Consider the following 71,641-nt stretch of genomic DNA (forward strand, 5'->3'; position numbering starts at 1 on the left):
CTTTCTTTCTATTCGCTTCCTCTTTCCAACAGCTTCTGAAATTTACTACTTAAATGTCCTTTTGGTCTAAAATAGTAACAAAAATTCCTCAGAGCTTACTTCTGAGTCCCTTGTTATATTATTTTATCAAGGAGATTTAGAATTTGAAAAGAGAACTCATGTTCCCTAGCAAGAGTGGAAACATTCATAATTTATTTAGCCAATCTGCTTTCTCCCATCAGTCAATATTAAGAGACTGACACTGAGAAATATTAGATCAAGAACTGGTAAATAGAGTGTGGGGGACGTAAAAGTAAAGACAGGAAATTTCCAATGTGCATTATATCAATAAATTTATTTCTTAAATACTTCACTGCAAGACTGAATGAAGAGAAAATACACTCTTCAGTACATTGCTATTAGCAATTCATTTCACAGTTGCTTTAGAATTTTTTTTCTTTGTTGGGGCAAGAAATAAGGCTTTGCAGTGTTCTCTTCAGAGGCCCTAGGTTCTTTACCCAGACACTCACGTGACGGCTTACAGTCATCTGTAACTTGAGTTCCAGGGTACCCCACACTCTCTTCTGGCCTCCAAGGGCACTGCAAATGCTAGGGGTGCAGACATACATGAAGGAAAATATCAATGCATATTAAAAATAGTAAAGGGAAAATTTAATGTTTTATAATGAGCATCACATGTTTAAGCACATTAATGATATAATTGCATTTTTAGGAACTTATCTTAAGGAAAGAAAATATTAGTTTTGCAGATTAAAAGATTGTGTTCCAGACTTTCTCATATTAATATAGTAAATGCTAGGTTATTCCTCTCATACGATAATTAACAAATTTATGAATAAATATGTGATTAATTTCAGCTTTTCAATTCATTCTTCAAAGCTTTCCATATCTTAATAATATTTATTCATGATGATACACATTTTCTTTTTCCCCTTTAAAGACACTATTAAGATAAAAGTGCTGTATAAAATATGATACATATTCAATGCATACAATTAGATAAGCTTGTATATATGTTTAAACTCATGACATCATTACCAAAAAAATCAATGTGATAAGCATATCCACCTTTCTCAAAAATTTCCTTTTATCTATTTGTAGTTTTGAGTCTATTTGAGTGCTGGGTTTTGTAATAAAAATACTTGAGAAATCTACTCTCAACATATTTTCAGTATATAACATAATAACTACAGACACTGTGTTGTATGATAGATCTTTGTAAGTTGCTAACCTTATATTATTAGAACTTTGTACTACCCATTTTTCTTATTTTCCACAACTCCTGAAGGCATTATTCATTCTTTCTTCTGAGTTTGACTTTTTTTTTTGGTTTTTCGAGACAGGGTTTCTTCTGTGGCTTTGGAGGCTGTCCTGGAACTAGCTCTTGTAGACCAGGCTGGCCTCGAACTCACAGAGATCCGCCTGCCTCTGCCTCCCAAGTGCTGGGATTAAAGGCGTGCACCACCAACACCCGGCTGAGTATGACTTTTCTGATCCACCACAGATCATTTTTTCTGTTTCTGATTCTTATATTTAGCATAATCTGTGTCAGTTTCATACATATTGTATCATGTGGCAAGAGTTCTTTCTTTATTGAGGATGAAATGTATTGCACTGAGATATATTTTCCATACATTTACTCATATGTAGGTGCTTATATAATTTCCTTATTTTCACCAATTGGAATAATGTTGTACTGACCCTAGAAGTAGAGATGCCTCCTTGAAATCTTGGTTTCAATTCTTTTATAAATATTTCCAGAGGCAGACTCAGCAATCTTTGGGGCCTCGAGTACTAGATCTGTATTTATCTCTGGCATCCGAATAGACTTTGGGAACCCATTCCCCATGGAGGGATGCTCTCTCAGCCTGGACACGTGGGTTAGGACCTAGGCCCTCCCCTGAATGATATAACAGACTTTGGAGAACCCCGTGAAGGGCCTCACCCTCCCTGGAGAGTGGAGTGGGGATTGAGTGGGGGGTTGGGGGATTTGGGGGGAGGAGGGAAGGGAGAGGAAGCTGGGATTGACATGTGAAGCAAGCTTGTTTCTAATTTAAATAAATAAATAAATAAACAAATAAATAAATAAAATACATCCAGAAGTAAAATTGATTAAACCCATTGTGATGGTTTGAGTTAAAATAGCCTCCATGTGGTCTCCAGTCATTGAAGTAATCATTAGTGATTAAGGTAGTTTTCTTGGAGAAAGTGTAGCCTGTTGGAGGATATGTCACTGAAGGTAGGCTTTGAAGTTTCAAAATCCCATACCAGACCCAGGCTCTCTATGAATGTTGCATGTGTATCAGGAGTTCAAACTCTCAGCTACTGCTGCAGTGTCATGCATATTATCATGAAGATTATGGAATAACCTTCTAAAATGTATAAGAACACTTTCATTAAATGTTATCATTTATAAGAGTTGCTGTGGCCGCGGTTTCTCTTCACAGCAAATGAACAGTAATTAAGATAGACGTTCATACCAGGGAGTGGAGAATTGGTCTGATAGGACTCGTCATGACACTTGTTGAATTATATGGAAGGCTTTCAGTCTTTGAACTAGAGAGGTGGTTGAACACTTTGATCAGGGCTTATTGGGTTATCCTATTAGAAGTATGTAAGACAGTCGTGTTGAGAGTGATAGGGATTTTGGAAGTCCTGGCTCAAGAGGTTCCAGAGGAGAAGAATATTCCTAAGTGTCCTAGACTTCACTATTGTGATATTTTGTGTTGATTTCATTTTTGTTCTTCAGAGGCTTCTTATTTCTATGTGCTACTATTACCTACTTTCTTTTTGATTGACTGTATTTTTGGTGTCATGTCTAGGAAATTACTGAAAAATGTGTTGTAGGAACTCTTACCCAAGTTGTATTGAAGAAGGTTCAAATTTCAAGTTTTATACTTTATTTTGTATGAATTGTTATTTATTTTGTATATAGTACAAGTGAGAATTTGAGTTTGATTCTATTGCACATGGATATTGATTTTCCTCAGTACATGTTATCTTTATATTGGTACAATTTACAGACTTGGTAATTTTTAGTGAATAGAGGTTCATTTAGGAAATGGTTCTACAAGCTTTGAAGTCTAAGGACATGAAACAAACATGTCTATTAAATATTTTTAAATATATACAGCCCAGAATTCATTGAAAATTTTAGATTTGACATTGCCATGGCTCAATCATTATCTTTGATTTCATTTCTTCTTTTTGTTTGGTATTTGATGCATATATTGAAGATCAAATAAGCAAATCACTAGAGAGTTCTCACCTCTACCAATGCTCAGACAGAAGAGGTTATCCACCAAACTTCCAACTGCTACCAACTGTACTACTGCTCAGACTCTCTGAGACAGTAATGCATTCCTGTCTCCTCCCACCTTATGCTCCTCTCTCCAACCAGACATACAACACCTGTCTCTACATCCCTACTGCTTGAATTATGGTTTGAGCTCTGTTTCTCTTTTAGACTGATTCAACCTTATGTAGCCCTGGGTGACTTTGAACTCAAAGAGATCCCTCTGTCTCTGTCTCCTGAGTGCTGGGATTAAAGATGTGTGCCACTACTGCCTGGCCTCTATGGCTGATGAATATATATATTTTATATCATATAAAACTATTTCATATTTGTTCCATATTCTGTCCATTTCTTTGAATCATTTTGCTCTTCAAATTTCTGTTTGAGAAAATTCTACTGATAAACATTTATGTTTATTTTCAGACATGTTCTGCTTGTAGAGAGATCCATTTATTAATCTATCATTTATTTTGTAGTATTTTGCTTTATGATTCATAGAAGTAACATATCTTTGCTTTCATTATCCAATGATTCTTTAAAAAGACAACCTGAAAAAAACATAGCTATTTAACTTAAAAATAGTGGCTTTTTTACAGTCCCTGTGGGATAATTCTGAATTCTTCAGTATATGCGTCTGGTTCTAATATTTGATTTTATTCTTTTCAGGTTGCGCACACTTCCACAAACAAAAAATATACAATTTTACAGCATACAAATTACAACTTCTGTTTATGCACAATTTTAGCTCATACATCAAAAGTATTATGAGGTAGTTTTTTTCTGGAGCTGCATATGAGTGACTATGGCCTTGGAAAACAGATTCAGCTTATCACAAATACTGTGTTCCATGGTGACAACAGTTTTATGTACTTTTGTAGTAACAGAACAAAAAATGCCATACAGTCAGATAAATCAATAGGGGCATCAACAAGACAGTTACAGTACAACAGTGAAATTACTGTTATAACACTCAGGTGTTACCTGATGACATTCTTAGCCTTGGCATTGTTAAAAGCTTGGTGTCTGCTTGTATAACACCAAATGAGTAACCAATGGTCATTAAGATGTTAGCCATGTATACAGATGAGAAGTAATGGTCTATTTAGGAGTAAAGATAACGCAAGGTATCTAACTACAACATTCTATGTATCAGGTTGGATGAGTGATTTAAACTTGACAGGTTTTTAAACTTTATTTAATTATTTATTTTACATCTCAACTACAGTTTCCCCTCCCTCCTCTTTTCTAATTCCTTCTTCCCAATTTTCCTTTTCCCCACTCTATGCACTCCTTCATTTCTGTTGAGAAAGGTGCAGGTGTCCCATGGATTTCAACAAAATGTGGCATATCAAGATGCAGTAAGACTAAGTACCACCCCTTGTATTAAGGTTGGGCAAGGCAATCCAATATGAGGAATAGTGTCCCAAAAGCTAGTAAAAAATCACAGACAACCATGCTCTCCCTGTTAGGAGTCCCACAAGAAGACCAAACCACACAATTGTCACATATACACAAAGGGCCTAGCTCCGTCCCATGCAGACTCCCTGTTTGTCAGATCAGTTTCTATGAGCTCTTATGAGCCCAGATTAGCTAATTCTGTGTGTTTTTCTTTTGATGTCCTTGGTCCATCTGACTCCTACAATCCTTCCATCTCTTCCTCAGGATTTCTGAATGTCACCCTAATCTTTGACTATAGTTTGCCACATCTGTTTCCATCAGTTACTGGATGAAACCTCTCTGGTGATAACTGGATTAGGTACCAGTCTATGAGTATAGCAGAATATCATTAGGCATTATGTTGACATTTTTCCCTTAAGTTGTGTTTGGTTATATCCTAGGTTTCTGGCTCATCTAGCCTCCAGGTTCCAGAACTTCAGGCAGTGTCAGATGTGGGCTCACTCTCATGGAATGGCTGGCCCAGTTGTTGGTTTGCCACTCCCACAGTCTCTGTGCCACTCTTACCCCAAGGATATTGTATAGACAGGACAGACTGTGGGTAAAGGTTGTAAAGAGAAGCCTTTTCCTTGCCAGCAGCTTTGTTTTATCCCCAGCCAGTCGCTTGGGCTCTGCCGTGCTGTAGTCCCCAAATAACACACAAGACGTGGTATTAATTATGAAGCTATTGGCCTTGCTTGTTTCTTACTGGCTAGCTCTGACTTAAGTAATTACCCCATAATTGCTAATCTAAGTATTTCTCTTACCGGAGAGGTTTCCGGGCTTCCTACCCCATGGCGTTACATCTTGACTCCCTCTGTTTCTCCTTCCCATAGTCCTCCTCGACTCCTAGTCCCACCTATCTTGGTTCTCTATTGGTCAACAGTGCTTTATTGACATATACATAGGACTTCCCCCATCATCTCCTCTTTCTGTCTAAACAAAAAGAAAGGTCTTAACTTTAACATAGTCAAATTATATATAACAGAACACTTATCAAGCAAGAACACAGTTACAATATTTTAGCAAGATTTAAAGAAAATATCATCTATCCCATCCTTGTGAGTCCAAAGTTCTATATGTAGCTTATCTTTTATCATAACTAAGGAAAATTATTATAACTATCTGCCTTCAACTCCATTAAACACCACAGAAGGATAATATATAAACACTAGAATTGACAGAGACATCTTGCTACCTGAACAGTCACCTGAATTTCCTCTGTAATGTTGGAGTATCCATCTTCAGCCCATAGGCCACAGTGTGTCTGTAAGACTTCTCAGCAAAGTAGGAAATTTCAAACTGTCCATCTGCATCATCAGTCTGTCAGTCATTTTTCTGTGTCCTGTAGAAAGTCTCGTACACTCTTCCATGAATCAGGAACCCTGAAGTATTGTTTGAATTTAGCAATCACTTTCCTGTGGGTCCTGCATATCCAGTTTATACAGCAATAGTCAAGCAGTCTAGGCAAGAGCAGTTTCTTGCCCAAATGGCTAATCTTGCCATGTCGAAAGCAAACTCCATAACGAGTCTTTTTGATGCCCATCTTCCACTCAGACATAATTGGTGCTGCCAGGAGCAGACATTTCCCATTGTCAAGAAAAACCCTAAACCATTTTAAATGTCATTTTCTGAAGGTCTTTGAAAGGTTTGATATTTCTGTATATCTAGAAAACCTAAGTTGTCTAACTGTAAGTTCTGACTATTATAAGTAACTATCTATAGTCTGTATTTAATAATGCATTACATTTTAAAAGATCAGCATAAGCACAATACTTAATCAAGAGAAATATATACATCACAAACTTAACCTTGAATTTGTATCAATAAATGAAAAACCATACCAATACAAAGAACTCATTTCCATACCATAATACCCTTTATCCTTTAAAAAGAGATTAGTTATTAACCAATTATAAACAACCCCATTCAAATAAAAACAAAGATTTATAAACAAGACGGGAATTAGGACGTTGCTCATTCCAAACTGCTTCATGCTGGAAGTGGGCACAAGCCAAATAATGAATCTGTTCATATCAATAAATAACTGATATCTAGTGGCCATTCACTAAGTCAATATCATGCATATTAAGTTCCCAGATTTTGTAGAACTACTCTGATTTTGGGATTCATAAACACATGGACATAGGTTTTTTCTCAATATGTTTTTATTTAAATTAGAAACATGAATGCTTCACAAGTCAATCCAAGCTCCCTCTCTCACCCCTCTTCCCTTGTCCCTCCGCCCTCCCACCCAGCCCCCGATACAATCCCTCACATCATTCCCCAGGGAGGGTGAGGCCCTCCTTGGGGGGATATCCAAAGTCTGTCATTTCATCCAAGGCAGGACCTAGGCTCTTCCCCATGTGTCCAGGCTGAGAGAGCATTCCTCTATTTGGAATGGGCTCCCAAAGTTCACTTGCACGCCATAGTAAACACTGATCTACTACCCAAGGCCCCAGTGATTTCTGTGGCCTCCTCACTGACACTACATTCATTGAGTCCGGATAAGTCCCCTGTTGCCCTCTCAGCCATCAGTCTGGGATACAAGAGCTCTCCTTTATCTGGTCAGCTGTCTTTGTGGGTTTCACCATCATGGTCTTGATGGTCAGATTTATTAAGTGTTGATCTTAGCATCTGTGCTGCTAGTTTTCTTTTCAGGTAGTTTTCTCTTATAACAATGCATTCATGGCTATTTATCTTTCTTCTAAAGGATTCAGTGTAACTGTACTTATGCTGAGGTCTTTGATCTACTTGGACATGAGCTTTGTTCAGGGTAATAGATATGGAACTATTTATAGTCTTTGATAATCCAGCATCCATTTAAGCCAACATCATTTTTTGAAGATGCTTTCCTGTTTTCCATTGTTAAATTTTGGCTTTTTTTTTAGAAATCAGGTATCCATAGATGTGTGAATTTGCAACTGGGTCAATTTTGGACAAGAGTATATGAAATGATGAGAAGGTATATTCTTTCATGTTTGCGTGGATAACTGTTTGATGTAGATAACTGGTAAGTCCTTTTGATCCATAATATCTGCTACTTTTATTATTTCTCTGTTAGTTTCTGTCTGGATGATCTGTCTATTGCTGAGAGTATGGTGTTGAAGTCTCCCAGTATTAATGTTTGGTGTTTTTTTTTTTTTTTTTGGTTTTACAAGACAGGGTTTCTCTGTATTGTTTTGGAGGCTGTCGGTCCAGCCTGGCCTCGAACTCACAGAGATCCACCTGCCTCTGCCTCCTGAGTGCTGGGATTACCCGGCTTAATGTTTGGTGTTTGATATGTGATTTAAGCTTTAGTAAAGTTTCTTTCACAAATGTGGGTGTTCTTGCATTTGGAGCATAGATGATCAGAATTGAGACATCGTTTTTCCTTTGATGTGTATGAAATGTCTTTTTCCATCTCCATCTCTATTGAGATTAATTTTGGTTTGAAGTCTATTTTGGTAGATATTAGGACAGCTGCACTAGTTTTCTTCTTAAGATCAAATGATTGGAAAATCTATTTTTCTACCCTTTACTCTGAGGTCATGTCTACCTTTGGTGTTGAGGTGTGTTTCTTTTATGCAGCAGATGGATGGATCCTATTTTCATATCCATTATGTTAGCCTGCATTTTTGTTTGCAAATTGAGTACATTGATATTGAAGGATATTAATAACCAATGATTGCTAATTTCTTTTACTATTCTTTTAGTGGTGGTGGTAGTGTATGTGTGTGTGTGTGTGCGTGTGTGTGCGTCTGTGTCTATGTTTCCCTTCTTAGGGGTAACTAATTGGAGATTAACTATTTTGTGTGTTTTGTGGGTGGAATTAAGTACCATGGGTTGGAGTTTTCTTTCTAGAATCTTCTGTAGGGCTGGGTTTGTGAATAGATATGATTTAAATTTGACATTGTCATGCAATACCTTGTTTTCTGCATCTAGGGTGATTGAAAGTTTTGTTGGGTTCATGCAGTGGTGGGACACACCTTTAATTCCAACACTTGGGAGACAGAGACAGACTGATCTCTGTGAGTTTGAGGCCATCCTTGTCTACAGAGCAAGTTCTAGGACAGGCTCCAAAGCTACAGAGAATACCTGTCTCAACAAAAAGAAAAATGTTTTGATGGGTATAACTGTCTGGGCTTGCATTCATGGTCTCTTAGAATTTGCAAGACATTTTTTCAGGTGCTTTTGCTTTTAGAGGTATTGAGAATTCATGTATAATTCTAGTAGGTCTTCCTTTACATATTACTTGGCCTTTTTCCTTTTGTACCTTTCAGTATTCTTTCTTTCTTCTACCTGTTACTGATTTGATTTTTATGTGGTGCAGGGACTTTTTTCTGATCCATTTTATTTCATAGCCTATGAGTTCCATTTACTTTTATAGGCATGTCTTTCTTTAGGTTGGGAAATTTTCTGCTTTAATTCTGTTGAATATATTTCCTGGGCCTTTGTGCTGAGACTCTTCTCCTTCTTCTATTTCTGTTATCCTTAGTTTATTTCCACAGTATCCCAGATTTCCTGGATGTTTTGTGTTAAGAATTTTTTGGATTTAATATTTTCTTTGATTTCCACTCTTGTATCTTCAACCTCTAAGAGTCTCCCTTCTATCTATTTTATTATGGTGGTGATGTTTGCATACATAGTTCCTGTTCACTTACCCAGATTTTTTGTTTCCAGAATCCCCATGTGTAAAAATAAAAATAAAAATCCTGTAACATGCTTCCAACATATAATGGCACAGGATACACATTACCATTTCAAAATGCAAGGAATGGAGCATAGCAAAGAAATACTGGACAAAAGAACCTGGGCAAACTCCAAACTCTAGAGGTCCATGTCTGATCTCCAACTCTGTTCAACTTTGTTGACTACAACACATTTCTTTCTCTGGGGCAGATTCCACTCCTTGTTAGCATCTCTCCTCATCTGGTATCCCATGACTCTGGCATCTCTAACATCTTGGGTTCTTAAAGGTAATCCAGGCTTCAAATTTCACAGGTTCAAACAATGGCCTCTCTCCTAGACTTCCATTGAGGGACACACTTGACATATATGTGACATCCTTGGCTCTCTTTAGCCATAGAGGAAGATTCCATAAATCATTTCTTCTATCATTAACTCTGAATCCACAGCCATATGGCCAAAGCTGCCAAGTTCATATATCTTTGAACTCTGGTTGAGGAGTTGTGCACATGCACACACACACAACTCTGCTATAATCCACAAAAGAAAAAGAAGGAAGAAGGCAGAAGTTGGATCTTGTTCCCTCAAGATATCATAAAACGACTCTGATAGGACTCTGCCTATCCTATTCTAGTGCTCCAGGGAGAGGGAAATGTGGAGAAGAAGGGTCTAAGACTTGGTGGTTTGATGATTTTTGTTAGAGATGAGAAAGAAGATTAAAGCATTTTATGTGTCTCTGAGTTCATGTCCTTAAAAGATTACAGGCAGGAATGTAATCTGTATTCAATATTAATATCATGGAAATGCTAACAGAAAAAAATGAATCTTTCAGTAAATGAGGAATGATTAGAATTAGTGTAGTTTATTTCAACAGGAAATAGTGGCAAGGAAAATGAGATTGAGATGTTATAGCTTAATATATAAAAATGTTTTATTAACAAGGTAACATGTATAATCAATGAAACACCATGGAACTACATAAATAACATGTTATTTTCTCTTAATTTTGAATGTTATTTCAAAAGACAGAATGAAAATTTAATATCTAACTTTCTTACTAAATTTATGAATATTTAGACAATTATAACTAGAGCTGCATTTAGCATTTGTTTGTTAAGAAAAACATTGCATAACAGTTATGATGAATTTTTGAACATTTTTGTAGATTTCATAGAACATCATTTTAAAATCCAAGTAGAAAACACACAAAAATTATAATTGTTAGTTGATAGATATATCATCTTATTTTTCTTATTCATTTCACAATGCATATTTGTAGAAACATCACTCTACATACATTAAATGTACTCATTTTATTCAATAATTATCCTGAGTAAAACTATGAACAATGAGTGAAAATAATGTATTTACATATATTCATAGCCACTCATACTTATATAATAAACGTAATAATCCATTGTAGGGATGAACTGTGCTTTATTTATTCATTTGAAGGTTGTCTTTTAGAAGCTTTTAAGGTTTTTACCTTGCATCTACTTCAAAGCTCACTACAGATACTGTCATATCATCTACAAACGGCGACACTTTGACATTTTCCTTTCAAATTTGTATTCTGTTGATCTCCTTATTTGTTTTATTATTCTAGTTAGAACTTAAAGTATTATATTGAATACATATGGAGAGAGTGGACAGCCTTGTTTTATTCCTGATTTTAGCCTAATTGCTTTGAGTTTCTCCATTTAATTTGATGTTGGCTGTTGGCTTGCTGTATTATGTTTAAGTATGTTTATTTTATCCCTGATTTCTCCAAGACTTTCATTTTGAAGGGTGCTCGATTTAGTCAAAAGATTTTTCAGCATCTAATAAGATTACCATGTGCTTTTTTTTCAGTTTGATTATATGGTGGATTACATTGACAGATTTTCTTATGTTGAGTCATCCCTGCATCTCTGGGATACAGCCTACTTGATCTTGGTGGATGATCTTTTTTATGTGTTCTTAGGTTCCTTTTGTGAGTATTTTACTGAATATTTTTGCATCGATATTCATGAAGGAAATTTATCTGTAAGTCTCTTCATTTGTGTGCTTTGCATACCAGGGTGACTTTGACCTCGTAAAAAGAATTTGTCAATGTTTTACCAGACAACTCCTACAAAACATAACCACTTTTAGTGAATCATCTGAATAGAAGATTAACTAAAAAATAAGTAGCCCACTTACATAAAATTGATGAGTGGGATGAAAAAGAAATCAGGGAAACAACAAACTTTACAATAGCCATAAATGATATAAAATATCATGGTTTATCTGCAACCAAGCAAGTGAAAGACCTATATGGCAAGAATGTGAAATCTTTGAAGGGAGTCATTGAAGAAAACATCCAAAGATGGAAATATTCTCTATAATCATGAATGGGTAGAATTAGCATAATAAACATAGTGATCCTAGCAAAAGCAATATACAGATTCAATATAATCCCCACTAAAATTCTGACACAATTATTCATAGATATTGAAAGAACAATATTAAATGTTATACGGAAAAATTAAAAAATACCAGGATTGCTCCAACAGTCCAATACAATAAAAGAATTTTAAGAGGTATCATCATCCCTGATTTCAAGTTCTATTACAGAGCTACAGTAGCAAAAACAGCATGGTATTAACATAAAAACAGACAGGTTGATGAATGGAATCTAATCAATGACCCAGTGGAAATCCACACACCTATGGATACCACCTGACATTGAAAATGAAGCCAAAGTTGTAAAATGAAAAAAATAATCTTCAACATGATCAACATCCTTAGCCATCTGAGAAAGGCAAATCAAAACGACTATGAGATTCCATCTTATACTTCTCAGAAGGTTAAGGTAAACACATGTGACAGCTCTTGTTTCTGTGTATGTGGAACAAGGGGAACACACCTCGACTGATGGTGAGACTACAAACATACACAGCCACTATGGAAATCAGTATGGCTGTTTCTCAGAAATTTAGGAATTGATCTACCTCCATATCTAGCTATACCACTAAGGGTACTACACATTACCTCTAGGCACTTGCTCAACTACGTTCATAGGGATTTTATTCACAGGAGTCAGAAACTGAAAACAACCTAGATGTTATGAAAATTGTGGTACATTTACACAATGGATTATTACTCAGCAGCTTTAAAACAAATGACATCATGAAACTTGCAGACAAATGGATGGAACTAGGAAAAAAAGCACCCAAAGTGAGGTATCTGAGACCCACAAATACAAACATATTATGTACTCACTTCATAAGAGGATTTAGCTGTAAAGTAAAGGATAATGATGCTACAATCAAAGGAGAGATCAAGTGGGAAGCATGGATCTCCCTGGGAAGGGGCAATAGAATTGAATTTGCAGGTGAAATGTGGTCAGATGAAAATGAGAGCAGGAGGTATCAGATGAGGAGGGAGGGACAGAAGGAAAAACTGTAGGGAGAGATCACTGGAAATGGGGAGCATTTGATGGGTAATGTGGAAATCTGTGCAGTGGAAACTACTTGCAACCGATGAGGGTGACTCTAAAGAGGAGTCCTAGTAATGTAGGATGCAGAGGCCTGAAGTGGCCACTTACTTAATGAGGCAAGGCTTCTATTGGGGGGACTGGAATACCAATCCAGCCACAAACCTTCAACCAAGTCTGTATTGCCTGTAATATGTGTTGGAGTAAAGGTGGCACAGAACATGTGAGAATGGCCAACCAATGACTGTTCCAAATTGAGACCCACACAATAAGAGAGAGAGAGAGAGGGGGAGGGAGAGAGGGAGGGAGGGAGGGAGGGAGGGAGGGAGGGAGGGAGGGAGAGAGAGCAATTCTACTTTGTAGGAACCTAGGAACCTATGTATGGGAACTACAGCCTGGAAACCCTCAGGATAGAACCAAACATGACTGGCAAAAATAAATTGAAATGGATCAGTTCTTCCAGGCACCAAACCCCGGCAAGTCCAGCTTCAGATGAGATTGGGTCTCTGGCGGGCATCCCCCGCCCAACACCCATCCCCTCGATCTTCAGGGGCTGCTTCTGGCATCCAGAAGACCCACCCACACAGGAAAGACATCAGCCCTTCCAAGCCCCAAAGCCCAGCGAGCCCAGCTTCAGAAGACCCGCCCACACAGGAAAGACATCAGCCCTTCCAGGCCCCAAACTCCAGTGAGCCCAGCTTCAGGAAAGAAATCAGCCCTTCCAGGCCCCAAAGCCCAGCCAGCCCAGCTTCAGCTTAGGCTTCAGTGTCAGCATACCTAGCTTCAGCTTCAGGAAGGAAGGAGACCAGAGGAGACAGAAAGACCCCACCAGCACCCACTGGAAGAAGAGATGGGAAGAAGACAGAATAAGACCTCACTCAGCAATAGAAAGAACAACATGACCCCACCAGAATCTAGGGATCCAATACCAGCAAGAACCGACAAGCACTACATAGACAGAGCAGAGGAGACAGACCTTAAATATTGTTTCATGAAGATGATAGAGACCCTCAAAGAAGAAACGAGGAAATCCCTTAAAGAAATAGAAGAAAAACCAAACAAAAAAATCCATGAAATGGGGGGAAAAATTCAAGAAATAAACAAGTCTTTCAAAGAAACTAAAGAGCACCAAGAAAAAACAACCAAAAAATAGTGAAGGAAACAACTCCAACATTTGAAGGATTGAAAGCTGAAATAGAAACGATAAAGAAAACACAGAACAAGGGGATGCTGGAAATAGAAAAGCTGGGAAAACGATCAGAAACTACAGATGCAAGCATCACCAATAGAATACAGGAGATAGAAGAGAGAATCTCAGGTGTTGAAGACTCATTAGAGGATATAGAGTCATCACCCGAAGAAAATCTCAAAACCAACAAATCCTTAACACAAAATAGCCAGGAAATATGGGACACCGTGAAGAAGCCAAACCTGAGAATAATAGGCATAGAAGAAGGCGAAGAAATACAACTCAAAGGTACAGAAAACATATTCAACAAATTCATAGAAGAAAACTTCCCTAACCTAAAGAAAGATATGACAATGAAAATACAAGAATCTTACAGAACACCAAATAGGCTGGACCAGAAAAAGAAGTCACCACTCCATATAATAATCAAAACATCAAACCTACAATGTAAAGAGAAAATGTTAAGAGCAGCTAAAGAAAAGCCAGGTAACATACAAAGACAGACCTATCTGAATTACACCTGACTTCTCAATGGAAACAATGAAAGCCAGAATATCCTGGATAGATATCCTACAAATGCTAAGGGAACAAGGATGCCAGCCAAGACTACTATACCCAGCAAAGCTCTCAATTACCATAGATGGAGAAAACAAAATAATCCATGACAAAGCCAGATTTAAACAATACGTATCCATGAATCCAGCTCTACAGAAAGTGCTAGAAGGAAAACCTAGATCCAAGGAAGATAAATACACTCACAAAGACGCAGGCAATATGAAATTCCACTTTATAAACCACCAAAAGAAAAAGGGAGGAGAAACTACACAAAATAACTTCACTAACAATAAATCAAGCACAAACAAGAATCATCAATCAATGGTCATTAATATCCCTCAATGTCAATGGCCTCAACCCGCCTATAAAAAGACACAGACTAGCAGAATGGATACGAAGAAAGAAACCTTCCTTCTGCTGCATAGAAGAAACACATCACAACATCAAAGACAGAAGTTATCTCAGAGTAAAGGGTTGGGAAAAGATCTTCCAATCAAACGGTCCCAAGAAACAAGCGGGTGTAGCAATAATAATATCTAACAAATTAGACTTCAAATTAAAATCAATCAAAAAAGATGAAGAAGGACACTTCACATTCATCAAAGGAAAAGTACACCAAGAAGAAGTCTCAATTTTAAACATCTATGCCCCAAATACAGAGGCACCTACATTCGTGAAAGATACATTGCTAAAGCTCAAAATGCACATAAAATCTCACACACTAATAGTAGGAGACTTCAACACTCTGCTCTCACCACTAGACAGGACCTCCAGACAGAAAATTAACAAAGAAACAAAAGAACTAATAGAAATTATGACTGAGAAAGAGAACTGTAGTTCAATTTCCTCATGAATATCGATGCAAAAATACTCAATAAAATACTCGCACCAGATTCAAGAACACATCAGAAAAATCATTCACCATGAGCAAGTAGGTTTCATCCCAGGATTGCAGGGATGGATCAATATTAGAATATCTGTCAATGTAATCCACCATATAAACAAACTGCGAAAGAAAAACCACATGATCATGTTGCTAGATGCTGAAAAAGCCTTTGACAAAATCCAGCACCCCTTCATGATAAAGGTCCTAGAGAGATCAGGGATAACAGGAACATACCTGAATATAATAAAAGCAATATACAGTAAACCAACAACTAACATCAACCTAAATGGAGAGAAACTCAAAGCAATTCCTCTATAATCAGGAACAAGACAAGGCTGTCCACATTCTCCATATCTCTTTAATATTGTACTACAAGTTCTAGCTACAGCAATAAGACAACAAAAGGAGATAAAGGGATACAAATAGAAAAAGAAGAAGTCAGACTTTCACTATTTGCAGATGATATGATAGTTTACATAAGTGACCCAAAAAACTCCGCAAGGGAACTCCTAGAGCTGATAAATACCTTGAGCAATGTGGCAGGATACAAGGTAACCTCAAAAAAATCAGTGGCCCTATTATATACAGATGATGAAGTGACTGAGAAAGAAATCAAAGAAACATCACCCTTTATAATAGCCTAAATCTGCATCAAATATCTGGGGATAATGTTAACCAAGGAAGTGAAAGACCTGTATATCAAGAACTGAGTTTTTAAAGAAAGAAATCAAAGAGGATACCAGAAAATGGAAAGATCTCCCATGCTCTTGGATTGGTGGGATCAACATAATAAAAATGGCAATCTTGCCAAAAGCAGTCTACAGATTTAATGTAATCCCTATCAAAATTCCATCACAATTCTTCAAGGACCTGGAAAGAACATTAATCAACTTTATATGGAAAAACAAAAGGCCCAGGATAGCCAAAACAACCCTATACAATAGAGGAACTTTAGGAGGCATCACCATACTTGACTTCAAGGCTATTATAGAGCTATACTCCTGAAAACATCTTGATATTGGCACAAAAATAGACAGGTAGACCAATGAAACCGAATTGAAAACCCTGATGTGAACCCACACACCTGTGAACACTTGATTTTTGACAAAGAAGCTAAAACTATACAATGGAAAAAAGAAAGCATCTCCAACAAATGGTGCTGGCAGAACTGGGTACAGGAATGCAGAAGACTGCAGATAGATCCATGTTTATTGCCTTATACAAAACTTAAGTCCAAATGGATCAAAGATCTCAACATAAATCCAGGCACACTGTAACTTTTAGAAGAGCAAGTGGGAGATACTCTTCAATAAGTTGGTACAGGAGACCACTTCCTAAACATAACACCAGTGGCAGAAACCCTGACATCGACAATTAACAAATGGTCCCTCCTGAAACTAAAAAGCTTCTGTAAGGCAAAGGACACAGTCAACAAGACAAAAAGGCAGGCCACAGAATGGTAAAAGATATTCACTATCCCCACATCTGACAGAGGGCTAATCTCCAAAATTTACAAAGAACTCAAGAAGCAAGTCTCCAAAACACCAAATGATCCAATTAAAAGGTGGGGTACAGAACTAAATAGAGAATTCTCAATAGAGGAGGCTAAAATGGCCAAGAGACACTTAAGAAAGTGCTCAACATCCTTAGCCATCAGGGAAATGCAAATCAAAACAACTTTCAGATACCATCTTACTGCTGGTGGGAGTGCCAAATGGTACAGCCTCTTTGGAAATTAGTATGGAGATTACTCAGGAAAATGGGAATTAATCTACCACAAGACCCAGCAATTCCACTCTTAGGCATATATCCAAATGAGGCAAATTCATACAACAAGGACATCTGCTCCACTATGTTCATTGCAGCATTATTTGTAATAGCCAGCAACTGGAAGCATACTAGATGTCCCTCAACTGAAGAGTGGATAGAGAAAATGTGGTACATTTACACAATGGTGTATTACTCAGCAGAAAAAAACAATGGAATCCTGATATTTGCAGACAAATGGATGGCACTGGAAGAAACCATACTGAGTGAGGTACCCAGTCGCAAAAAAACAAACATGTTATGTCCTCACTCATATATGGATTTTAGACATATATCAGGATAGTGCTAGACTTCACTTCAACTGATAGAGAGTCTGGGAAACAGGAAAGAACCTAAAAGATATGCATATATGTACAGTACCCAAGAGAAGAGGATTGAGACAAGATCCTCTGAATGGATGGGGAACACAGCAAGGGGTGGGGGGCAAGTGGGAGCTGGGAAGAAGTGAGGGGGAGAAGAGGAAGACAGAGTAGGTCATGGGGGAACAGGAAGTTTGAGTGGGTGGGAGTAGAATAAGGGGAAGAGGGAATAAAAGGTTAGAAGTCAGATCAGGCACAAGAGTGACCTCTAGTTATCTAAAGAGATAACACAAAATGGCAAGCTAAACAATAGTGGAGAGACGACCTCGAATGCCCATTCCTGATAATGAACTTAATGTCTATAACCATCCGGGAGCCTCCATCCAGTGACTGATGGAAGCAGAGGCAAACACACACAATTAAGCACTGAACTGAACCCAAGGAACGCAGTGACAGAGAGAGAGGAGTGATGAGCAAATTGGCAAAGGATGGGATGGAAATAACAGCAGAGACAGCTGATCTAAACAGTGGAGAGCTCTTGGATCCCAGACCGACAGTGGGGACGCCAGGATGGGACTGATCTGAGCCCCCCGAATGTGAGTGTCAGTGAGAAGGCCTGGGCAACCTATGGGGCCCTGATCAGTGGATCAGTGTCTATCCCTGGAAAACAAACAGTCATTGTGTGCCCATAGCATAAAGAGGGATGCTCTCTCAGCCTGGACTCTTAGGAAAGTGCCTGGACCCTACCCTGAGTGAAATGACAGACTCTAGATATCCACTATGTGGAAGGAATTGGCAATAGGGTGGGAGGCTGGGGGAAATGGGGAGTGCAGGAGGATGGGAGGGAGAGGGAACTAGGAATGACATGTAAAACAAGCTATTTAAAATCAAAATTAAAAGTGATAAAAAATAAATAAATTAAAATGGAATGAAACACAATTGATTTTTATGAAGTTCTGCTATACTCATATATCATTAACTAGCCCAACTATCATCAGAGAAGCTTCACTCAGCAATATATGGGAGCAGACACAGATACCTACAGTCAGATATTAAGCAGAGCCAAAGGCATACACCATTTCTTCAACAAGCTCATATAAGAAAAATTTCTGAAATTAAGAAAAGACACACCCTACAAACACAATGAGAACACAGATCACCAAATAGCCATGACCAGAAAAGAAAATCCCCACAGTACATCATAGTTAAAGCACTATGTATACACAGCAAACATATATTGATACATGTAAGAGAAAAACTGCATATCGAGGAAAGGCATCAGCCCTTCCAGTCCCCAACCTCTGGCGACACCAGCTTCAGGTGAGCTTCGGTCTCTGTGGGACCACTCTCCATCCCCTGTCCAACACCTATTCCCTCAATCTTCCGGGGAGGCCACTCCTGGCATCCAGAAGACTCGCCCACCCAAGAAAGTAATCAGCTCTTCCAGGCCCAAACCTCCAGCGAACCCAGCTTCAGCTTCAGCTTCAGTGTCAGCATCCCCAGCTTCAGCTTCAGGAAAGAAGGAGACCAGTGGAGATTGAAAGACACCACCTGCACCCACTGGAAGAAGAGATGGGAAGAAGACAGAATAAGAGCTCACTCAGCAATAGAAAGACCAGGAAGGCTCCACTAGAATCTAGAGAAACAATGCCAGCAAGATCTGAAAAGCACTCCATAGACGAAGCAGAGGAGACAGACCTTAAAAATTACTTTTTGAAGATGACAGATTATCAAGAGGAAACGAGGAAATCCCTTAAAGAAATAGAAGAAAAACAAACAAAAAATCCATTAAATGGGGAAAAATTCAAGAAATAAAAAATCTCTCAAAGACTCGAATGAGTACCAAGAAAAATCAACCAAACAAATGAAGGGAACAACTCAAAGAGTTGAAGGACTGAAAGCTGAAATAGAAACAATAAAGAAAACACAGAACAAGGGGAAGCTGGAAATAGGAAAGCTGGGTAAATGGTCAGGAAATAAAGATGAAAGTATCATCAATAGAATACAAGAGATAGAAAAGAGATTCTCAGGTGTTGAAGACTCATTAGAGGATATAGAGTCGCCAAAGAAAGAAAATCTAAAAACCAACAAATCACTAACACAAAATATCCAGGATATATGAGACACCATGAAAAAGCCAAACCTGAGAATAACAGGTATAGAAGAAGGCTAAGAAATACAGCTCAAAGGTACAGAAAACTTATTCAACAAAATCATAAAAGATAACTTCCATAACCTAAAGAAGGATATGCCTATGAAAATCTTACAGAACACCAAATAGGCTGGACGAGAAAAAGAAGTCACCCCACCATATTATAATCAAAACATTACACATACAAAATAAAGAGAAAATATTAAGAGCAGCTAAAGAAAAAAGCAAAGTAACATATAAAGGCAGACATCTCGTAATTACACCTGACTTCTCAATGGAAACTATGAAATCCAGAAGATCCTGGACAAATGTCATATAAATGCTAAGGGAACAAGGAAGCCAGCCTAGACTACTATATACAGCAAAGCTTTCAATTACTCTAGATGGAGAAAACAAAATATTCCATGACAAAACCAGATTTAAACAATATGTATGCATGAATCCAGCTCTACAGAAAGGGCTGGAAGGAAAACCTAGACCCAATGAAGATAACTACACTCACAAAGTTACAGGCAATAGATAATACCATTTTACCAAACACCAAATGTAAAAGGGAGGAGAGCCTACACACAATAACTCCACTACCAATAAATCAAGCACAAACAAGAATCATCAGTCAATGGTCATTAATATCCCTCAATATGAATGGTCTCCACTTGCCTATAAAAAGACACAGACTAGCAGAATGGATACAAAGACAGAACCCATCCCTCTGCTGCATACAAGAAACACATCTCAACATCAAAGACAGATGTTACCTCAGAGTATAGGGTTGGGAAATGATTTTCCAATGAAACGGACCCAAGAAACAAGTGGTTGTAGGGCAATCCTAATATCTAACAAAGTAGACTTCAAATTAAAATCAATCAAAAGAGATGAAGAAGGATATTTCATATTCATTAAAGGAAAAGTCCATCAAGATGAAGTCTCAATTTTGAACATCTATGAAACATATACAAAGTCACACACATTCATGAAAGAAACCTTACTAAAGCTCAAATCGCACATAAAATATAACACACTACTAGTAGGAGATTTCAACACTCTGCTCTCACAGCTAGACAGGACCTCCTGACAGAAACTTAACAAACAAACAAAAGAACTAATAGAAGTTATGACCCAACTGGGTTTAACAAACATCTATAGAACATTCCACCCAAACAAAAAGGGATACATATTCTTCTCGGTGCCACATGGAACCTTCTCTAAAATTGCCCACATAAGAGGAAACATAGGAAATCCCCACAGATACAAAAAAAATGGAATAAACCCCTGTATCTTATCAGACCACCATGCATTAAAATTAGAATTCAACAATAACACAAATTGCAGAAACCCTACAAACTCATGGAAGTTGAACAATGAACAATTGCACCATCCCTGGGTAAAGGAAGAAATAAAAAAATTGAAGACTTGCTGTAATTCAATGAGAATGAAGATACAACATACCCAAACTTATGGGGCACTCTGTCAGCAGTGCTGAGAGGAAAGTTCATAGCACTAACTGCCCACATGAAGAAAGTGGAGAACAGTCACATGAGAGAATTAATAGCATAGCTGAACGCTCTAGAACAAAAAGAAGCAAACTACTCAGGGGAAGCAGACGCTAGGAAATAATCAAATTGGGGGCTGAAATCAATCAAGTAAAAACCAGGAAAACATTGAGAAGTATCAAAGAAACAAAGAGTTGGTTCTTTGAGAAAATCAACAAAATAGACAAACCTCTGTCCAAACTAACCAAAAAACAGAGAGAGAGAGAGAGCATGCTATTTAACAAAACCAGAAATTGAAAGGGGGACATAAAAATGGACACCGAGGAATCATGAGGGCACACTTTGAAAATCTGTACTCCACAAAATTCGAAAATGTAAAGGAAATGGACAATTTCCTGGATAGATATCAGCTGCCAAAACCAAATCAAGAACAGATAAACAATCTAAACAGACCAATAACCCTGTATGAAATAGAAGCAATCACCAAAATTCTTCCAAGCAAAAAAAAGCCCCGGCACAGATGTCTTCAGTGCAGAATTCTACCAGAAATTCAAAGAAGAGCTAATTCCAATACTCCTCAAAGTACTCCACACAATAGAAGCAGGAAGCTCACTATGAAACTCTTTTTACGAGGCTACAATTACCTTGATACCCAAGCCACACAAAGACACAACTTCTCTCATGAACATCGATGCAAAAATACTCGATAAAATACTAGCAAACCAGATTCAAGAACACATCAGAAAAATCATCCACCATGATCAACCAGGCTTCATCCCAGGAATGCAGGGATGTTTCAACATTAGAAAACCTATCAATATAATCCACCATATAAACAAACTGCAAAAGAATAACCACATGATCATGTTGCTAGATGCTGAAAAAGCCTTTGACAAAATCCAGCACCCCATCAGGATAAAGGTGCTAGAGAGATCAGGGATAACAGGAACATACCTGGATATAATAAAAGCAATATACAGTAAACCAACAGCTAACATCAAACTAAATGGAGAGAAACAGAACACAATTCCTCTAACACCAGGAACAAGACAAGGCTGTCCACTCTCTCCGTATCTCTTCAATATTGTTCTTAAAGTTCTAGCTAGAGCAATAAAACAACAAAAGGAGATCAAGGAGATACAAATAGGAAAAGAAGTCAAGCTTTCATGATTTCCAGAAGATATGATAGTTTACATAAGTGACCCGGAAAACTCTGCAAGGGAACCCCTAGAGCTGATTAACACCTTCAGCAAAGTGGCAGGATACAAGGTAAACTCAAAAACATCAGTGGCCCTATTATATACAGATGATGAAGTGATTGAGAAAGAAATCAGAGAAACATCACTGTTGGGGACTGCTAGAACCTTGAACAAAATGGAGTCTGTCAACCATTCCTTGGCCTTCTGCCTACATGACTGCGAGCACACATGCCCTTGAGACAAAGGAAAAGGCTAACCATAAAAGTTAAATTTACACAGGGCAGCCCACACGCCTAGCCAGGGGGAAGTACCCTTACAGAGTAATTGTCTTTGTTAACAAAAGATTAAAGTGTTCTGTTGAATACTTCCTACCCCTCCCTAATTCCTGCACCTGACTTAAGCTGACAAGCATTTGTGGAATGCGACTGACTGATGACTGATGGAAAATTACAGCTTTGTCTTTACCATATTTGGTGTATATTTGAGTTGAGACTTGATTGACATGCTTGTACCACCCCCCTGAGGTCCTTCCTCTATGAGTTCCAGTGCGCCCCAAAAAATAAAGGCTCTTGATCATTAACCTCTTGAAGTTCACTTTCCAGATCGGATCTGCTCGTGAAGGCCCACCAAATTAGTAGCGACCCTCATCACCTCACCCCCGCAGGTCGGGGGGTCCCTTCCCAGGGGTCGCAACTGGTGCCCCATGTGGGACATGAGTTACAGACCACTGATCGGACGGCAGAGGCACGACGAGTCTGGAGCCCACTCGTAAGGCATCAGGTAAGCCCCATCTGGGTGGCGCAGAGTAGGGTTAGTCTAATAACCTAGGTTAACACCGCTCTCCCATTTGTCCCGCGAAAATGGGGACTAATATCAGCAAAGAAGCTAGATTTATTAAAGGAATTCAGAAAGAATTAAGAGATAGAAACATTGAGGTTAAAAAAATAAGGAAGCCAGATTTGTTAAAGTAATTCAGAAAGAATTAAGAGATAGAAACATTGAGGTTAAGAAAAAAGATTTGCTTAAGTTTCTGCTTTTTGTACTTGAAGTCTGTCCCTGGTTTGTCATTACTTGTCCAAAAATAGTTTGCAGTACTTGGGAACAAGTCGGGGCCGAATTAACTAATTATTTCGAAACCAAAGGCTCTGAAAGCGATAAAAAGATTATACAGCAGTATTGGGATCTCTTAAAAAGTATCATTGTTAACGCAGAGGAAAGCCCCTGAAATGAACAAATTCTTAAAGATGCCCAACAACATCTAGAGGTCGCTTCCCAGGGGTGTTCTAGTGCAGCTCCAGGGAAAGTTCTGTCGCTGATCTTTCTAAAGATTGTTCCTCTTCCTCTGCTAATTCTGACTTTGATACCTGTATCTACCCCTCCCTACGGGCTGTCGCCTCTGCTCCTCACGAGGAACCTCTCGATCCTGGGGACGCTCAGGAACTAGAGGAAGAGGCTGCTGCCTACCTTCGGGCGCGAGGTCTCTCTGGCCACGAGACCTCCTACCTATGATCCTTCCTCGCTCCCTGATCTTCCTCAACCTGTTGCTCCCAAATACTCTTCCACTGTTGATTCTCTTGCTTCCTCTCTCGTTCAAGCTCGCAGCGACAAGTTTTCACAGCTCCTCTCCTTGCTATCACCTAAACTCCAGTTCCCTCTTTTTGACCCTGAAGGGTAGGGAGCCGAGCTGCCTCCCCCTGCTAGACCTCTAGACCTCTTCCTGTGGCACAGGGGTGACCACGCACTAGACAGGCGGCTTGAGCCAAAGAAGCAGCTCGCCAAAATCCCAACCCTGATGATAGAGCCGGCCTTGGCTATAGCCCCCCTGCTAAAAATTTTCAGCAGCGGTCACTACCTCCCCTGCACCCCCCCCCCCGCCCCGGCAGATAAAATCACCTGGATAAATGATGATCCTGTCTGGGTAGGGCAATGGCCTCTAGTCAAAGAAAAATTAGAAGCAGCCCAGCAGCTTGTGCAGGAGCAATTCAATGCTGGCCATATAGAACTCTCCACATCTCCTTGGAATACCCCTATTTTTGTTATCAAAAAGAAATCAGGCTTGTGGATGCTTTATTTTTGGAAGCCACAGATGTAGTTTTTCTGGATGAATTGTTTTTCTTATAGATACATTGGTGTGGTATGCTTTTGCATTGATCTGCAGGGTGATTTAAATTTTATTTTTACAAGCAGTTTTTTTATCAAATTCTATATTTGATATAATGTGTTAAAGGTAGATCAGCCTAGAGTCATGCAGCTAACAGCTGGGACCCCTGAGTGTCTAGGAGTCCTTAGAGGCTAGGTGGCCTCTCTTGGTAGTCCCTGTGGTGGTAGCGCTGGCTGGTCACAGGAACGAATCTTCAGGGCCCTCAGCATGGCTCTGACCTCTTGGATTGTTACAAGGATTTTTCATGGGCATTTTGCTACACAGGCAGTGGACAATCCCAGTGGTCCCAGACATGCCATAAGCAACCTTTCTGTGACCTCTCCCTAACTCATTTTTCACACCTATGAAAAAAGGAATGTGCCCTGAGTAGATGTTACACTCCCTTGGTGTTAATATGCCTCATTTGCAAATGCAAACATTTTGTTTATGTTTTAAACCCTTCCCCAAAGTAACCATGCTGGCTGGCTCACCATAGACAGTACACGTGTAGCTCTGTCATGGGCATCCTGTGGCAGGCGTGTGCTGATCCTGTAAATTACACTGATATTGTGACAGTTTTCTTTATCACATCCAGCAATGAATCTGCTGTACTCATTTAAAGTGATTGTAAACAGACTCGCAGTGACAGGAGTGATATGGATCTGGGACATTGCCTTGCTTCTACGATCCCAACACATTTCAGAATTATATGCTAGAGTGTGCGGACTAGACTCTGATCTCTCGAGCACTGTGGACTGGCCTCCTCTGGCTTTCCAAGGAAAAGCTTTCCACCTCTAAACTGCATACTCTTTAAGACCTAAAGAGAAGGCTTGAATGTAAACGTGTTAGTTAGGAGTCTTTGTGGCACTTTTGGTCTGTTTAGTTTTCTTGTGATCGGCCAGGCCCCCAGAGGTACGTCATTCTAATTCCATGTTGCCTTTGTCAGCTTGGACAGCATCTGAATGGCCCAGCTAGTGTTTCCAGGCCATCGCTGCATTTCTTTAGCCAGTCCTAAACTTAAAGATGTGAGGTCACTGCCGTGTCACACTGTTGTTTATAATACATCCATGGGTGGCAGGGGCACCTGAAGCCTTGTGACCCTGCTGGGTTCTAAGTCCATGCTCTATTCAGCCCCACACAAACTGTCTGTGGTCAGGGTACCCAGTGTCTGAAACTAAAGGAGCTTTGACACTCAAACCGCTGTGTATGTGTATGTGTGTGTGTGTGTGTGTGTGTGTGTGTGTGTGTGTGTGTGTGTGGTCAGTGCCATTACAGAGCCTTCACTTTGTGTCTTTGGATTTGTTCTGCCATTTTATTGTCTCAAGTTGAGTGTATCGGCTTAGCCAAATCACTACAGAAGGTGGTTTCTAAAAACCTTTCAGATAGATGCATAAAAACTACCTCTGACTTCTCTTTGGTTTGTGTTTGATCAGTCTAACTCTTTACAGTTAGCACAACAAGCTCATAGATTACATAACCTTAATGCACAAACACTTAGGCTACAATATTCCATCACTCGTGAACAGGCTCGAGAGATAGTTAAATCGTGCAAAGCTTGCCTCTCCCTTTTGCCTGAGCCTCATACAGGAGTCAACCCCCGTGGTCTTGTGCCTGGTGAGCTTTGGCAATTGGATGTTACACATTATTCTGCCTTTGGCAATCTTAAATATATTCATGTTACAGTGGATACCTTTAGTGGCTTTGTTTGTGACTCTCTCCAAACAGGAGAGGCCACCAAAGACGTTATTGCCCATATTTTACATTGTTTTACTATTATTACTGTCTCTATCGCCATTAAAACTAACAATGGCCCAGGGTACATTAGTTCTAAATTTAAGGATTTTTGTAAAAATTTTGGCATTACCCACAAAACAGGAATTCCCCTTAACCCTCAAGGACAGGGAGTCGTAGAGCGAGCTAATCAGACCTTAAAAAATATGCTCTTTAAGCTTTCTTCCGAAAGCGAAACCCTGTAAGCTCGCAAAGGCAAGCATCGCCTACTTTTAAATCATGCACTTTTTATGTTCAATTTTCTCTCTCTGGACAACAGTGGCTGATCAGCAGCTGATCGGCTCTGACACCCTTCCACCCATGATAACTTTCAACAGGTACTCTAGAAGGATGTGCACACGGGCCAATAGCTAGGTCCTCACCCAGTCCTTATCTGGGGAAAAGGACATACTTGTGTTCATAATACCAACAATGGAGAAACGAGCTGGTCAAGCTTTTTAACCCTCCCAGGGAAAGTGCCCCTGAGGAATCTCTTGTTTTCCCTTTCAGATGCTGTTGATAACAAAACTCCCAGTGAAGATAACACCGCATCGCCTGCTACTTTTTCCATTTCTCCTTTTGATTTTTAGGTTCCCTCCTCTTCCTGGGACCTCATAACTGTAATGCGATTTAATCCCCCTGCCAGATGGCTTAATTCTGGCCTACCACCACTTAATCCCCTTTGTTCACACAGTTGGTGCAACCTCTTCCATATCCAGTTTACAGCTGCAGGAAAAAGGTTCCTCTGGGAGAGTTCCCGCGGAGCTTACTGGGGTCTACACATATATGTTTCTGGCACGGACCCAGGGCTCACCGTTTCCATTAGACTTTTGAAGGAAATCCCGTCCTTTTGCCCTATTGCTGTTGGCCCCAATCCTTTTTTATACCCCTCTGGTGGTGGCTCATTCCTACCCAAGGCCGCCACCCCTCGCCCTTGTCCTAATCTCCATTCTCCAGCTCCTGCTGCCACCACCACTGCTTATCAACCCACCATGACCGCTGGTCCAGTCTCCACCGCGGACCTCATCCTTCAGATGGTCAGCTCCTCGGCCCAGGCACTCTCCAACACCGCTTATGAGCGCTGATGAAGGAATTGCAGCCTTCGGCTCACCCATCTACACCAACGACACCAATCTGCTTTGCTGGGGCACGCAGCCACAACCACGCGGCATGACCTTAGGACAGGTCGTGGGATCTGGACTCTGCCTTTTGGGACCATGTATGCTTCCCGCCACCCCTCTGTTAGAAGCATGTACTCAAACCATTCAAGTTGCTGCTCATGCTTCCTTCCTTATTGCCACCAACCTCACCTTTTTTGCTTGCTCCAAAGGGTTATCCCCGCATATTATTGTAGATGTTTTTCTTGCGCACAAGGACTACTGCGTCCTTTTTGTACTCGTGCCCAAATTGATTGTTCGCCCTGAATTTGATTTATTGCCCCAAAGCGATCCAACTGTAACTCTCTCTCGCCAAAAAAGAGAGCCAGTCACCGCCCTCACATTAGCCATATTGGTTGGTCTGGGTGCAGCAGGAGCTGCCACAGGAATTTACTCCCTATTCCACACAAAGGACTCTGTTAATGCACTAACCCGCACTATTGTTAGAGACGTAGATGAGCTAAAAAGATGTTTAGATTACTTAGAACAAACTGTTGGTTCCTTAGCTGAAGTGGTACAACAAAATCACCACGGTCTCGACCTCACCTTTTTGCGGGAGGGGGGAGTTTGTGTTGCCCTTACAGAGGAATGTTGCTTTTTCAAAGACAAATCATGATTAGTTAGACATAGTGCCAGAAGAGTTGAACAGAGTCTGGAAGAAACAAAAAGAAATTTGGATCAAAGTGAATCTTGGTACAAAAATTGGTTCTCTACCTCCCCCTGGCTATCGACTTTGCTACCTAGTTTGTTAGGACCCTTTATTGGCTTCATGTTACTTATTTCCTTTGGTCCTTGGGCATTTTGTCACCTTACTGTTTTGTTAAAAATCAGGTTGATGAGGCTACCAAAAATTCAGTTCAGGTTAACTATCAGCAGCTCTCTCAACAAGACCCCGAAGAACCTGAGGCTGTAGACAAACCTACATTCCAACCTTTGAGCTTTCAGGAGTTTGAGTACCTGACCAACCGCCCGCATTCACTCTGCTCCAGGCTGTGGAGATGCTTAAGACGGGGATAGCTTGGTGCCAGAATCTGGTAGCAAACATGGCCCTCTAAACATTGCCGGCAAAACTTAATTCGTATCCTCTCTCGCCATGTCCAGAACTGGAATCCCACCAGGTAACCTAAGACAGGCACTTCTCCCAATTGCTCTCTTCTTTTACTATATAGAAAAGGGGGAGATGTTGGGGACAGCTAGAACCTTGAACAAAATGGAGTCTGTCAACCATTCCTTGGCCTTCTGCCTACATGACTGCGAGCACACATGCCCTTGAGACAAAGGAAAAGGCTAACCATAAAAGTTAAATTTACACAGGGCAGCCCACACGCCTAGCCAGGGGGAAGTACCCTTATAGAGTAATTGTCTTTGTTAACAAAAGATTAAAGTGTTCTGTTTAATACTTCCTACCCCTCCCTAATTCCTGCACCTGACTTAAGCTGACAAGCATTTGTGGAATGCGACTGATGACTGATGGAAAATTACAGCTTTATCTTTACCGTATTTGGTGTATATTTGAGTTGAGACTTGATTGACATGCTTGTACCACCCCCTGACTTCCTTCCTCTATGAGTTCCAGCGCGCCCCAAAAAATAAAGGCTCTTGATCAGCGAACGTTGTCTTGAGCCTGCTTCCATTAACCTCTTGAAGTTCACTTTCCAGATCGGATCTGCTCGTGAAGGCCCACCAAATTAGTAGCGACCCTCATCACCTCACCCCCGCGGGTCAGGGGTCCCTTCCCAGGGGTCACACATCACCCTTTACAATAGCCATAAACAGCATCAAATATCTGGGGATAATGTGAACCAAGGTAGTGAAAGACCTGTATATCAATAACTTTGAGTCTTTAAAAAACGAAATCAAAGAGGATACCAGAAAATGGAAAGATCTCCCATGATCTTCGATTGGTAGGATCAACACAATAAAAATGGCAATCTTGCCAAAAGCAGTCTACAGATTCAATGCAATCCCTACCAAATTCCATCACAATTCTTCAAGGACCTGGAAAGAACATTAATCAACTATATATGGAAAAACAAAAGGCCCAGGATAGCCAAAACAACCCTTTACAATAAAGGAACTTCAGGAGGCATCAACATACCCGACTTCAAGCTCTATTATAGAGCTATAGTCCTGAAAACAGCTTGGTATTGGCACAAAAATAAACACGTAGTCCAATGGAACCAAATTGAAAACACTGATTTTAACCCACACATCTATGAACACTTGATTTTGGACAAAGAAGCTAAAACTATACAATAGAAAAAATAAAGCATCTTCAAAGAATGGTGCTGGCATAACTTGGTATTGGCATGCAGAAGACTGCAGATAGATCCATGTCTATCGCCTTGTACAAAATTGAAGTCCAAATGGATCAAAGATCTCCACATAAATCCAACCACACTGAAACTCTTAGAAGAGAAAGTGGGAGATACTCTTCATAGAGGTGGTGCAGGAGACCACTTCCTGAATATACCACGAGTGGCATAGACACTGAGATCGACAAATAATAAATGGGACCTCCTGAAACTAAGTAGTTTCTGTAAGGCAAAGTCAACAAGACAAAAACGCAGTCCACAGAATGGGAAAAGATATTCACTAAGCCTGCATCTGACAGAGGGCTCATCTCCAAAATTTACAAAGAACTCAAGAAGCAAGTCTCCAAAGCACCAAAGGATCCAATTAAAAGATGGGGTACAGAAGTAAATAGAGAATTCTCAATAGTGGAGTCTAAAATGGCCAAGAGACACTTAAGAAAATGCTCAATATCCTTAGCCATCAAGAAAATGCAAATCAAAGCAACTTTGAGATACCATCTTACTCTTGTCAGAATGACTAAAATAAAAAACACTGAAGACAATTTATGCTGGAGAGGAGGTAGAGAGAGGGGAACACTCCTCCACTGCTGGTGGGAATGCCAACTCATACAGCCTCTTTGGAAATCAGTATGGAGATTCCTCAGAAAAATCAGAATCATTCTACCACAAGACCCAGCAATTCCAATCTTAGGCATATATCCAAAACATGCAAATTCGTACAAAAAGGACATCTGCTCCACTATGTTCATAGCAACATTATTTGTAGTAGCCAGAACCTGGAAGCAACCTAGATGCCCCTCAACTGAAGAGTGGATAGAGAAAATGTGGTACATTTAAACAATGGAGTATTACTCAGCAGAATAAAACAACGGAATCTTGAAATTCACAGGTAAATGGATGGCACTAGAAGAAACCATCCTGAGTGAGGTAACCCAGGCACAAAAAGACAAGCATGGTATATAGTCACTCATATATGGATTTTAAACATGGATCAGGATAGTGCCTGTCTGCACTTAAACTGACAGAGATTTTGGGAAACAGGAAAAAAACCTAAGGGAGATATGCCTGGTACCTTAGAGAAGAGGAATGAGGCAAGATCTTCTGGACAGATTGGGAATACGGCAAGGGATGGGGGGAGTAGCATTGGGTAGAATAGAGGAGGAGAAGAGGAAGATAGAGTAGGTCATGGGGGAACAGAAAGGGTGAGTGTGGGGGTAAAATAGGAGGAAGAGGGAATCATAGGTTTGAAGACAGATCTGGCACCAGTGAGACCTCTAGTAATCTAAAGGGATGACACCAACTGGCAAGCTAAGCAATAGTGAGAGACCACCTTGAATGCCCATTCCTGATAATGAACTTGATGTCTATAATCATCCTGGAGCCTTCATCCAGTGACTGATGGAAGCAGAGGCAAACACCCACAGTTAAACACTGAATTGAACCCATGGAACCCAGTGACAGAGACACAGAAGCGATGAGCAAATCGGCAAAGAATGGGCTGGGAAAACCAGCAGAGACAGCTGATCTGAACAGGGGAGAGCTCTTGGACCCCAGACAGACAGCTGGGAGGCCAGCATGTGACTGTTCCAGACCCCCTGCGTGTGAGAGTCAGTGAGGAGACCTGGGCAACCTATGGGGCCTGGAGCAGTGGATCAGTGTTTATCTCTGGCATACAGACAGAATTTGTGTGTCCATAACACAATGAGGGATGCTCTCTCAGCCTGGACTCTTAGGGGAATGCCTGAAACCTGTCCTGAGTGAAATGACAGACTCTATGTGGAAGGAACTGGTGATAGGGTGGCAGGCTGTGAGGGATGGTGAGGGGGTGTGGGAGGAGGGGAGGGAGAGGGAACTGGGATTGACATGTGAAACAAGCTATTTAAAATTAAAATAATAAAATAATTTAAAAAAAACAAAAAAGAGAAGACAAAGTTGGGAGGGATTGGGGATAGGGATGGATCTGGATGGAGATGGGGTGGAGTGGAGGGTGAATGTGATCAAAATCTACTGTGTGCCTGGATAAATTTCTCAGAGAATTATTAAGTAATTCTAAGAATATTATATTTGTAGGCATTTTGGACGGTTCGGATGGGACATTAATTCAGGAGTCACAGAATAGTAAGTTTTGGAGCCAAGGACGACCCCAGGCCCCAGTAAGCACAGCAGCTTACAGGCCTGGCTCAGGGAAAGGCTTCCCCCCGTATACTGGCTCTTCACCAGCAGGAGAGGGTCTTCCCGCTGGGGATGTTTTTGCCCGGTATAGCAGTTTTGCTTGGGTTTCCCCGGGGGGCCAAGCTTCTACAGTTCAGCTCTGCTTCAGGGAGAGTGGAGAACTGAGAGTAACAACTCCACTCTGCCAAGGGAAGTTTTCCCCACCAAATGTGTAACAGCCCTGCTTGCTCTGCTCTGCTCTGCCCAGGGTCGTCTCTGCTCTGCCGCAAAAGACAGTCTTCACGCAAAGCTCATCCAAGGGGTTTATTGGAAAGGAAGAATCCAGGAGAGTGGCTGCCTTCTGCCAGAGTGGCAGAGGACACCTGGCTAACAGGAACAGCCACAAGCTAAACAGACACAGGGGTTATATAGGACTTCCAGGGTGGGGATTGGTTAGATTTCAATGCTGAGCTCAGATTAGCTAGAGCTCCTGCTCAAGGACTGGTTTGTTTTCTGCACAGGGTTAGGGTCAGATTTAGCTCGTTTTAGGGCCAGGGTGTATTTTTTTCACTGGCTCTGATTCCATGACCAAAGTGTGTTTCCTTGCCACTGGTTTCAGGGTCAGGGTACATTTCTTTGGTTCTGGTTACAGGGTCAAAGTGTGTTTCTTTGGCTTTGCTCCGGGTGTGTTTCTTTGGCCAGCACCTATTCCCTAGAATATTTAAAAAGAATAATGCAAGGTTCAAGTTCAATGTAAATCCCCATCTCAATGGCCCCTCCCAATAAAAAAGAACTACCAATGTAAAGAGTACAGGAAGAACTTTCATTTCTGACTTACACACACACACACACACACACACACACATACACACAGATATGTACACACAATCTCTCCCACTTTATTTCCTATTTCAATGACAAAGTAACTCTGACTTACAAAGGTGCCTTCAGGGATTTCACTGATGGACAAATCCTTCTAGTGCCTCAGGAAAGGAGCTGTTGAATTTGATGTGAAATTGACACTGTGAGGTCTAGGAGAAGGCTACACAATAGTGGTAATAACTGAAGGTTGTGTGCTTCCTGTGCACACAGTCTGCACAAAGCACCTGGTGCTTTCATTGTATTTATTCTTCATTAAACCATGTCACATAGGGGCATTCTTTTTTTTTTTGGTTTTTTGAGACAGGGTTTCTCTGTATTGTTTTGGAGGCTGTCAGTCCAGCCTGGCCTAGAACTCACAGAGATCTGCCTGCCTCTGCCTCCCAAGTGCTGGGATTAAAGGCATATGCCACCACCGCCCGGCGATATTTTCCCCATTTCTGGAAGCTGGAAAGGGTAAGGAGCTTGCTCCACCCAGCCACAAGAAGCAGGGTATCCATTGCTTTTCTTATGCGTGTAGCAAACAACCTCACAGAAGCCACCTATGGAAGGAAAGTTTACGTTGGATCACAGTCCCATAGCACAAGTCATTCATGGTGGGTGGCATAAAAAAAACTGCATATCACATATAAAGGAAACTACTTTAACAGAATGACAGATGAATTCTCAATGGAAACAAGAGAAGGGCCAGGAGCAATGCATTTTAGAACTAGAAAATTATGCTCGCGGTCTTAAATTAAGTTACCCAGCAAAACTATATGCCATGATCGAAGCAGAAAGAACAAATTTTCATGATATTGACAGCCTAGAAATTTTAGGACTCGTCTACAGACCTAAAAAGTATTGCATGGTGTACATATACCACCATGTTCATACCCGTTAGTCAGTTGAAGAATATTTAGGTGGTTTTCATTTCCTAGTTACTGTGAATAGAGTTGCAATGAATTTTAATGAGCAAATATCTGTGGAGCAGGACATTAAGTCCTCTGCACCAATGACAAAGAGTGTTTCAGCTGGATTCTGTGCCGGATTAATTTTTTTTTTGGTATTCTCCACCTGATTTTCAAAGTGAATGCAGCAGATTGCTATCCTACTGACACCGAGTGAGGGTTTCCCCCTCATTCCTCTCCAGCATTCATTGCCAGTTGTTAGTTGTTTTGTTGGCCTCAGAAATAATTTACATATTTCAGATAAACTTATATATATGTATACTTGTATATATTTATATCTGCTGTGACAGTTGAGCTGACAATGATGCCTCCAATAGTCACAGACTAACAAATACTCCTGTACTAGGCATTAGAAATTTGTTTTTGAAATGTTGGTCCAAAGTGTACAAGAAACGCTGTGTGGATCATTGCTGTTGCCCTTAGTTGCCTCCTAAGGGTTAAATGTAAGTTCTTATTTCTGAAGCCACCATGCACTTCACAATATAACTCAGAGGACTTGAGCTGGATCTATCCTGAGGGCATGCACTACAATGACGTGGCCAAATTCAACATTAAAAAAAATTTGAAAGACTCAAAACAAGCCAGGCTGATAGGGTATCATAGTGGGTCAGGCCACCTGCTGCCAAACCTGGTGAATTCCATCCTGGGATGTCATGACCCATATATTTTGGAAATATTTCAACCCAGCCACTTGTTCTGGAGATCCAAGGGTTTCTATTGTCATTTAGATATTGGCTTGTAGGCATTGGATGGCCTAACCTCATTAAGGAATGGCTCCTATTCTAAATAACAATAGCTTTTAGCCAGGGGAAGACTATACCCACCCTGAAAGCTGATGAGGCATGTTGGTGTGGAGTGCCTGAGGGCTTGATTACTTGCTGCAAAGAAGTGTCTCTAGGATTAACAGAAATATTTGCTACCAGCCCTTTATACATGATAATAGATGTCTTCTGCCATTGCACCCCTCGACAATTCAGTGGTTGCTTAAGATGATGCTACAATAAACTGGGGCCTTCACTATTAACTGATTGCCTTCCTGATATGACCAGGTGTCTCTCTCTCTCTCTCATCTTTAATCCAGTTGGATAGTTAGCCTATCCAGCATCCACAGTCCTCCACTCAGGGTCGGACTCCTTGCTGTTTGGCTGGTTTTGATTGCTATCCAAAAAATTATCAGTCAATGATGAATGACCCCTGCAATGTGATGCTAATACAGATAGAACCTGACACTGGGATGCACAGGTGACTGTTAACTTTTAAGTTCACGGATGTTTTTCGATCCAAATAACTGTAGAGGTCAAGCACTTAATAAGGGACCAGAGTGGAGGAGGGGATCTTCAAAAGAAGGGAAAATGTAAAGTTCTGAAGTGTTAATAGAACACTAGAAGGCCTGAATAAGAACTGGTATGGGAAGGCAAGGTAAAGAGGGAATGGGGTGGGGGGGAGGCCTGGAACTACTACAGCAGGTATTTTGTAAGTCATAAGGAACTTGACTATGGTGCAAGCTTTAAAAAGTGTATAATTTGTCTTTAACTTTAGGCTTGTTTTATTTTCTGTTTGTTGTTGTAGTTGTTGTTCTGTCTTTCTCTCTGTCTGTCTGTCTGTCTCTCTCTTTGTGTGTGTGTGTGTGTGTGTGTGTGTGCGTGTGTGTGTGTGTGTGTGTGTGTGTGTGTGTGTGCTAACAGATAAAAGAGAGTGGGAACATAAATTTATGTGGAAAGAGAAGTGAAGAGGAACTGGGAGGAGTCAGGGGAGTGGAAAGAATATGACTGAAATATATTTTGGAAATTTTAATAAAAATGAGTTTTTAAAAATAAATGAAATTATATTGTTTCTTGGAAAATGGGTGCACACTAAGATCACTATATTAAGGAAGTTAAGACACAGAAAATAAGTATTGTATTTTCTTTCATTTATGAAAACTCTATTGTGTATAGAATCATAGAGCATTTATAGAACATATATATAACACGGAAACAGGAAAAAAAAACAAAGATAATTGTAGCAGGAAGTAGAACACAGAACCTGAACAAATTAAATTTCAAATTGAAAATGGTAATAACATACTTAAAAGTAACTGTCTTTGTGAACCCAAATGAGCTGTACAATAAATACTCACTAAGAGAAAATAATGTTTTAGAGGGAAAAGAGATTCATGGGGAACCCTGGTTCCTCAAGGTCAAGCCTGCCTGAAACACCCACTTTTCCGTCCACGTGTGGTGCCACAGTTGGACTGTCCATATAACAAGCAAGTAAACAATTATGAAATCAGAGAGAAAGAGAGGCAGAATGCTTCACATGCTTCGGTAAGACACAGTTCTGAAAAGGCACGGAGTCTGAGGAATGGACTGATTTTTTTATCCTGCTTTCCACCTACTACCAGTGTGATGTTGGGGCCGGGGCTGCTGCCTAAAGCTATATCTGAGTCTGTGACAGACGAGTTTATGTTGCACAGCATAGTCCATATTGTCACCAAGGCCACCACCTCTAACCATGGGGTGTCCATGTGCCACGCTGTCACCAGGGCCATGTGTATCTGAGAGGCGTGTGCTGCCACCTGGGGGATACAATGACATTGGGCCTGGGTTGCTGCCTGCAGCCAACAGCCAGGGCCCGTGTTGTTGTCCAAGTCTTCAGTAACCACTGAAATTCTTGTGGACTACTGGTTCTAGTCAAACAACTGAGTCCATGTTGCTCTCCAAGGGCCATGCTTCCCCTGGGACTATGCTAATCTGGATGGCCTGTGCCACCACCCAGAACCATGGTGACATCGTCACCTGGGTTACAGCAAGGGGCTAGGTCTGTGTCTGTGGCCCTACCACATCCATGGTGGGTCTGAGTCGAAGCCAGGCAGATGGGCTGCACTGTTTGTGCCATGCCTGTTGGGGAAGTCCTGTGTATATGTCAATAAAGCACTGTCTGTCTGGCCAATAGGAATCTAGATAGGTGGGGCTAGGTGTCCAGGAGGATTCTGGGAAGGAGAAACACAGGAGAGTTCGACATGTAACGCCATGGGGTAGGAAGCCCGGAACTATTCTCTGTTAAGAGACATACTTAGATTAACAATTATGGGGTAATTACTTAAGTCAGAGCTAGCCAGTAAGAAACAAGCAAGGCCAACAGCTTCATAATTAATATAGCCTCCTGTGTGTTTATTTGGGACTCAGATGAGAGCTTCAATCAACACTAGAACCCCAGTCAGGAACTTCAATCAAGCATCTCCTGCCATACAGAGACTGTTGGATCTACTGAGATTTTGTTATACTAACATTTTTCTTCTCACAGGTCCCCATAAGATTATCATCGTCCCATCTCAGCAGGAAGTAGTTTTGAGAATTCCACGCCCCCTCTCCCTACTATTGATATTATAAGATAGTTTACACCTGTTAGTGCTAGTTTTCAATTATTTTAGAGTTGGGATTGGAAGGAGGTGTTTATATTTGGGTGTTTCTTTCAGATAAGTTTAGGTTTAGATAGATGTTTGATACATTTTGTTCATGGACACAAGTTAGTTGTCCTTTTTAGACTAAAAGGGGAATTGTAGGAGGAAGTCTGTATGCCGCCATTAAACATGAGACTAACTAGATGCGCAAACAGATGAGGTAATAAAAGGGCAGTTTACCACACCGCTAACCACACTCACTTTAGGCAGGACTAAAGACGTATACGGCTGGACATAAAGATGTATACGTATGTAGGCAGTGAACTACGTCACTAGCCAGGCCCACTTTCGGGAATGGCTAGGGGGCGTTAAGGGGGAAGGCATAAAAGACAGCACACAGGAAGTCTCGGTCTCTTTTCCCGGAGTTCGGCTTCCGGTTCTGCAGCGGAAAACTACTTGGCTCACTTGTGCCACCAAAAGTCACAGGACACCTGGGTTCTAGGCTGCTGCCTAATGCAATGTCTGGGAACCAGGCGCTGCCGAAGCCAGGGTCTGGGGTGCCGTCTGGGGCTTCTGAAAACATCAAAGTCAATGCCAATGCCAAGGATCTAGGCTGCCACCTGTGGCCAAGTTGGTATCTGAGGATCTCCCTTACCACGGAGGTCAGACATCCCTACATGGGATGGGCCCAGGCTTCTGCTGTGAGCCAACTCTGTGTCTGTGGCCCAACAGCAGCCATGGTGTGGGTTGATGTCCCGTGTGTGGGTTGATATCCCGTGTGTGTGTTACCACAGGGTGTCATAAGAAACCTGGGTTGAAATCTAACGTCTGTGCTGAACCAGTCGAATACCTCAGTGGCACCTAGATAGCTGGCCCTGCTGGAATGCACAAAGTCACTGGTAGTGCAGAACCACAACCTCAGAATCTCCTTGACTCAGGGCAACAACAAAGTATTTGAGAGGAGTTTTATTGAGAGCCCAGTGGTGTTGGTGTGCCAGAAACCAGAACAGTGACTTGTTGTGATGAACATTTTGCAAGTGGGGCTCATTGGACAAAAGGAGTGTTCTTCAAGACTCCTGGCAGCTCCAGTTGTCACTAGGATGTTGGAAAAGGAGTGGGAAAGATGGAGGGGCCAGGAAGGAGTGTTGTTCTGTTTTTAATATATTTGTTGGGGGCATCTTGCAGGGGTGGGGGACAGATAGGCAGGGACTGGGAGGAGAGCAGTATTGGGCGCATAATGTGAAATTTCCAAAGAATCAATAAAGAATGATGTCTAAAATGACAATAATAATGTGTTTAAAATTGAAGATTTAAATCAATAAAATGAAAAGGTAAATTGCATAAATGGACTGTGATTCTTAATATTGTCAACTTGATTATAATGTCATGGGAAGGGTTCCTTCTCTGGGCATGCCTGTGAGAATGGGTTAATTAAGCTAATTGGGGTGAAAAATATGCCCACTATAAGAGGCCTGGTTTCCTGTTTGCAGAATCCTGGACTGTAGAAAAGAGAGGAAGCCAGCTGAGAGCATACACAGCATGTATCATGTGCTGATTGTGGCTGCAATGTGACTAGATACTTCAAGTTCCTATTACCTTAGAAGTCTGTTAATCCCAGCAGTAAGTTGCCTGGCATGATGAAGTGTATCCTTGAATTGTGAACCAAACAATTTTTTAAGTTGCCTTTGGGAAGGCTTTCTTTGTTTTGTTTTTTTGGTTTTATTTATTTATTTTGTATTTAATTTACAAACAAACTTGATTCACATGTCAATCTCAGCTGCATCTCCCTCCTCTCCTCCCCTGCCATCACCATCAAGCCCTCCAGTTCCCCACCCAATCTCCACTCTGATATACAGCGAGGATGAGGCCCTCAATGGTAGGTATGCAGAGTCTGTTATTTCATCCAGGGAAGGGCCTAGGCCCTCCTCCAAGAGTCAAGGCTGAGAAAGCATCCCTCATTGTGGGATGGGCACTCCAAGTCTATTTGTATACCAGGGATAAATACTACCCAAGGCCACATAGATTACCTAGGCTCCTAACTGACACCCACATTAATGGGGTCTGGGTCAGTCCCATGACTTCCACACAGCAATCAATCTGGGGTCCAATTCAACTGTTCAGTTCAGCAGATTCTATTGGTTAAACCAGCCAGCTCTAAACTCCTTTGCTCATAATTTCTCCCTTTCTGTAGCTGGATTCCAGCAGTTCAGTTCAGGGTTTAGCTGTGGGTGTCTGCCTCTGCTTCCATCAGTCTCTGGATGAAGGCAATGTTTCCCTGACGCTCTGGCAGTGGGATTGTCTGCTGGCTGATTCTTGTCTAAAATCCGTATATAAGTGAGTACATACCATGTTTCTCTTTTTGTGACTGGATTACCTCACTCAGTATGGTTTCTTCTAGTGCCATCCATTTGCCTGCACATTTCAAGATTCCATTGTATTTTTCCTCTGAATAGTACTCCATTGTGTAAATGTACCACATTTTCTCTATCCACTCTTCAGCTGTGGGGCATCTAGGTTGCTTCCAGGTTTTGGCTATTACAAATGATGCTGCTATGAACCTGATCTTTGACAAAGAATCTAAAATTACACAGTGGAATAAAGAAAGCTTCTTCAAAAAATGGTGCTGACATAACTCAAGGCTGACATGAAGAAGACTGCAGATAGATCCATGTCTATCACAATGCAGGAAACTTAAATCCAAATGGAGAGGCTTTCTAGCACAGCAATAGAAACAGAAACTAAGACACAAGGTGGCAGAGAAGTGGACTGTTGCTGTGATGAACCTAAGTGATTCTTTGGCCTCCCTCTCTAACGGTTCTGGGCAGAAACATGCAAGACTTTGGTACTTTGGACTAGGAAAGCTGTCCCATGCTGGAAGGAGAGGTTAATGGGCAATTTAAGAAATCTGAGAGACATGGAGACAATAGAAGCCAACTCATGAGGTTTCACAAGGAAAGCTATCATAGCATTTTGACCAAGAATCTGCCTTCAATCTCTCCATACTCTTATAGCCTGAAGGAAGCTAAATTTAAAGATAATAGCCAGTTAATTTTTGCAGAGCACAATTCAAGACAGGCAAGCATAGGCTGGATAGAGGGCTCAGCCGTTCGCAAAACTGATGGCCCTTCCAGAGCATCCGCACTCAATTTCCAGCACCCACATACTTGCTCACAACATCTACAGCTTCAGTCCCAGGGGATCCAGTGCCCTTTTCTGGCTTCCAAGGGCACCAGGCACACAAGTGTTGTACAGGAATACATGCAGGTAAAACACCATGCACAGAAACAAAGAAGTTTTTAAAACAGATAGTACTCAGGCTAGTGCTTCACTGAGACCATGGGAAATGACTTCTTAGGGCAAATCACAACTCCTTGGAGACTCCATCTTGTGATTATCATAGAACAATGTGAGGTGCACTCTCACCCTGAACTCTTGGGGAAGGGTCTAGGCCCTGCCCTATATGAAATGACAGACTATGGACACCCCCATGGAGGGCCTCACCCTCCCTGGGGGAATGAGGGGATAATGGGGGGGGATGGGGGGGAGGGCACGGGAGGAGGGGAGGGAAAGGGAGAGGGACCTTGTACTGACTTGTGAAGCAACCTTGTTTCTTATCCAAATTTAAAATGGAAAATAAAAAAAAATATTAATAAAAAAAAAAGATAAAAAGTCCAGGGAGAACACCTTCCTTTTTGTTCAAAACCAACAGCCTAAGAAAGAGTTTTCCCTTAAACTATAGCACTTCTGTTTTATCTTGTGTGTTGAAAATTAAGAAATCTCAGAGTTTTCCATATGTGGAACTGTTTGGGATGCCCACTCCACAACATTACAACTCCTCCTCCTCCTCCTCCTCCTCCTCCTCCTCCTCCTCCTCCTCCAACTCCTCCTCCTCCTCCTCCCACGGTTCAGGGAACACTGCAGAAGAGGGTGGATGAAAGACTCTACGATCTAAAAGTCAGGGAGGGCAGTCAATTATCAACACCTAAAATTGCATCCACAACACCCACGTCCTCCATATGATCTATCCTAGTCTTTATTCCAGCATATTTGATGGAGCAGTTCACAAGGCTGCTAGTCTGATTGATTAGCTACAGAGAGTTTAGAACTGTCTGGGGAGATAAAGATGGTTTTCTTCAGAGATAGGATCCATGGTAGGTTGTCCATAGTACAGTGGACAGCTCTACATCCATGTGCATATGGACAACAAATTGGCCTCAGTCGATTATATATGAAAACACATGAAGTTGGTAGGGATGTTAGAAGATAGACTCAGAAATGAAGGGAGGCGGTGCATATAAAAACAAAGATATACATGACTGAACGAAAAATAATTCAGATAATTCAAAGTAATGAAAAAAGGTGTTGGAACTGTTTATGGGGTCTTTTCAAGTTGGACTAAGTGGTTTTTATGCCATAAGATGGTTGTAGCCTATGAGGACGTAAGGGTGGAAGGCTATGAGTGTAGAGTGATGTCTTTGTGTGTCATGTTGGTAGGGGGTAGAGTTGTGTTAGCTAGAGTGGTCAGCTTGACAGTGGGGAAATCTGAGTACTTCATAGCGCTCATCTCTTTCTACTGGAGATGTTATGTCACGAGCTGCTCCAAACTCCTGCCATGATGGACCACAGTCTTCAAGGATGAGATGAGATAAACTCTCTCCCCCACTCCCACCCCAAGTTGCTTTCTTGTGGGTATTTATAACAGCAACAGGAAAAGAAACTAAGGCTAAGAAAGTAAACAGGATACTGTGAAATAACTGGTCTCTCAATAGTCAGACAACTGGAATCATGAAGATTGATTTTCCACTTCCTTGCATATGCATTTCAAAAATTGCATTCTTTGATATTTGGAGTCACATAAGCACATAAGTATGTATATGTAAAGATGTATGCTTTTATATAAATACATTGCATATATGAGTCATTTGCTTATATAACATATGACATATTTAATTATATGAAAATATGTACACATATATTTAAAGATAATCAGCAGCAAAAGTTATTCAAGTTACATAAAAATGATCTGAAAAACAATTCTAAAATACCAATAAAGTAAATGTTTTATGATATGGCAAAACCTGACACTATTTGTTTATTTGAAAGCATACATTAACAGTGACTAATCTCAGGTGTCTTTCTTTTTTTGACCAAGGATTTACATCTTGCAAGCTTATACATAAGATGTAAGAGTTGCAGCCATGGAGAGAATTTTTTTTTATTTGTCTCCACCTTAGGGTCAAATCTACCTGATGAGTTTATTTAGATGTTTTTCTTGGAAATACAGTCACTTATTTCCATTCAAAACTGACTGTTGATGGTAAGGGAAAATCAAAACACCAGCTTCCTTTGATTTGTTTTGACAAATACAATGTTGGACATTAAAGTATTCTTCACAAATGCACAGAAACGAAGAAAAGACGGACAGCCTTGGTTTGTGGTGGTACCAGACTCTTAAGATTTGTTTTCATTTTGTTGTCCGGCATCTTGATGGTACTCATAGAACAGCCTTCATATTAGATGAGTCATTCAATGTTTTCAAACTGCTCCTGTGGGGTAGTAATGATTACAGGTTTCCTCTGTTTGCTAATGATATAAAAAAGAAGTTGTAGAACAGGTATAAAGGGAAGCTTAAAATGGCTATTAAATTCCATTACACTTTTCTCCTCTTTATTTTCAAAGGTAATGATTTTATGACCAGTTGTCCTACTGAAAGTCAGTTTTCCATCAGAGTCAAAACATACAAAAGTTATTCAAAATACTACATTTCGTACTTGTTTTAAGAAAGCAGCAGCATCACAGTGCTGATGACATTGCTTGAAAATGGTATCAGGGTTGGTAAAGATGATAAGTAAAGGAAAGATAAATTTGCAACCTGACCACTTCCAGGAGTACGTGCCATCTCTGTAGATGGTCATTCCACATCTCATGCTATAATCTTTAAGTTCTTTCTCATTGATGGCTCTAGGCCCAATATTCCTGTGGTGCTGTACACGAAGCAAAGTCAGCCAATGTTGTTTATAAACAGGGACCAGCCATTCTAAAGGTATGAGGTGACCTTGCTCAAGAATAGTCGTGGAGGCCAGGTCACAGATGATATGCTGAAACCTCAGTTTCTTAAACCCTGGTTGAAATATTAGCCCTGCTTCACTTCCAAGAAAAGTGATGTTGTCAATACATTCCATGTGCCTGGAAAGCCAGCTGTTGGCATTAGCTAAGAGACATTTCACTGAACCTTTTCAGCGAGGGTTAAAATAAAGGAACATCCACGTTTTCAGGGTGGTATCTAGATCAATTTCCTTTTCCAACATGAGTAGGTCATATGATGAGACAAGTAGATACATGATCTTTATATCAGTTTCTCTGTAAAGTCTAACATTTGGGTGTATTGTCAAGTTGCAAAGAACCCAGTCAAAGCACTGTGACTTTATAGATATCAGTCTCTATGTTTCTGCTGTTATGTAGTATGAACACACGGTTTTCATATTAATGGTTTTCTTCATGGTCTCACTACATTGCTGAATTACCTTCTCTACCTGAAGCAGGCATGCTGCTGCCAGAACATAAGGAACTTGTTGGCGCTTCATTGGCAAGTCCTCGCCTCTGTACAATGAACCGAACATAAAATCCAAGGACCAGATGTCTATGTGCTGGTTGTTAATCTCCAGTTCAATAATATCACAGTGCGGTTCTTTCCAAGTATCTTTGAGCATATTAGCTGCCTAGAAAGCCAGATGGTGGCACTAGCTAAGAGACATTAGCTCGCCCCCAACCAGTCCCAACTGCTCCATTGTGCTTGCTACAGCCAGATGCGCAACTGGGACCAGCACTGCATTGAGGCTGCTGTGGCTCTGCCAAACTGGAGTCATCAGGTCTCCAGACTCGGCTGCTGCAATGTCCCATCGAAGAAATCTCCTAGAACCTCTAAAGGAGACTGTTGCAGAGGATTTTCACTCATGCCATTGATGGAGTGTGCCAGGAGAGCCTGGCCTCACTGCATTTCTCTAGCACAGTCTCAAATGCCACAGAAAAGGCAGGCCCTTATTCATTGTCTACCCGTGCCCTAGAGCAGAGGCCCTGCCCATTGCCAACATGCCATTTTAAAACTATGGCATGTGACCCAGCTTCTCGTCTTCCTCCTTCCCATTCCTTCCTCCCTCTTCTCTCCCTTCCCTGCTACCCAATTTCCTCCCTTCTCTCCTTTCTCGTTTCTTCTTTCCCTTTCCCCACTCTCCTTCTCCTTTCCTCTGCCCCCTCCTTTCTGTCTATGGTTTACAAAGGGGCACATATGTAGCTTTAGCTGAGCTCACTCAAAGTCAAGAACATCCTACCTCAGGTTTGTACGCTGAACTTTTTTCTGTAAAGATAGCAAGCAAGTTACACCCATCTTGATGTGTGTTAAAGACTGTATACATTCCAGCTCATAACCCATGGGGTACCATAGAACACTCAACTGTCATGCTGTGTTTTGGAGGCTCATGCCTTTAATCCCAGCACTTGTGATGAAGAGTCACGCGGGTCTCTGAGAGTTGAGGCCAGCCTGGTCTATAGAGCGAGTTCTACAACAGCCTGCAAGCAATACAGAGAAACTCTGTCTTGAAAAACAAAACAAAAGGAAAAACAAAAAATACTCAACTGCCAGTGGTGTTGAATGTAAGCACTTACCAGCAACTTTTAGCAATTTAAATGGTAGACATTCTTATTGCTTATTTTATTAGTCTTTTTGATTACTATACAAGACAAGTATTAATTTCCCACATGTGTTTGTATACTTAGATGAGTATTAATTTCAGATATGTGGTTGTATACATATGACCCAAATTTCTGTGTATGCTTTGCCTTTTCATATAAAAATTTAAAAACATTTTGTTGACATTGTAAGAGCAAGGTTTATTGGAGCCTCAGAAAAAGCTTTCTTAAGAATTTCGCTGTGTGGCACAAGGCTGATTCAGCTTTAGCCAAAGAACAATGAACAGTTCCAAGGAGTGCCCATCCTGTTCAAATTGACCATATCCGGATGGTCAGACAATGACTAATTTTGATAAATAACATCTTCTTTCACAACTGTTCTGTGGGCAACTATTAGTAACAATTTTGAAATTTCCCCAGGCCCCATAATCAATGAATCCAAAGGTTACCTACTCTTACCCAATTCTAGACAACCAAAGCACGTACCACCCTGCTTTCAGTTTTTTTTCCTTTATAAACCACTTACTATTCATGTCAGGCACAAAAATCCTGCAGCCGCTGTGACAGTTTGCTGGACAAGGTCCCTGCTGAGAGTCTTGTAACTTAACCATAAACCTTATGTGTTTGCATCACTGAGTGGGCTACTTGAGAGGTCTCTGTTTGGGCTCTCGAGAATTTGGTATAACAGACATAAGGTTCCTTATGAATCCAGGTGTTTCTCATATGTGCACATATATGCATGGTTTATGTTTTTGTTTTATTGAATTGCATTTACCTATTACATTTCTATGGGAATATTTACTAAAAATCGATTGTAATGCTTTAAAAGACAGTAAAATTTTATTACTTGTTTTTATGTATATGTGTAAAACCCCCTCATATCTGCAATAAGATAAATATTTTTCAATATTCCCTTGCTGAACTTTAATAGAAATAATGAGCTATTTTTCTGAATCTAAATAATAACTTTATATGCCATTGTAGATTCTCGTATTTAAAAATGACAGGGCATTTTACACAAGAGTATACTCATGGTAAGCCAGTTTTTTTTGAAACAGAAAATAATTCGCCTACATTCATGTACACATGGAGTAATACAACAAGATTTCCCGTAGATTGTCTTTGAATGTTGGCATGGTGAGTCCTGTCAGGCCCAAACCCTTACAGGACAGACCACATTGTGATTTTCATCCTTTTTACATGCAGACTGTGTGAATTGGGCTTCATTATCTATTTCAAGGTCCATCATGTCTTCACAAAGCACAGCAGTCTCATGGTGATATGCACGGACAATGACAAGGAAATACCCAAGGTTATTTTTACAGAAAAGCTTTTGTCAGTTTATCTGATGCCACAAAACCAGCAAGTGATGCAGTGCTTGTCAGACGTTCGTTATTTGTGAAATCAATAACTCGTATTTCAGCCCCACTTTCAAATATTAGGTTGCTTACCTTTTTATGATCTTTCCCTGGTATTAATAAATGTGGTTTTGCATTTCTTTCCCATTTTTCATTCATATGCCCACACCTCTTTCAGGTCTTACCTAATGATTCCTCTATTTTATTTATGTTTGGTTTGTTGGATATAAATATTTTGGGCTGTTAAGATTTCTGGAGGCCATTTTTTTCTCCTTCAGTCATGCCATACACAATTGCTATATATGTGGCTCTCACAGTACTTTGGGAATTAAAGTGTATTCCTCAAAGCTATTCTACCCTTTCCATTCAGAATCCAGCAGCCACTCTGATACGTTTTCCTTCATATGTGATGAGTATTATTCCTCTTATACCTTTCAATATACATTCTTAGCTGCGTAAACTTTATTTTTTATGTATGATACACATTGGGCATTTTCTTTTCTGGTCATCTCTGTTTGGTGTACAGTGTTTTCATTGTGTTTGGACGATTGTACCTATTATTAATTTGTGGAAGTTTTCTATAAACTAGTTGAAGATCTGGTCTATGTCATTGACTCACAGAGTTCCACCTGCCTCTGCTTCCCAAGTGCTGGAATTAAAAGTGTATGCCCCAAGAATAGTGCTGGCTACCTCTTGATTATGAGGCAACAGGAAGTAGATTGAGGCAGTGGGCATGGCTTGCTCATACAGGAGACCTGAAAGCCACACAGTGACATATTTCCACCAGTAAGGCCACATCTACTGGAACAAAGCCACACTTCTTAATATTGCCACTTCCCATGAGCTTATGGTGGGACAACTCCAATCACATTACCACACATGGGGTAGCAAGATAGGATCTTTAAACTTCTCAGAGTCTTTAGGTTATTCACAAAGGTCATACTGCTCCAGAGAATTTATATTACATTGGCTCAGCTTTTCTTTCCTCCATGGGTGCATTGCCAGCATGGACTGCTCAGCGGGGTAAGTAAGCTTCTAAATATTAATAAATGACTCATCTCTAGTGCACACAATATTGTATTTGACATAAAATCTCACGGAGTGGGCCAAGAATCCTAAAAGCCAATGAAAAAGAAACACCTTTGAGAAATTGTTACCTCCAAGAATACCCGTGGTATCTGATGGCACAGGGTTCTTGTGTAGCGTGCATTCTCATCCACTCACAACTTGGAATTGGTACGTTTCATGTTTATGCCTCAGTCTTCAAGAGGTACTAGAGTGTGCCTGTTATACTGTAACACGACTCCCACTATTCTTCAGCTTTGCATGTGCATCTATCTCTCCCTCTCAGTCAAGGTTAAGGAAAATTCCATTGTAGAGGTTGTAACCTGCAGGGCTTTAGGCTCTCTGATGTCCTGTCCCTGAGACTTCTCAGGGATCAATCCCCACAGTGCTCTACCTCCCTCCGTCAGCTCCAACCCTGCTGCCCTCCTGGGTGTTTCTCCTCACACATGCCAGGTCTTCTGTGGCCACTGAGCTTCAGCACCTGTCATCCCTCTACCTGGAATGCACATTCTCCTTGACTGCTGCTAAAGGGTCACTCTCACCACCTTCACGTTTTCATTCCAAATCTACAGGCTCCACAAGGACTTTCCTGTCCACTGTGTTTCTCTGAAAAGAGCATTCTCCCTGGAATTTCATTTCCTCACGACTAGCTTTGCTGTGCCTTATCTTATCACTTATCAGTATGACAACGCTTCGTATTAACTTATTAAATACCTGGCCAATACACACTCATGCACTACAAAGAAAGCTCCATGTTGATAAGATCTGTTCATCTGCTGCATCTGCTCACTGTTGTGTCCAGAACAGTGCCCACACAAAGTATTTGTGGGATCAAGGTAAAACAAGTGAACAGAGGATCTGTGGGATCAATTGCGTGAAATCAGACCAGTATCCCTGGGTCTGGCCCTAAAGCTACAAATGCAGCTCCCACCAGGGCATGCATGGGCTTGCATATTCAGTGAAGCTTGGCAACTGGAGGCATGTCCAAGTGAAACCTTTCCCAGGTTAAAATGATACAAACCCTTGCTCACACCAGGATGCTGCTTGCATTCTTTTTGGGACATGGGTTCTACTCCAAGTCGTTTTTGTGATATGAACTTACCAAAATTCTAACTGGATGCAGAACACAACAGAAAGAGAAACATCAACGAAAACATGGGGGTTAGCAGAAATGCTCCCTGGGGGACCTGCTGGTGCTGGCTGAGAAAAACCATGTGGTGTAGGAAGGAAAAGTAAAGCTGCCTGGTGAGGTATGCTTGTCTTGTGTCATTCTTGAGGCAGTGAGCCTACAGAGTCAATGCTTGCTAGGTGGTGAGCATCCTAGCAGATTTGACACCTTCTTTCAGTGTCTGGGAGATCCTCGCCTCCTCCAGGTGTGACCTCAGAAAGACCCCAGCAGCAGGTACCAGAAGCACTCTTATCTTCGGAGGCAATGGCTGAAGGAGGTGGCTGAACACATACAGTGTTCTCAGAGGGACTTCGGAAGGATAGAGAATGACAAGAGGGAGCAGAAGAGGAGGACACGGACACGTGTCCAGGACTCCACATTTGTGAGGACCTTTACTGCCATTGCCAGTTCTTCCTCCCGCAAACCACAGCCCTTCCATAGGGCAGTGTACAGCACAAGGAATTACTTAGGCAAAGCCACAATTCCCAGCCTTACCCAATCTCTTGGTGGTCATACCACCCTCTCCAAAAGGAGAGGTGCACACAACACATCTCCACTAGGGTTGGCTCTGAGTTTAAGTAGCAAGGGGGAGCTAGTTTGGATAGGAGGAACCTAGAAGGTGGCAGGTGCTACAGACTTTGTGGGGAATCTAACTGGAATGGAATGCCTAAGGAGGGCCAGATTCCCTTTGCCTGAACACTGAATGGAGCCACTTGTGGCTTCAGGCAGCTGTGACAGAGCATGGACTGCCAAGTTCTCTCTAGACCATGGGGACATGAGGTACAATCAACAGATGCCCCCTCCCCCAAGGAAGGCAAGGACTCTTCCAGCAAGAGGAAGGACGTTGACACGATTGATATTCCTGGCTTCACCAATGATTCATTTTCCCAAAGGAAGTACTTGCCCCTTGCCCAGAGCTAGCCTGCAACTCTCGCTAGTTTGCTGAGGCTTCAGATTGTGTCAGACTCTCTGAAAACAGACCAGTCTGATATGCAGGTACAAACTTGACTTTTGGCTCCATAGTCCCAGTAGTCCTTTGGAAAGGCCCTTCAGTGGCCCTCCAATGCTTGTACTTCATTTGCTAGGTAACCACTGGACAGACAGAGAGAAGAATGTGGATGCCTCAAAAAGCCATGCTTCCTGGAATTGCTCCTCCCACAGTCACCTCCTTTAGGTGTCTCTACCTCCTAGGCATGGATCCTCCTGGCTTCTCTAGTCCCAGAGCTGTCTCTCCTCAGGGTCCTACTTGCCAAGCAGACCTTGAGTCCCCTTACTGTGTACCTCTTTTACACTGATCTGTGTATTCTTCTAGCAAGTCCTTCTGTTTTCCGGAGCCAGAAGGTGCCGGAAAGTTCACTCTGTTTTCAGCTCCTCCCTTCCCAACCCATGTTTCTTCTTCCTTCACTCTGTCCCTCCCCTCATTCTGGTCTCTGTCTCATTCTGGCTCCCTTCCACCTCTACTAGGCAGTCACCTCCTGTCCCCTCCTCCACAGCCCATCTCCAGTTCCTTCTCCTCCTCCCCCCAAGAGCAGACCAGCTAAGTCCCATTGCATGCTTAGATGACTGATTATGATATGAGCTCACTTCTCTCACAGGCTGAATTGACAGCTGTTCCATCTTTCCCTGCTCCACCCACCGAACACTCCCAGCCTTTTCCACAATGCAAACTGCTGACAGACAGCACGCCATACCCACAGAAATGTGTATTTCTCAGGACATCCAACCATTAAGCCCATGGTGAGCTGCCAACACAATCAGAAGCAGCAGTCTCTGTGTGTCTAGAAAGTACAAATTTATTTCACAATGGAGTCATAACTTTGCCAATCAATGCGATTTTTTCACCAACTCATAAACATAGATGTGGAAATCATTTTCAAATTTTATAAAATATACGGAGGGTCTTGAATCAACTTTGTGGATTATCATACCAATTTTGTTGGTTCCATCTTTTTGGCTGTACACCACATATTTGCCTCTAATTTCAAGATCGAAGTTACGTGCAGGTTCTTCTACATGTGGCACAATGCTGAGGTTGCCTTCTTTAAAATCATCACCAAGTTGGTACATGTATAATATTGGTTCTTTTTCATAGGTAATATAAAACCAGGATTTCATGACCGACACCTGATCTAGAACCAGCCCTCTCCATAACTTGGAAATCCCATGTTCTCCCTCAAACCTGTGATCCACTGATTTGCCAATGATGGTATCAGCAAGGATGGGATCAGAAACTTCGGATGTGTCTACATTTTCTGGGTGAACTTCCAGGGACAATATCCTCTCATCTTTATAAAGTTCCAATCCATACACGCAATCGACATTATCATATTTGACCAGATATAGGGAGGGGTTGATAGCCATCTGATCTACAATGACTCCCTTCCAGTAGGTGACGCGCCACTCTTCTTTCCACTGGTGGGAAATTCTGCAGCCCACGATGCTATTTTTGGCAGAGGATGAAGATCGGCTCTTGGGTCTTTCCTGTGCAGCATTTGTTGAGATGGATTCTGCAACCTCGTTGGTGTTAGAGTCATCGTGTTCTTCAGTGGGCCTGTTGGATTGCCCTTCGATCCCTTGGTTCCAGGAATTCAGGGTGCTGGGTCCTGGGTCCATGGCTGGGGAGCGGAAAAAAGGAAGAGACCATTAGCTAAGGGGCCAAATGGCCAACTTCTCCTGTTCAGAAGCCTCAGCACCTGTGGTGGTCCCTAACTGCTCCCAAGAAGCCGGAGGACAAACCTGGCTGGGCACCTGCTGCTGTGCTGTGCTCCCCTAGCTTCCCTGGGCCCTATCTGGGTGGCAGATAACCAGGAGGATTAGGAATTCAGCTTCACCAGAAGTGGCCACTCTTGAGCCCATGGCCCCAGGCATGAACCTCTTTGAAGGAGGACAAGTGTGGCAAAGAGCCTCTCCTCTCTTCACCTTGCCTTTCACCTCAGTGTCCTTGCCTGGGGACCCAGGCTGCTTTCAGGTACTCACCTCCTGGCTCCTCTCTGCTCATTTCCGAATCTATGCCTTGCCCCTACAGCTGCCTGGGTCCTCCTCCCTGTGATCTCCATATGCCCAGTGCTACTCTGTTTGTACCATAGGCTGGTCCCTTCCCACATAACTCCTGCCTGGAGCCCACCTATGACCTAGTCTCCCCGAGCGTCTTGTGGTGGGGTTCCAGGACTCTGCACGCATGGATCCGGCAACCACCTCCCTTAAAATTCCTATGTGAGAATTCCCAGGTTAGGTAGGGCTCGCCAGAGCCCAGAGAGAGGAACTACCAGCCTGCCCGCTTGTCTGTCCACCAAGACTGTCCTGAATAGTGTCAGGGTACCCTATGGGAGCTTTGTTGGTGTCCTGCTGCTGGTGGCCTGGTGGGTATTTCTGCTGTCCTCTGGTGGAGGCAGCTGCACTGCCACCTGGGAGTTAACCAACTGTGCATCTCCCTTATTCTGAGTGTTTATTTGAGTCTTTTCTCATTTGTGCTTAATTTTGCAGGGCTTTTTTGTTTTGCTGCTGTGGTTGGTGGTTGTCTTTTGATTGCTTTTGTTTTGGTCTGGAGCACCTCTTGCATTTCTCTTATTTCCCTGTGTTCATTACTGTGAGTCCTGTTTCATCATCTTCTCTGGGCTTTCTCATACTGTTGCTTCAGGTACTTTTGTTTCTGAACTTCTTTAATTGTTTTGTCATATAGTAAGGTCCTAAGGTCCAAAGTGTATACACATTTCCTCCCAAAAAGTCAGGACCACTGACTTGTTCCAAAATTGCTTCTAAGTTTAGCTCAAACTGAAATATAGTAGAATTTCTGGTGGTTAGATAAAAGTCAGCATTCCTCAGGAACTAGTGAAACTTGTTTGTCAGCCCAAAAGCATCATTTCCATTGTCTCTGCCTGAGGGTCAAATGACTAGCTACTAACATATACTTCTGATTGCATATCAAAGCCCTTGCTGGCCCTCAGCCTGCTTTTGTACCTTTTCACACATATTTGTTAAACACCTTAAAGTCCAGGTCTAGATCCTGGCCCTTCTCACTTGCTCCCCTGTCCTAAACTCCCAGGCTGCTCCAGATCATGGGTTTCCCTTTTGTAACCCACATAACTTTTCCATGCCCTGCATTAGACATTGGCAATGTCCAGTCTTTTTCATTTTCTCATTATTCTGGATTCCTCCAGATGCCTCTGGATGTTCTTTATCTCTTACATACAATAAAAACTTCCATCCTTACCCTGGAACAGCCACCTTAGTAGTCTCTTTACTGTGCCCCTTGCTTACACTGTCCAATTCACACATAAACACAAAGTTCACAAAGTTTGGTCATAAATACCTTTCTGGAATAGATCATTGTGTGTATACACTCTGTGCATATATATAAATAGGCATTAATTAATGTATACTAATAATGATTTTTCCATATGATGATGAGGATATCCAGAGTCACATAATCCCAACTTTCAGCTCCGTTCAGTTACATTAAGCACAGGCATAGTTGTTTGTATAGCATATTGACAAGCACACCTGTTTACATGTTTCAAATTTCCTTTCTTTTTCTAGACAGGGTTTCTCTGTGTAACCTGGGCTGTTCTGGAACTCACTTCTGTAGACAAGACTGGCCTCAACTCATAGAGATCTGCCTGCTTAATTCCTTTTCACAAGTTGGAAGCTTAGCTTGGTTGGGTCCTGCCCTGTGGTTACCACTCCTATCATTCCATTTAATACCAGGCTTTGCTTTAAACTTTTTATCTCCTTGAGCACTGGACTTAGCTCCATTACACTTCCTGGTATCTCTTTTCTCTTCAATGTGTACACTTTGTAATTTTTCTTGTTTAGCTTGCTCCTTTCATTATAGACCTACATAAAAGTGAACACTAATAACCACAAAAGACAGTCAATACTAGCATGTCTTGAAATCTCTGTCAATGTTATATATCCAAAACTCTTCAATTTAACCTCAGGCAGAATCTTTTTAGACAAAGGCAGAAAGCAGTCATACTCTTCACCATCACAAGAACAGTGTCTAGGCCGTTTTTAAATATTCTTCAGTGTTCCTACTACTATGGCCCATTAAGCCCCACATAAAGCATTTGACTGTTTTCCTAATCCAAAGTCCCCAAGTCCAAATTATACCCACAGGCAACCTGGTATGCACTGTCACAGCAATACTCCACAGTCCTTCTGTCTTAGTGTTTCTATTGCTGTGAATAGACCCCATGACCTCTACAACTCTTACAAAAGAACACATTTAATTGGGGCTTGCTTACAGTTTCAGAGGTTTAGCTCATTATCCTCATAGCAGGGAGCAGGGTGACCTGCAGGCAGATATGGTAGCTGAGATTCCTACATTTGGATCTGAAGGCACCAGGAAGAGAGAGAACCATAGGCCTGGCTTGGGCTTCTGAAACCCCAAGGCCCAATGCCAGCAACACATTTCCTCCAATAAAGTCATACCAATCACAACAAGGCCATACCTACTTTTAGAGAATGCCATAAGCATTCTTATGTAAGAGACTATAGAGGCTATTCTTATTCAAATCACCACATAAACTATTTTAGTATTGTGGAATCATTACCATATCTATAGCTCATAGCTGACAAAACCTTCATTATGAAGTATATAACGGCACATAATAAATATATTATTGTTGATCTATCTTTAGTATGCAATAGAACAACAGACTTTTTCATTGTGTTTCGTGTATCTATATAATGATGTTTTGTCATTTTCATCCCCCATTCCATTCTCTTATTCTCCTTCTTCCACCAGAACCTCTCTTAATTGCCCCAGCTACCTTCATGAATTATTTTGTTTACAGCCAGTTTCTTATCCAAACGTGGGTGCAAGGCAACTTCTCAGGGAAAGGATAATATACCAATGTCTACACCACTTAAGAAAATGATAATCCCTTCTTCAACAAGAGTTATTTGCCAATAGTTAATGGACAGGAATGGGTTGGGGCATCTTGGTCCCTTCTCCATCCATGAGGAAATATTAATGCTTCTGGTCTTGTATAGATCTTGTGAAGAACAAGTCAATTCATGAGTGCAATGTTTTTCTGGTGTCTAGAAAACAGATTTTTGCTCTATATTGTCCCATCCTCTCACTTACCTTCTTCCATTCTCCTTTCTGTATGTTCCTTGCTCTTTAGAGGGGAAATAATAAGATGAACATTCCACCGTCAATTATTGGCATAATGATAAAGTAGAAATAAACTAGAGGAATACACAAAGGAAACATTTAAACATATTAATATAAGTAATGAAAACAAAAAAGTCAAATGTCAGTAAATTGAAATAATGTATATCTCCTCAGTAACAGGAATAATCAATACAACGAAGAGACAATACAGAGTGCAATAAAAATATCTATCAGGAAATAATTCATCTAAAAAATATATAGAAGATCACTAAATGAGTCATTATTAATTATTATTATTATCCCCAAATGAGTCATCTACAAACTAGTTGTTGTGAATATTCAGCAAGAAACCTGGGTATATAGTTTTCTCTATTGTATGCAGTCTTTGGTTACTCTAGAAATATATACATATGGGTGATGTAGCTACAATATACAGTAGTTCTATTTTAGTCTGTGAAGTGACCTATATATTGATATCCATAGTGGCTGCACTAGCATTCCCATCAGTAATATAGAGGGATTCTTATCTAGCACCAACCCAACATTTTTAGCAACATTTGATGTTTTTTGACTTCCTTTCTTGCAGCCATTCTCCGTGACATATGATGGAATCTCCATACAAGTAATCAGCCTAGATGTCCAAGAACAGATGAATGGGGTAAAAATATAATACATATATATACAATGGTCCCATATTCAACCTATAGAAACAAAATCTCAGGCTTATTTCCTGGGGAGGCAAGAGTCAGTTTAGATGAGTCTTTGCTTCTCACGTAGTGTACATCAGATCCTCTGCTTCCTGAAAAGATCTGTAAATGTTCTTTTAACATCTGAGCTTTCTGTTTTGAAAAACATTTTCAAAGTGGACAAAAAAAACCCTCACAAATATTGTCATCTGTGTTCTCTTTAAAGGAAACTGGTTTTAAATACAAGTCGTAAGTATGCTGAAAAGAAAACAATGAGGAATAGTGGGAACACCAAGGAGGAGATGGGGAAAGGGGGAAATAGAAGAAAGCAGGGAGGACGGTGGATGAATAGAAACACAATATACTGATATATACATGTAAAAATACCATAATGAAACAAATTGTTTTATGTGTTAATTTAAAAATTAATAAAAACAAAACACTAAGTAATAGAACACAATAAATTTATAAATTTACATTTGTACTATATGATAGATTTTAAGTAAAAAAATCTAGAGAAAAAGAGAATGATTATACAATTTTATCAAGTATACTTCCCAGGAATATGAATCTGTTGTTAACATGTGCTTAATATCTGATCCATAAACAACAGAGCTTCAAAATGTATGATATAAAATATTCAAGAGTAATAGAAAATTCCACAATTATTAATGGGAACTTTAACACACCTCTTCCAATATGTGATAGAACAGATATTTGGAAATTATTCTGAAGAATTCCACAAAATATAACAACTAGTCAAAGAAAAATGTGTAATATGAACAGTAGTTTAATTATTAAATAATTTAAAATTGTAGTTTAAATTTTTCAGATATAAAATACCATTGTACTGATTGTATCACTATTCAGGTATATGAAATACTTGAAGAAACCATGCCAGTTTTAAACAGTGTCTTCCAGAAAGAGGAGAAATCTTTTCAAGCTCTTTTCAAATCTAACATTCCTGTGATTACATATGAGAAAAACTACACTAATAGAAACTATAGAATAATCTATATTATGAAAATAGGCACAAAGAGTCAATTAATCAGCTAGCAAAAAAAAAAGGTGGTTATATCGAAAGCAGGCTTGTCATTTTACGGTTAAATATGGATATTGTGTCCATATCCATAATGAAGATTTGATAAACTTGTGGCTACATAAAATGTTGTCATTGAGAAAATCTTGGTAAATGGTAGTGCTATTTTAAAATATTTAATTGTGTTATTCTAAAGTTATCTAAACATGGTTTAAAGAATTAAAGATGTCACACGCATGCATTTTCAATTTACTTAAAGTCTACTGGGATTGTAAACTTTTGGATCATGATCTAGATTTTTGGGTCAATAAAATGTTGAACCACATAGTATTTTCAAACCACTTTTTGACCATGCCTATAGGCTGTGAAAAATTAAAATATTTATGGTGTGTTTGGATTTTAGACAATACGAGTTGGAACTGGAGATATGTAATCTTAAAAAGTTTATTAAACATGGAAAGGGCCCTTGAGGGAGAGAAATGAAAAAGTAATGGATGATGAATAGATTCAAATATGTGATACATTTAAACAAAAACAGCATTATGAAGCCCATTGCTTTGTTCAATAAGTATACACTGATAAAAAAATTACTTAAGATGTTAAAACACATTTTAAGAGATCCACACAGTAAATGAAATTCTCAGGCCTTGCCAAGCACTGACAGGAATTGAGATGATAGCCAAAGCTGTGATTTTTATGTTGTTTAGAGATCTGGTCCCTTATGAAACATGCATGTCTAAGATAAACTATTTGTCAAGTCAATCAGTAGGTAGACTATTCAAAGTCAGATCTCTTAGGAGATAGAAATGTACATTCCATCTATGTCTTTTAGTTGGCACTGAGACGGGCACAAGAAAACAACAGCACAGATGGTCTCCTAAGGATGTCTGCTGACAGAATACCTAGATAAGTCCAGAAAGACCTGTTGAAGATTCCAGTTAAATGGGTATTACAGAAAGTGGGCCATTTAAAACCCAGGGATTCTGATTTTCTAACCCCAATGGATTTAGTATGCTAATTTCCCTGGTTCACTCTTGTCTTCCACCTCATCATCATCAGACCTGGTGTTGCCCACATTCTAACTCATGACTACCCTTGAAAACAAGTGATTTTTCCCTTTACATGATCAGGTTATTGACAATTGTCTTCCTTCCGTTTATCACCAGTACTAATATTAATATCCATTTCCTGTCTTCACACTAGAACTTCATTAAAACTTAAGATGCACAGGAAATTGCATTCTTTGCATAATAAAAATAATTCTAAGAGGAATCCAGTAAGAAATTCAGATTCCAATAGCAATGTGGCACTTGAATTCTTTTCTAGTCGTGTCTTTATCCCTCATCAGTACACAGAGAAGGCCATAGACATACTCAAATAGAGAATCACTTACACAGACAGAAAAATAATGATCTCTGTGTATGTGTTATTACTCAAATAAGAATCACAAATTAAGATTCGCATGGTGTTTTCTTTAAGCTAATTTCACAAACACATGCATTTTAAAGTATCATTTGGTTTTTTAATCTAACAGGAGATTGAAGTGGTCTGGCCTAGATTTCCTTTCTGCTACTTCACTGGTAACCAAACTACTTTCTGTGATCTAGAGACTTGGTTTTGAACAAACAAGCAACTAAAAAACAACAGTGAGGTGGGTACCTCATGGGTGAGAATGCTAAGGCAAAATCAAATGTAACATTAAATTCTAATTGTGCCTGACTGGGTTCAAATTCCTATTTCCACAGACTCCTTGGATACATCAATTCCTCTCATCTACCCTGCTTTCATTTCTACTATGAAAGAGTCAACATCTAAGCTGACAGAAGCCATCCCAGAGCCCACCGTTGCATTGGATGATGAGCTTAAAAGTAGCAATCTGTCCAAACCATTAGAGAAGGCAGAATCAGGCATGAGGGTTGAGTGGTCAAGTGACACTATTGATAATGAACTCTTGGGCCGTGACTCATCCAAATGTTGCTGTGTTCATGATAAGCTACATGCCTTTGGTTAGAGCTCCTCAGAGAGTGAAAAAGAAGATGATGGAAATTGTAATGTACTCTGTGCCTGGGGTCATCACAAGGGAAGATGTCACGTTCTTTCAAGTACTGTTGCTAGTACGTCATCTTCAAAGGCTCAAGCCTCATTTGATTCGCTTTCTTCCCCCATTAATGACTAAGTCTCATTTTGCCTTTCCTACCCCTGAACCAGAATGAACCACAATATGTCCATGTAACTGCTCAGGGATTAAATGGTTGTTTGATCGTGTGTGTGTGTGTGTGTGTGTGTGTGTGTGTGTGTGTGTGTGTGTGTGTGCAGTATGTTTAGTCTTTGCTGAATGAAAAAAGGTAACAATGAAGGAAGGCAGAGGGTTAAATATGGATCATACAAGTATTTGTAAGCCGTGGAATCACATAGTTCCTTGCTAACCACAAAGGAATCTAGGTTCTCCAAGACACATCTGTTTACTTTTTTATTCTAAGATACTTGGACTATCTGCACCTATCTCCTTCTGGTTATCCCATGGTCATCACATCAAACTCCACAATTTCTCCATGTCACCACCTTGTCCATACTACATTAGTTTCTTTTCTCATAGCTGTGTCAAAATAACTGACAAGAATCAATTTAAGGAGATTATTTTGACTGACAGTTCTAGAGAATACATTCTACCATAGCAGGGAAGACATGGCAAGAGAAATGGAAGAAACAGCTGGGTAGTGGTGCACACATGTTTAATCCCAGCACTCAGGAGACAGAGCCAGGAGGATCTCTGTGAGTTTGTGGCCAGCCTGGTTTACAAAGTGAGTTACAGGACAGCCAGCACTACAGAGAGAAACCCTGTCTCAAAAAACAAAAACAAAAAAAGAAATGGAAGAAGCAGGCAGCTAGTTGGTCACATTGCATCTGGATTTTTGGAAGCAGCAGGAAATGATCCCTAACAGTTTACTTTCTCTTTTTTATTTAGTCAGGCAGTTAGAATAGGTTTCTCACCTCCATTAACCAAATCAATTTAATCCCCACAGACATGCCCAGAGATCAATCCTCTCAATGCCTCTAGATCCTTTCAAATTAGAAATCAATACAGATTATTACGAGTTCATCCCGTCAACTTGACAGACAAACCTATTGCTTAAAAATACTATGTGTTTTGAGTGTTTTTCCTTCATGTGTGCCTGTGCACCGTGCACATGCAGTGTCTTTGTAGGACAGAAAAGGATATCAGATTTCCTAGAACTGGTGTTACAGATGGTTGTGAACTGCCTTTTGTATGCTAGGAATTGAACCCAGGTCCTTTAGAAATTAGTGCTTTCAACCAATAAGCCATCTTTCAAGCACTCTAAACATTACTTTTTAGGAATATCCCTTTACCTTTGTTCCTCTAAGTTCATGGCTGTCTTATAATAAAAAATGCATTCATTCAGTCCCACTTCAATAGTTCTCATACTCTTCAGGAGATCCAACATTACTTTAAAATTCAAAGACTGTGTTTTATTGAGACTCAAGGCAATTTCTTAACTACAACCTTCTCTATCAAAAAGAAATTGGCATCGTTATTCAGGGTACTCAGTCAGTGACCTAGTTTCAGGTTGACTACATTGAACCAGTTTATTGTTGGAATGGGCTATACTTCATCCTTAGTAGAATAGGTACTTCTGGTTTTAGATTTGCCTTCCCTGTGTGTCATGCTTCTTCCAAAAGTATCATCTGTGGGACTTATAGAATGCCTTATCCATCAGCACAGTATTCCACATAGTATTGCTTCAGATCACGGCATTGACTTCACAATCAGTGAAGTGAATAAGGGTGATAGTGGGCCCACATTCATGGAAACCACTTATCTTAACCATATTCCTCACCATCCCACAGTAACTGGATAGAATAGTGAAATGGTCTTTTGAACACACAGTTACAGTGCCAATTATTCTCTTGAGACCTGGGCATACGACTGAATCAGAGTACAATGCATGGTGCACCTTCTCCCACAGCCAAGATTCATGGGTCCAGGAAGTAAAGGGTAGACATGGGAATGGTTCCACTTACTATCATGCTTAGCAAATCTGTAGAAAATTTTTGCTAACTATTCTTGGGACCTTAAGTTCCACTGGCCTGATTCCAAATGTGAACTGCTTCTTCATTGAGACACAACATTCCATTGAATGGGAAGCTTAGACTTCCTCTTGGCCACTTTGGACTTCTGATACCCTTTAGCCAACAGGCTAAGCAAGGAATAACAGTGTTCAGAGGGGTGATTGATCCAGATTAGCAAGTGGGAAGTTAGACTGTTTCTCCACAATGGAGGTAAGAAAGATGATGTTTGGAGTGCAGGAGATACTTTAGGGCATCTATTGGTGTTATCTTGTCCTGTGATTAAAGTCGTTGGGAAACAACAACAGCCTAGTCCTGGAAGGATAACTAAGGATCATGCTTAATTTCCAAATGAATAGAATACCTATGTCATAATTTCACCTAACATGATGTGACTATCATATATCCCAGACCCTTCAGGACTGAAGGTATGGGTCACTTTTCCAGGAAAAGAGCCAAGACCGGCTGAGGTTCTTGCTGAATGTAGAGGAAATACAGAACGGGTGGTAGAGGAAGATAGTTTTAAAATCAGGTAAGGCCATGTGACCAACTACAGAAACAAGAATTGAAATTGTCAGTGGGCATTGGTGGCGCTCACATATAATCCCAGCACTCAGGAGACAGAGGCAGTCAGAACTCTGTGAGTTCGAGGCCAGCCTGGTCTACAGAGCGAGTTCCAGGACAGCCTCCAAGACAATACAGAGAAACCAAAAAAAAAGAAACAAACAGAATTGCAATTGTCATGTTTGTCTTATTTGTCAAGACCACATTAAGCAAATATTTGTGCTCCAATTCTTTATCATGTAGTATAACATAGATTGAGATAATATCATATTTAAGTTAAAAATCATTAAAAGACTGAGAATTTCTAAAGGGGGAATTGTCACTATTTAAAATTTAATGCATTTGTGGTTGTACATGTGATAGCTATATCATGTTAGGTGATATTATGAACTGGACTCTGTTTTAATTTGAAATTAAGCATAAGGAGATGTGGTTATGTGTCAGGTTGACAAGGGATGGAAGTGAGATGACTAATTTTGGTTGTAAAAGGATTCATCTAAAATTTAAGCATCTGGGCAGGCCTGTGAGGGATTTTCTTGATTGGATCATTTTGCGTATGAAGATCCACCTTAAATCTGAGCAATACCTTCTACTGGTAGCCCACATAAAGGAACACGGAAAAAGGAAGCTTTTTCCCCCTGCTGTCTTTATTCTCACTAAAATGTTCATTTATCCTGCCATTTAAAGCATCCATTCATTGGTATTAGAAAGTCCACCTTCCGCATTCCAATGAAAAGTGTAACAGGGCCCCAGACCTTAACATAACACACTCCATGGTGGAAATACTATTCAGGCTATAAAACTCAGCATGTAGATAGTACCCCCTGGCAAAAATGAAACAAAGACCTAATCCATCAAATTCCATAGTTCTGGGAAAGTTTCTAAATGCTTCTCAGCTCCTGTAGTTCGGCTTCTGGCTAACTGTTCTTGTTAACTGAAGTTTGTCAACCCAGGATGTGGTTTTTGTGAAGAGTGCTACACTGGGATTCTGAACACTCAGTGTAGTCAAGGGCAACTAATAAAAACTTTCTACTCTTTTAAACCTATGTCTGAATGTTCGCTTCGGCAGCACATATACTAAACCTATGTCTGAGAAGGCTTCTCTTGTGAATACCCATAATATCTCAAGGAAGTATAAAAAGACAGGCCAAAACAAAATTCTGAATCAGTGAAATAATTAATAAATAGTACAGCTAAAATAAATGAATTAAAAACAAAAAGCACAGTAAAAAGATTAATTTTAAAAGGTGTTTATTAGAAATAGATAAAGCACCATTTTACTTAATTTATCAATAGAAAGGGAGAAAAAGAATGAATTAACCAAATTCGTTTTAAAAATTAATAACACATACAATTGAAATTCAGAGGATCATTAGGGACTATGTTGTTGAATTACATGTAAATATACTGGAAAATCTGAAAATTGACACATATGCTATAAAATTGGATCAACAGCATAACTAATTAACCAGTAACAAGTAGTGATATTGAAGCTATAGTAAGAAATTTTCCAACAAAGATAAAAACAAGACTAGATGGAATCCCTGCTGCTCTGTAAAGAAGGAATAATACCAATGTTCCTCAAAAAAATATATATATAAAATAGGAAGAGAAGCAATCACAGCAAAAGTCATACTATGAATCCAATATGTCTATGTTACTAAAGCTTAGGAAAAAAACTGCAACCAAAATGTAACTTGTTCTGGTACCTGTTAGGAACATAAATGCATTTTTACTCAACAAAATACTGTTAAAAACAAGTTAAAGGTACATTAAAAATATCATTCACCTTGATTAAATTGGTCTCTGTGGAAGAATGTATGAATGGTTCAGTGTAAGGATTTCAGTAAACATAATGCAGCTCACAAATAGAATCAGATGTAAAAAAATTGCATGATCATATCAGTAGGCATATGAAAATCCTCTCATTAAATTAAATATCCCTTCACAATAAAAGTCACAAATAAATTACATATAGCAGGATTGTTTCTCCACATAACAAAGGCATTATATAACAAATCCATAAGCCAGCATACACACTGAAATGGGCAAAATTGAAATGTTGAAATTCACACAGAAGCAAAAAGACTCACATAAATAAAACAATGTAATGGAACTAAAGAGAGGACCCAGAAATAAATACACTTTTGGCAAACCGATTCTCAATAAATGTAGCAAAAAATCCTTTGGAGAAAGGACATTCTTTTTAACACAATGTGCTAGGAACTCTAGTTATCTGCATGTACAGGAGAAAATCAAGGCTCTTGTGCCTCCTCTTGTACAAATTATGTTTCAAATTAATTTGATTTTAAATTTAACATTCAAAACCTTAAAAGTGCATAAAATATGAGGGAAATATTCCAAGAAAGACGCACATGTAATGATTTCCTGGGTAGAACGTCAATAGCTCAGGATAAAAACAAGAGTTGACAAGTAAGATTATAACAGTAAAAATCTCTGAAAAGATAAGGAATCAACAGAGTTAAGACATGTGATGATTAATGCTAACTGTCACATTTACAGAATCGAGAACCACATGCGAGATGTGCCTCTGGGCATGCCTCTGAAGATTCTATTTTTTTAAAATACAGTATTTTCAAAATAATTTATTCATTGAGATTTGCACGCTTGCGTACAACCCTTTTCAACCATACTTACTTCCCACTCCTCTCCTCTTCTAAAACTCTTCCTAAATCTTCCTCCTCACTTCCTATTTTATATCCTCATCTTTTTAAATAATGCGCTGAGTCCTGTTTGCGCTGCCCATACATATGTGTGGGGGGCTACCCACTAGAGCATTATCAGCCTCACAAGGACCATAACCCTTATGAAAGCTTACTTGTCTTCCACTAGCATCCACCAACTGTCAGTAACTCCTCAGCTAGTGGTGTTGACTCTTGTACCCCTCCTTCTTCTATGCTGCAATGCTAACCGAAATGACGCTGTGCAGGTCTAGTGCACACAACCATACCTACTGAGAATTCATGAGTCCTGTGATTCAGTCATGTCCAGAAGACATGGTTTCAGCCCAGTCTTTCCTAACCTCTGGCTCTTAACAGTCTTCCTGTGCTCTTTCTCAAGGTTTTCTGAACCTTGGGAGGAATGAATGTGATACAGATATCCCAATTCAAGCACTCTGCAGACACTCTTTCTCTGCACAGGTGATGCAGAGGAATATCTTCATTCTTTATTGTGGTGGGAAGACCCACCCACTGTTGATGAGAACATTTCTTGGTCAGCAGTATGCTAGACTTCCTAAGATCCAGAAAATGAGTTGAACACTACCATGCATTCTTGGTTGCAGATGCAAAGGGGACCAGCTTTTTCAAGCTTCTGCCTCTCTAACTTTCCCAGCATGAACTGTGAGATAGAATCAATCCTTTCTCTTTAAGTTTCTTTTGCCAGAGTATTTTTGTCACAGCAACAAAAAAGAAACTAAAACAAGGGGCAATCTCCAGAATGGGAGTATATATTTGATATCTGTTCATTTGGCAAGGTCAGCACACGTAATATACATAAACCTAATTATCCATGCTACAATGATAAATTTATAGCAGATCTTTACAGTTTTGCTGATTTAACTTAAAATGTTATTAATAATCAGATTTTTCTGAGTCTGGAGAGATGTTTCAGTGTTAAGAGTGCATACTATTCTTCTAGAGGACCAGAGTTCAGATCCCAATACCCACATGGAACAACTCACAATTTCCTGTAACTGAAGTTCCAGAAGATCCAAAAATTCCTTTAGTCATGCATGCACATAACCTACATACACACACACACACACACACACACACACACACACACACACACACACACAACGAAAAGCAAAAGTTTTTAAGAACAAATCATAGTTTTCTATTGCAAGTAGCAAACTGGTCTTGATATTATTGTAAGAGGACACAAAGTTGAGTGGGTAGGGAACAGAGGATGGATCTGAGAGAAATTTGAAGAGGGATGAATATGATCAAAACATATAGTATGAAATTCTTAAAGAACTAATAAAAATACTTTCATACTGATAATAAGAAGTTTAAGGCTAAGTTTAAATGGAGGCTAGATGATGAAAGAAGGAAGAATGGAAATAAAAAAAGAAAGATTATTGGTGATATGAAAGATGGATTGATAGAAGACAGATGATGGATGGATGCATGGAAAGATAAATAGATAGATAGATAGACAGACAGACAGACAGACAGACAGATAGATAGAAAGAAAATGCAGTGGGAAATCCATCATAATGCCACTTTTATTCCTAAAATCCAGGATCAATATTATAAGTTTATGGAGTGACCATTAAGTGTAAGTGAAAGGATCAAACGATTCTTTTCATTTTGTAAGTCATTTAAAAAAATAACAACACAAAATTTATTTGTATGTATATTACACATTAGTCTTTAATTCTGAGTAACATGAGAAATTATTTATCATACAACTTGTAAGAAATCAGAAATTCTCCACTGAATGGGTAAAACTACAAAATACTAATTTAAGTGGTTCTAAGTTATGGTAAATACAACAATAAATATCTCGCTGTTTTGTTCTAATGTACAAAGATGGATTTCAGTACAAAAGCTTTTTCTCCATAACAGTTTATCTCAAGAAAGCAAGGCTACTTAAAAAAACCATATTACTTTAGGTATAGGAAACAAATAAATCTTAACATAAAACTCCTAATTCCTGCACAAAGGTACGAATTGAGATGGATTAAGTGGTGTCAACTGCAAATCCAGTGTCTTAATTCTGTATCACATAAATTCTCAAAGAAACTATTATCTTTCTTTTATTATTTCCATCCTTTCTTCTTTCATCATCTAGCCTCCATTTAAACTTTACAAATAGCCTTATTTTTTTCACTATCAGTACAAAAGCATTTTTATTAATTCTTTGAGAATTTCATAGTGTCTTTGAGACATCAGGTCTTCTAGTGTCTTAAATCTTAAACCATATAAAAAGTGTTCCATTTACTTTTGTCTGAAAGAGTTGTTTCAATATGAGGGTAACATGTATCACTACTCTATTGGACATTCATAATAACCATTTGGTACTCAGAATGGAGATTGCCAAAGACTGCTTAGTGACAGAAATTCATAATTAATCAGTTCTAAGGGGACAAGAGCTAACAGAATTGCTCATTCCACTTTTGGGTCCATGTTGTACATACAATGTAGACTTCTAAAATTCACTTAAATTTTCAAAACAAAATTGGTATGCTGAGTTTCTGGAATTCACAGAACATAAAAAAATTGAATGCTGTATAATGATGCTTAAACATGGGTAAAGTACAATGGTTATCAAAACAGGTTTTTTAATAGCATATTTGTAGCATATTTTGTGAAAGCAGGTCTCTCCTTTTCGGAAGGGTCTATGCAGCTCAGGATGGTATTGAATTCATAACCCTCCTAGTCTACATCTAAAGTAATGGGATTATAAAAGTATACCACTACACCCAACAAGACTATTTCTTTTTAGTACTACTAACCTTACACATATTCTATTTTATATCATCAGATTCTTAAGTGAGAAAGAACAAGAGATAAACTCCATAAAATCTAGCTTTCTGTATTCCAAGGAAAATCCAACATCTCTCTTAAAATACAAGAGCATTGGGCTGGAGAGATGGCTCAGCCGTTAAGGCTAGGCTCACAACCAAAAATATAAAATACAAGGGCATGCTCCTTAGAACACAGGTTAGCAAGCTTTTTTGTGTGTTTGCGTTTAGAATACAGAAGTGATCATTCCACTCAAGTGGGGAGCAATCTTAAACAGTATGCAATTGAAATTGAAGGAGCAGTTCAGAGTTGACCTGTAGAGCAGCTGACCAATCCTGCCTTAGAACTAATGTAGCATTATGAGTCAACTTGAAGAAACTAGTGTCTATTCAGATATTATTCTTTTTATGGAATATACTCATTTAAAGATTTTACTTAAAATCAGGAAAGGAAGAAAGATAAAGGTTTCCCAAGTATAGCATTCCTCTCACATGGCTGAAATACATACCTTGGACCCTGTGATAGTAAATCTTTACAAACACACATGTATTTACACATACACTATTGGTGGAATACTGTCCTAATTTCAGATGAGGGCAATGATATTTTACTATACTAGGAAACAAACAAAAACCTCATTCATCAAGTAAAATTTGCATGTCTAGTGAGCATAAACCTCAGACATGGACCCTGAAGTCATTTTTCTTTATCATTATTTTGTTTGTTCTGGTGACATCTGATTTTATTAGCAATTTTACAAATTTACCTAAGGTCAACAAGTAAATAGGCACTCGTGCATGTTAAATAAGTGCCAGTTTCACTTACAAGCTATTTTGAAAGGGAATTCCCACTGTGGTTGTAATAGAGAATAAACATTATTAATACATTAATTATATTTTATTATTGTGCTAAAATAGCAAGGCATCTACCTATTAAGCAAATTTCAGAGTAAAGTATAAAATTAGTAAATATATAACAGAAGCTATACCTTCTTCAGAAACAATTTCCATTTATCCCTCCCCTCAGACAATAGGAACAGTTTTTCTACTCTTTGATCTTATAAGTCAGAATGCTTAAAACCATTTTGTAAATGAAATCATGCAGCAATTTTACTAAAGTAACAGGCTTAATTTGTTTATCACAATGCCCTCAAATTTTACCTGTTTTCTTACATTAATAAAAAGATTAAGTGGAAGGAAGGGCAAATATCTAAGATGTTGACTAAAATGCACGACAAATGAGGACAAAATGAGTCCTCTAGGTCACATAATTCAGCCAAATTTGACCAACTACTTAGAGTAATTTCAAGGCAAAAGAAAATCTTTTAGAAAAGACTTTTCTAAAACAGAAGAAGCCTGTCAAGATTTAGACATGGGGCTGGTGAAATAGCATAGTCAGGAGAGGCCTGACAACCCGAGTCCCATCCCTAGACCCCACAAGTTAGCAGGAGAGTTCAATTTGATCTCTGTGTCCACCTGCCACATGCATGCACATGCACAAGCACACACACACCTAATAAAAGTAATTTAATTAAAACTTTAAGACACAGAGCTATAGACATCAGCTTCATGAATAGTATTCTAATATATTTATGCGATAGCAGCAAGAATTAAATGGTACTGCATCCAACAGGAGAAAAACCTGTACAACAATAGAAATCAAGAACAAGTAGGATATCCTATAAAGTTGAAGAAAAATTTTGTCAACCATTCATGTATCAAAGAATAAGCTTCTGCCATGATATTCTGTTCCAATACAGGCCCCCCTCCACCAGAAAAATAAAAAAACCGAGACAGAGTCATTCACAAAACACAAACCTATGAAGCTGTGAGGCTTTTCCTCCTTTTTAGTTGATTTTTCAAGTATTAGTCACAACGGTAACAAAAACATGTTATACAATACAGCAGCACAAACTGTTACAGAACAAAATCACTTGACAAACAATAACTATTCATCATATAAGTAAAATGTCTTATGAACATAAATGTAAATAATATCAATAATATACTAGTACATCAAATATAATAATTTATTCACGCATGTATGCAAGCATGCGCACGCATTCTCTTAGCACAAATTGCCAGACATCTTGTCTTTCATTTAAATTTCCAGGCTTTTGCCCGATACATTAGACTTGCTCACAGCACAGGTGCCAAAAGTGGAAGTCCCACCGAGATAGGGAAAGAAAAAAGACCCTGAGTGATGGCCCTTGGAGGCTGGCCATCAGGCAAATATTTATGAGGGTGAATTGAAAATGGGTACGTCTACATCTAAGAATGTTAAAGAAAGAAGGAAAAAGTAAAAGAAATAGTGTAATAGTAGCAGATAAATAAATAAACAAGCCATGTAAAAATGGAAAATACACAGAGAGTCTGGATACTGTATGCTATTGTGTTGTCTTTGAATTGTTTAATTGCTGGGGAAGGAACAACAATTGCTAAAAGAGAAAGAAACAAGGTACTGATATTAGCCTGGCATATGGGGTGAATTCCAGATAGGCAAAAGTAAACAGAGAAACCCTGTCTCATCAAAGTAAATGTAAAAAAAAATTGAGTAATAATAATAAATTAATGAATAAAAAAGGCCACATAAAGATGGAATATACACAGAGGATCTGGATACTGTATGTTATTCTGTTTTCTCTGAATTGTTCGACTGCTGAAGAAATAGCAACAACTGCTGAAAGAAATTCTGCTGGATTAATCCAACTTATATATTTGAAAAATGCATTGACTTTAAAATTTAAGTATAAGAATATGTTACTTTGGAAAAGAGATTTTATTTGTGTTTCCACAGAAAATGAAAACCTGTGGATTCCTTCCAGACTAATATTGTTTGATGAAGCAAGACCGCTGAAGCAGTGGTCCAGGTGATCCAACATTCAAGACACCTGGGATGATGCAGCCTTGCAGAATACTACAACTATGATTTGACCAGGTTTCCGTTTTCTGATGACCCCTCTGTGTCAGTGCATAGAAGCTAATATAGCTGTGGCCCAAGTTGGCAGCAGAACTTGGCAGTATTTATCACATGACACTGGCTTTGGAGGCATGAAGGATACAAGATTGAGGGGTGTCATAGAATGCTATTTTGTAGTTTCAAAAACTGATTGAAGCCAAGCAATGTGTAGCATGGTTGGACTCTCTGCAGGAAGGTCTTGAGAAGTCAATGTGTGAAACTGTGACGGTAAAACCTGAGTTGCAGTGGAGACTTCAGCATGTTGGAGATACCAGGACAATCTCTCCTGAGAAGAGCAGCAGAAATGATGAAATATACTTCATCTCAAAGATGCAGGGCAGTTCAATATATGAAAAAAGTAAATGTAATGTGCCTTACCAATAAATTGAGAGAAATACAAAAAAACCATGATCATCTCATTAGATGCTGGAATAACCTTTAGCAAATATCCAACACCCCTTCATGATAAGAGTCCTAGAGGGATTAGGGATTCAAGGGACATACCTAAACATAATCAAGGCAATTTACTGCAAGCCGATAGCCAATATCAAATTAAATGGAGAGAAGTTCATAGAAATGCCACTAAAATCAGGAACAAGACAAGGTTGTCCATTCTCTCCATATCTATTCAATATAGTACTTGAAGTTTTTGTTAGAGTGATAAGGCAACTAAAGGAGATCAAGGAGGTACAAACTGGAAAGGAAGAAGTCAAAGTATCTTCATTTGCAGATGATGTAATATATGTAAATGGCCTTAAAATTCCACTAGGGAACTCCTACATCTGATAAACACTTTCAGGAGAGTGGCTGGATACAAGATTAACTCAAATTATTCAGTAGCCCTTCTATATTCAAATGAAAAACAGACTGAAAAAGAAATCAAGGAAAGAACATCCTTACAATAGCCTCAAATAACATAAAATATCTTAGAATACCTCTAAGCAAGCAAGTGAAAGATTTAAAAACTTCAAGTCTTTGAAGAAAGAAATTGGAATAGATATCAGAAAATGGAATCCTCTCCCATGCTCCTGGATCAATAGGATTAACATAGTAAAAATGCTCATTCTACTGAAATCAATCTTCAGATTCAATGCAATCCACATCAAAATTTCAACACAATCCTTTGCAGACCTTGATAGTACAATTCTCAACTTCATATGGGGAAAAAAACCAAACGAACAAACAAAAAACAGGATAGTTAAACAATCCTGTACAATAAAGGAACTGGTGGGGGTATCACCATCCCTGATTCAAGTTGTGCTACAGAGTTCTAGTAATTAAAAAAACACAAGATATTGGAAGAAAAATAGACACACTGGAATTGGATCAAAGACTCAGGCATAAACCCATACCCTTATGGATATCTGATTCTTGATAACAAAGCCAGAAATACACAATGGAAAAAAAGAAAACATCGTCAACAAATTGTGCTGGCATAACTGGATATTGTCATGTAGAAGAATGTAAATCGACCCATAATTATGTCCCTGAACAAAACTCAAGTCCAATTGGATCAAAGACGTCAACATAAAAATAGATACACAGTCTCTGGGGCTGCTGGCAGTGGAACCAGTATTTACCCCTAGTGCATGAACTGACTTTTTGGAGTCCTTTGGAGGGATACTCTCTCAGGCTAGATACAGTGGGGAGGGCCCCGGTCCTGTCCCAAATCATGTGACAGTCTTTGATGATTCCCCATGGGAGGCCTCACTATTCCTGAGTACTGGATAGGAGGTGGGATAGGGTGATAGTGGGGGGAATGGAAGGATGGGAGGGAGAGGGAACTGGGATTGGTATGCAAAATAAGATTGTTTTTAATTCAAATAAGAAATTTATTAAAAAATAGATACACTGAACCTGACAGAAGAGAAAGTGAGGACTAGCTTTGTACTCACTGACATAGGAGACAGCTTCTGTAAGTAAGGCACAGGACACTGTCAACAAAATGGCAGCCTACAGAATGGGAAAAGAATTTACCAACTCCACATCTGATAGAGGAGTATATCTGTAGTATATAAAGCACTCAAGAAACTGGTTATCAAAAATAAGTAATCCAATTAAAAATGGGGTACAGATCTAAACACAGAATTCTCAATAAAAGAATCTCAAATGGCTGAGAAACACTTAGAGAAATGTTTAATATCCTTAGCTATCAGGGAAATTCAAATCAAAACTACTTTTAGATTCTATCTTACACTTGTCAGAATGGCTAAGACAAATAAT

General features: G+C 39.8%; 1 protein-coding gene and 1 pseudogene across 1 annotated transcript; both read right to left on the reverse strand.

Annotated features, from left to right (window-relative positions):
- Positions 1 to 42,761: 42,761 nt before the first annotated feature.
- Positions 42,762 to 46,133, reverse strand: LOC121139912 (annotated as a pseudogene).
- Positions 46,134 to 50,252: 4,119 nt separating this feature from the next.
- Positions 50,253 to 54,664, reverse strand: LOC121139805 (spindlin-2-like). Its single transcript, XM_040743800.1, has 2 exons — positions 54,564 to 54,664; positions 50,253 to 51,090 (listed from the first exon to the last, which is right to left on the reverse strand). Exons 1-2 carry the CDS (start codon positions 54,571 to 54,573, stop codon positions 50,300 to 50,302), a joined length of 801 nt encoding a protein of 266 aa, XP_040599734.1. The 5' UTR covers positions 54,574 to 54,664; the 3' UTR covers positions 50,253 to 50,299.
- Positions 54,665 to 71,641: the final 16,977 nt, after the last annotated feature.

Source organism: Mesocricetus auratus, unplaced genomic scaffold, assembly GCF_017639785.1.
Source record: "Mesocricetus auratus isolate SY011 unplaced genomic scaffold, BCM_Maur_2.0 Super-Scaffold_100003, whole genome shotgun sequence".
Lineage (NCBI taxonomy): Eukaryota > Metazoa > Chordata > Mammalia > Rodentia > Cricetidae > Mesocricetus > Mesocricetus auratus.